The sequence below is a fragment of the Miniopterus natalensis genome, chromosome 9, assembly GCF_054644295.1.
Source record: "Miniopterus natalensis isolate mMinNat1 chromosome 9, mMinNat1.hap1, whole genome shotgun sequence".
In the NCBI taxonomy this organism is placed as follows: Eukaryota; Metazoa; Chordata; class Mammalia; order Chiroptera; family Miniopteridae; genus Miniopterus; species Miniopterus natalensis.
Genome location: NC_142089.1, coordinates 66,718,787 through 66,775,629, shown reverse-complemented (window position 1 = coordinate 66,775,629; position 56,843 = coordinate 66,718,787). Strand labels below are relative to the sequence as shown.

The following is a 56,843-nucleotide window of genomic DNA, read 5'->3' as shown; positions in this document are numbered from 1 at the left end:
CTTGATTGTCAGCAGGAAAACAAAAGAGCATGTTGAATAAAATGCCTCCTGCCCTGAGGGCTAATGGCATGGGCACATAGAAAACTGTTGCCATAAAACAGGCCATCTTCTTCCAACTCTGCCCCATTCAGGTAGGGCATTCAAGGGGCTCATCACGTGGTGTCTTTATTAAAACCTGCCCAACTATCTGAGTTAAGACTCTAGCTTTATATCAGAATCGACAGGACTTCTCAGTTATGCTTGTCAATACCCAGAAGTTGGTCTGCACTGCCACAGCTCAATTATTTTCTTTTCTTCTTGGTCTGTCAAATTCTTCTGTCTGTCTTGGAAAATAACATTTGGAAATAAAAACACTTTTAAAAAATATCAAACTATTTGCATGCAAGATTAAAAGTTTTAAAAATCATTTAAAATAACAGAACTGCTCTGAGGAAAATTTTTAGTTCTGAATCACAAGCACATTGTAAGATCTGGGATGAAGATCAGGTGCCTGTAGGAGCTATTTAAATTTTATCAAGATTAGCAATGACCCAAAAGCCTGTTGTAGTGACCCTTGCTGTCATATCTTAAGGTATATGAAATTTCATTCTGGGCACTATTTTAATTGTTGACAAAATTATTATCTTACAGATAATCAAAAGAAAGTAGACCATGGTATCTGCAGTACTGGCTTGTTGAATATAATTGTTCAGTTTTTTTGGTAAGTCTAAGGAATGAATGAAAGGCATAAAGCACAGCATTCTTTGGAAGCAGCAGTGTACTTCTAGTTCCCATACGCATCTTATTGGGTTATTTTAAATTGCTCAGAACCCTCAAGGAGGGCCACACTCACATCAAAACACTTTGACCACATGAAGACATAATGCTAATCTTTCACCCTGGTTGGACAACTATATCTGATCTAAAGTACAAGGCAAAGTCGGCCTTTAAAGGATTTAAGCTGATAGGCAGTATAGCTACAAGTCAACCTTGCTTCAAAGGTGAGGCGAAGTCCAACAAAAGACCAACAGGAGTGTGAAATCTAGTCCGTTGCAGTAGATAGAGTCTGAAAAAGAGTCAAAGCCAAAGCTTTGGCGGAGGCTTCTTAACCATGACAAGTGTTGAGTTTTGATGTTGCTGTGCCGCCTTAGTCCATTGAAGCTGCTATTATAAAAATACCACTGACAGGGTGGCTTATAAACAACAGAGATTTATTTTTCATAATTCTGGAGACCGGAAAGTCCAAGGTCAAGGTGCTGGCAGATTCGGTGTCTGGTGAGGAGGGACCCCATCCTGGTTCACAGACACTGTTTCACTGCATCCTCACGTGGTGGAAAGGACAAGGGAGCTCTCTGGGGTCTCTGTAGGGCACGAGTCCCACTCATGAGGGTTTCACCCTCACTAGCTCAGTAACTCCCAAAGGCCTCATCTTCTAATACCATTACTTTAGGGGTTAAGATTTCAAAATATAAATTTGGAGGGAGGACACAAATATTGAGTCCATAACATGCCCAAAGTGTATTCCAAGTAGTTTTTTAACTTTGTTTCCTCTAACACTCGGAGGTCTTTAAGATAATATTAAGTTGGCTGATACATAGAGGTAGGTACCAATGTGGATTAGATCAAGAAAGGTAACTTCTATGTTAATTAAAAACATAACAATTTTAGCTTTCCTTAGATCATTAGATATATTATTTATGACTTATGCCAAAAATTAATGTCCAAAGAAAGACTATCTAATTCATGCTATATTAGTTGTACTGGAAGCCAGGCTGTTGTTTTTTTCTGTATGATAAAACTTATTAAAATAAAAAGAGAAACCATGACTTTTATAAGAACAAATAATAAAACATCTAAAAGCACAGAATATTTCCTCTTTTAAAAATATTGTTCTAAATTAGGAGAGTGGAACTGTTGTCTTTAAAACTGAATTGTTTCCTCTTTAAGTTTAACATATTATTGAAATTTTTGGCTTTATCCTAAGGTAGAAATGACTACAATTTAGCATGTAGAGAAAGTAGAAGGATTTTTAAATAAGCATTTAAAATCTGGGAACTGAGAAGTTTCTAAAGCAGATATTTTGTTATAGTTAGGTAGTTAAATGGTAGCTAAGAAGGGAGAGGCATGTGAAGGTGAGTTTTAGATAATCTCTTAATTCATTATTGACTTCAAACTAGCATGCGATACATGAGGATGATTATTTTTTTTCACTAATTTGATTCACCATGAGAATGTTTTCTGTTGTAGTGCTGGGAAGGGTGGAAGAATATCTTTCTTTGGCAGACGTAAAGTGCCAAATAGCATCGTCAGTCAAAACTTGTTGTGCTACAAGTATACAAGTCACAGAAACATAGTGTGGTCATTTCAACTTTTATTTTCTGTATTGTAAATGAAAAATAACAGACTAGATGGTCATTTTTTTGGCCTCCACCCCCACAGATGCTCTTCCAGACATCTGAGGAAACACATGGTAAATTTGTTACCTAGGGGATAGCATTTCTCTGATGTTCTGTGCTTCCTTTTGCTTTTGGCCCTGGGGCTCTGGAGCATGGGCCAAAGGTCTGATCATACTGTGGTCCTATTTCAACCAGAGGATGCTGGGAGTGTCCCAGCTAGAGGTTTTGTGAATTGCCATACCAGATGGTGTGTGTGACAGTCTTCTCCAGCAAGGACTGAGTTTTATCACTGGCAAATTGAAAATATTGATTGAGTCAATAAAGAAGGTTCCCTCTTTATTCCAGTCACTTGATTCCAGATCTGTAAATGTTCATTTTCTTAAGTAAATTTGGAATCATTGGTTATGTATGGGTGGAGCAACAATGATAGAAAGAATTTTGTTGAATTCTTTGGATCGTGGTAAGAAGTCCAATAAGAGCACACTCTTACTGTGGCCTGAAAGTGAATTCATTCTCACTCGACCTGAAGGAGGAAAATTCTTCATGCTAATTTTGGTCTTACTGCCGCCCCTAAACGAACATCAAGTGAATGCATTATTACGTTATGATAGTTACTTGTTGGAGAGGTGCCAGCCTGGTTTGACTGGGGCAGGAGGAGGGGTGGGAGTGATCCTAACATGAAACCAGAGGTTTATTTATGAAACAGACTGTGCCTATACAATTAAAGACTAATTTTCTCATTTTGGAGGCAGAGCCAGGAGTACGTTCACCTGCTGAGCTGCTAAAGTTATGCTCAGAGTGTGGGCTGATCCTCACCAGATACACGTGAAACACAAGCACACTTGAACGCTGCTCCCATTCGATTGCTAGCAAGGAGCGCAGCAGAGACGCGGGTCTCACTGCTCCTCAGGGGCTCTGAGCACGCGAGGGCGCAGGGCAGGGAAACACACCCAAGGCTGCAGGCACATCTCGGGGGACACGCAGCTCTCCCGCAACTGGTCTCAGCAGGCGCTTCCCAGTGGCTCAGGCTGGGTGCCCACCCAGTCACTTCAGACTGCCCCAGAGGAGAGGGCCACCAGATTCTATTTAAAGGGTCATTTGTCCTTGAAAACCCCCAGTATTTTAAGAATATATTGCTACACACCAAAAACATTCTTCAGGTTTTTGTACAGCATTTGCAACGATAGTCAAATGGCTGCCCTAAATGCAAGCTGCACGGGCCATCTGCATACGTGAGGCTCACCAGCTTCTGCGAACTCAGGATAGTCTGTCTGCCATCCAAAGGGAGGAAGTGGTATTTGTTTGAGAAAAATACAAACCTCCAAAGTCCCAGGATTCTTCTGCCAAAATACAGAGTTAACATCAAAGTTTTCAGTTTCGATGGACATTTGGAGAGTACCAGTTTCCATGGCAAATCCAACAAGGTATACTTTCCCTGGCTCTTTACTCTTGAGTGTAACCTAAAAATAGCATCATAGAGGAAGCCTGACCCACTTCGGTTTAAGAGGTATAAGATCACTTTCTGATTAAAGCTGTTCATTCAGAACCTCCTATATGATACTATTGTATACATAAGAGATAATTAATTAATGCCTGAATTCCTTCTCATGGACACTGAAGGAAGTAGCAGGATATCATGGAGACAATTGTAGGAGTGGGAGCTGCGGGTTCTTCCACTGGCCCAAAATTAGTTGTGTGATCTTAGGCGAGTGCTTTTAAATCTCTGGGTCTGTTTTCCCAGCCTGCACAATGAAAAATCATGTCTGGGACTCTTAAGATCAGATCTAGTGCTAAAAACTCTAAGAATGTCTAATTGTGCTACAGCCTAGAAAAACTGCCCAGCATTCATTTTCAAGCCTTACATCTAGAAATTTACTTTCCAAGTTGCCTTTTCTTGTTAAATCAGTATTTGCACAGAACTTCCACAATCGTATTTTACAAGGATGGTCACTCTTGCAGAAGTGCAGAATTCTTAAGTGTTTCTTCACTTTATTTTTGTGTGTTCATATATTTTTCACAAGACTGTTCTTTCCTTTTAATCTTCAACATTAAAATATTGTTAACAGTTACATTAGCCACAAGACCAGAATGTGAGCCAGGATTGAGTATGACTTTGTTTGCATGAGAAAGGGTTAATATTACCTCCTCTAGACTGTTTTACTCTCTCTGGTCAATTTTAGGTTTTACAGAGGGATAGGAGATGGGCCAGAGCAGACCAGGTAGGGCCATCACCAACTTTCTGGCTTTTATTCTGAGACCGGAAGTCATTACACGGTTATGAGAAGTGACATGAAAAGATTTGTTTTTAGAGCATGGCTGAGGCTGTTTATGGAGAATACACTGTAGAGCAGGAAAAGCAGAAGCAGGAAGACAGTAGAAGATAGTCGCAATAGTCCAGGATTTGGGGGTGGATTAGATGTGTGTGGGGGGGTGATGATTCCAGGGCTCTAGCCTGAGAAGTTGACGATGCCATTTACTGAGGTGGGGAAACTGAGGAAGGAGCAGTTTTGGCAGGCGAGTGGGGGTAGCTGGGAATCAGGAATTTTGGTTTTGGATGTGTTTTGTTTGAGATGCCTAAGAGTCTAATAAGTATATAAAATTATTGTTTCCATTCTGCATATGAGGAAACAGGCACAGAGAAGTTAAGTGACTTGCTCAAAGTCTCACTTGCAAACATAAAAATTAAAATAACTGTTCCTTGGTGCAGTAACAAACACATTATAATAATATATATATATAAATATTTAAATAATAGTGATATAATATAACAAATATAATAAAAACAAATATTGTATCATTAATATGCTACAGTTTATCTGCATATGGTTGGCAGCTAAGTATCCCACTAATGTTCAATTTTCCCCAGAGAATTGTCTCCTGGAAACAAGTTCCAAGACTATGCATTGCCACTTGAGACTGTCGTCCAGCTAGGATTAATGAATGATAACCTCAGAGGACAATAAAGAGAATAAGGGGGAAATAAAGAGAAAAAATATTATTTCAATACCTCAGAAGGCTCCCACACTATGAAAGCACATATACACAAGATTATTTATTGCAGCCTTGTTTGTAATTGCAAAATATTGGAGACATCCAAATGCTAAAAGAGGGAAGTGGTGAAACAAAGGCCAGCATATCCATACAACAGAGAACGAGGTAGCTGTAAAAAAGAATAAAGATCTTTAGGAGCAGATAAAGAGTGATTTCCAGGATATATTGTTCAGTGGAAAAAGCCAAATGTAAATAAGACATTCTATAGTATGATACTTTTATGTAATAAAGAAACAAAATTCATTATATATATACAAGAATCTAGTTATTCTTGCAAAAAAATAAATATAGGAAAGACATACTAGATGCTCCTAAATAAACTTTCTGCTCACTAATGTGTGTCTGAGGGGAGATTCTCAGGGAACCTAACCTGAAACACACACACACACTCCCAGCTCTGCCTGCTGAAAAGGCCTAGAAACAAGGGCATGCCAGGAGCAATGAGTACACTTCCTGCCCAGATATTGCTCTCGAGGCCTCATTCTCCACTAGAAGAAACAAGGGCTCCTTGCAGAAGTGGCTGATTCCAGGGTCGGGAAACAGAAAATGAAAGCTGAGCCTGAAGCATCCTGCATCAGAAAGAGGAGTTTATTTGAAGAAATGTGGGGCCATGTTAAAAGAATACGGGAACCAGCTTGAAGGGTTCTCACGGGCCAAATATGGGACAATTTCAAAATCAAAATAAATAATCATAGTAACAAATTATGTAAAATTGAGTAAAATAAGAATCCACCAGTCTATACTGCTATAAGTAAATCAATGAAAAAATAAATGAAATGAGTGAGTGAGAAGCAATAGCTCTTCCCTGTAGTAAGATACCAACAAATAAATGTAGAAAGAATGATAGAATGAGAAAAATCAGTATTTGGTAAATATCATAGTAATGTTTGATTCATACAAAAACCATCAGTGGATGTTAAATACTATTGGGTGAGAGTTTGGTGAGGAATAGACTATCTACCTACTCTCTTAATATTTCCCCCCAAGGTACTTATTGATCACAAGAGGGGAAATAGTAGCTTAAGCGAGGGAAGCTGGGGAGACACACCACCTCCACCAAGTGACCAATGTTAGCGTCACCCACGATGGAACAAACTGGCATCCTGCCTCCAGACGCATTGAGGACACAACATCATTGTAGTTGTATTCCCACCCAAATGCATAAACTCATTCTAATGGACACAACATCATTGTAGTTGTATTCCCACCCAAATGCATAAACTCATTCTAATGGACACAACATCATTGTAGTTGTATTCCCACCCAAACGCATAAACTCATTCTAATGGACACAACATCATTGTAGTTGTATTCCCACCCAAATGCATAAACTCATTCTAATGGGAGAAAACATCAGACACACCCAATAGAGACACATTCAACAAAATAACTAGCCTGTACTTGTACGAAATTTCAAGGTTATAAAAGAGAGAGACTGAGGAACTATTCCAGATGGAGGGAGACTAAAGAGATTTGGCAATGTGTGATTCCAGAGTGGACCCTGGACCAGGTGCTTTTCTTCCTCTATTTTATCTTATTTTAGCTCTAAAGCACATTATTGGGACAATAGGCAAAGTCTGAATAAGGTCTGTTGATTAGATGATAGTATTTATCAGTGTTCATTTCCTGATTTTAACAAATTATACAGTGGTTATTTAAGAGAATGCTCTTGTTCTTAGGAAATACCCAACAAAATGCTTAAGGATGGGGGTGATTATGTCTGCAATTTACTGGCAAATAGTGTAGAAAAATATTACACACAGAGAGAGATTAATAAAGAAAATATGGTAAAATGTTAACAATCAAGGAATTTGGATGAAGAGCATATAAAATAATTCCTGTATAAGGATCTCTTTGTACTATTCTTGCAACTTTCTGCATTTCTAAAATTACTTCAAAATTAAAAAAACAAAAAACTATGAGGGCAACTTTCAAATGTTCTACTTGATTGCCTACAAAATTGAGGATATTGGCTATTGCGGAAAGTAAGTGTTTAAGACAAAAAGGTTTAAAAGTTTAAGGATGTACATTCACAAATTTAAACTAGCTGAATCAGAAAATAAAGTTACCTGGCTGGACTAAATTTTCAGTGTTGCACTGCTACACATAGATGCCATTTCAGGATGTATGCCATATAGGTTATGGTGCAATATCAAAAATATTTTTAGATACTGTAATTAGAAAAGTAGAAGATAATTATACATGGCAAATGATTACAACTAAAGTGGCTTGCTAAATTTTTGGGATTGTTGATATGTTTCGTCAACACTTGAAAAGGTGATTTAATGTCTTTATTTATATGTAGTTTATATTTAAACTTTTTTACTTTAATATGACTAAGAAAATACAGAAATAATTTTAGTATACATTCCCATCCAGTCACTGTCTAAATATGTTAAGATAAGCAATACTTAATAATTTATTTAAAGGAGAGAAGGAAATACCACTGGGATAAATATATAGTCATTATTAGAATGTTTTACACAATTGTAATTAAAATTCAACACTCTCTATCAGACTCATGTTTGTAAATATCTAACTTTGCTATATCTGGAGGCTGCATTGATAGTTTTATTTTTTTAATTAAAAATAATTACATTTTATTTCCCCTCCCTTTCCCCTACTAAGATAGGAATATAATCTTCTAACTTAAACTATTTAACAAGCCAGTGACTTCTTTTGTTGGTTCCCATGTGTGTACAAATAAACATTTTCCTACATTAAAAACTAATAATAATAATTACATTAACCTGGTATACATTCACTACCTTAACCAAGGGATCAAGGCTGGCAGTAGTCATGTTGATATCTTGTTTCCCCAGACGTGATGCGATGAGAATGACAGTTCACCTCTGTGCATCAGACAGGCTCAAATTGAGGGACATTCTACAAAATACTCGACCAGCATGCTTTAAAATTGTCCAGGTCATGAAAAATGAGGAGAGTCTGAGAAACTGCCACAGACCAGGAAGACTAAGGATACCTGACAACTAAATGTAACGTGCTATCCTGGAGGGGATCCTGAGAGAGAAAAAGAACATTATTTTCAAAAACAAAACAAAAAACAAACAAAAAAAACCTGGTAAAATTTTTAAAATGTGTATAGTCTCATTAATAGTAATGCGCCGATGTCAGTTTCTTAGTTTTGACGGATGGACCACTGACATGCAGGATGTTAACTTGGGTGAAGGGTATAAGGAAACTCTCTACTCTTGGTAAATTATTCTAAAACAAAAGGTATTTTTAAATGATTCCACTAATATAAATCTATTCATAAAGTTGCTAAAATATAACTTGCTTTGAAAGTTGAATATTTATTAACTCAAAAGTATTTAATGTACCTCTGCTATTTGCCAAATAGTCCAGAAAGAACTAATTTAACCTGCTGAATACATTTTTTTCTCCATCGATTTTCAGAGAGTAGAAGGGGTGGAGCAAGACAGAGAGAGATTCATGGATGCGAGAAACACACATCAATTGGTTGCCTCCTGCATGAGCCCAGACCATGGCAGGGAGCAAACCTGCAACCCAGGTGCATGCCCGTGACTGGGAGTCGAACCCAAGACGCTTCGGTGTGTGGGCTGGTGCTCTAGCCACTGAGCAACACCAGCCAGGGCTGCCGAACACATTTTTAAAGAAGGGGAACTCAGATTATCTTAACTCAGATGACATCCCATTTTCTACTTTCAAGGCCAGAGGAGAAAAATTTTTGAAAGCTTTGGTTGGAAGTGGAGGAAATCAGCCATGAAACTATAGGCATAAAATAATAATCAGTGATGATTCTATTCAAATGAAGAACTTTGAAGAATATTAACTATTGAAAGTTGAATTGATGACCTGGAAAAGAACCTCTGATTGAGAAGAAAAGGCCACGCTATTAGATAGTAACAGAGTGGAGAAAGGGGAAAGTAGTTTTTTTAACCACTTATGAAAATCACAAAGATAAAAAGCTTTGCTTCCTCGAATCTGTATAACTTTAGATTGTATGTCAGCTTGTCCTTTAGAAAACTTGCACAATTTAAGTCACAATCAAGAATGTGAAGACTAAAAGAGGAATGATATTCTTTTTCTGAAATGAAAAGATAAAACATGAGGAGAAAATTTTGGGACCTGCATAATTTTAAAGAATTACATAATTTGAAAACTCTGCATTTACTCTTAAAACCAGTGCTGCTAGCTCAGAGAAACCATTTGGCATCATTTTTTTTAAAGTTTTTAAGTTAAAAGCTATCTAAGCCCAAGAATAATGAAACCGTCAGCATAACAGCTTAGTGATATTTTAGTAGTTACACAGGAATACAAACTGGCAGAGAGAAATAACCTGGCACAGAACTCTAGCCCATGCTTGATCTACACTTATCTAGACTGAGCTACAGTGTCTATTTGTGATCCAGAAGTGCTTTTCTGCTGTTCAGCTACCACCGCCTACTTGGATTATATTAGCCACGACTATGCTGAATAAATTTGGTCACCATGGAGGATAGTGTTGATAGTCGTACTTTCCAAGAACACAAGGCAGAGGTAATTTAGGACAATGCACCCAGTTCAATAAAATGATAAATTGAGTTAAAGAAAAACAAAGTAGCCCAGGTTAAATATTTTGTCACACAGTCAATAAAAAAATGAAAGAAAAATATATACATTTGAAACCCTTAGAAATAAACTCAAAATGAACTATAATTAGTCATCAGAATTTTGATAATGAAATTTCAGAATATATGCACTTAACAAAAATAATTTTAATCATTTACCAAGGAAGTTCCCCTAAAGATGAACATATTACAGGCAAGTTCTTTCACAGGTAGCAGCAGGAAATTTTGAAAACGATTTTGCACATAATCTAATCTAACTGCCTCCTTTGGCAATTTGAGGAAACTGAGGCTTAAGGAGTTATAATAATAGTAATTACTGTAGGCTTCTTGGGCGCCAAGGACTTTACATAATTTCATTTAGTCCTTACCAAAATCAAGCAAGCAAGCAAACTTCTCAAAGATTAGGCAATTTAGGACAAGGGAGTCAAGTACTTTCCACATAACCACATAGAATGTGGCAGAGCAGAGGGGCACTCAGGTTCTTAACTCCAGGAAAACTGTCATCGGGCATGATTTTATTGGAATGTCATACGCTTTCAGTTTAACTGGAATCATTTTAATAATCTAAAATTTTATTCGTTTAAAATTCAGTTTTCTCCCAACTCCAACTTAGGGCCTAAGGGGAGAGAACAGAGAGCGAGATGAAAGATCATCGTTTAACTGTCCCCCACTAGGAAGGGGGACCGGAGAGATCCCTGGTGTCTAGAGGGATTTGCTCTGCCCTGGAGTAGCACCCTCTTGAAAAGAAGTAGGTGCTGCGTGCTCACCCCTGTCTGGGGCCAGGCTGGCTGCATGAAACGGTGGGAAGACTTGGGATTTGGGCCTTCATTAGGAAAGAAATTAGAGCTTCATTGGTAAATTTTGCCAAACATTTAGGGGAAGCATTAACACCAATTCTGCAGAAAATCTCCCAGAACACACAAGGGAAGGGAACACTTCCCGACTCACCGTTGAGTCCAGCATTATTTTGATACCAAAACCATCAAAGATATTACAAGAGAATTATAGTCCATATCCTCATGAGCACAGATGCAAAAATCTTTTACGTAATATTTTAAAATGAAATCCAGCAATATTGAAAATGAAACTAGGTCTGTTTGTATTTGCTTTAAAATTTAAAAAAACCAATTGTCATTTATTTCAAACATCAAACAAGTCTTATTCATATCTTGAACCATATTATGTAAGTTTTTCCTTTGCTGGCCAGTGAGGGAGACACAGAGCTTCCTTGAGAGGCCACTGACACTCCCATGGTAGCCTCATGGAGAGTTGGCAGAAAGGACCTCACATTCTATAAGACTCTTGAAAGGAAACCCACATGGATTATATCATCGCATAGCTCTTTGTGTAATTTTATATTTTTTTATTTCCATTATGTTCTATACTTTAATCCTCTGAACTTTAAGAAACAGATAATTAAGTATATCCCCCATCGTACATTAAGGAAAATATATCTGCTTTATAGTTTGATAGTGCTTTCATTTACCTCATTTGAAACTTATGAGAACCCAGCGCCTAGAGGACAGCGGTTACTTCATCTTACTGCTCTGAAAGTTGAGCCTCGGGTTGTAACTTTGATATGACTTGCAAGGTCAGCATTAAAATCCACATGAGAGCACTTTTCTAGCCTCTCAAGCTGAAGGCTGGTGATCTTCACCAACCACATTTCCGCTCTGCCCGTCTGGATGTTGTGTAAAAGGCTTTGAATGACAGCTTATAGCCGAATGATCTTATAGGCGAGGAAGAGGAAACATTGGAGGCTGATAGCAAACGTTGAACTAGTCTCATAAGCTTTGAGAGAAAGCAACATTTTATTTTTCTCTGGAAGTATCTCAGACATTGTCATATTAAAATATATACTTGGTGTGTGCATGTATAAAGATACATCTTTCTATATGAAAATCTCTTTGGAATGATATAGCTTGTTCCTCAAGTTAAATTTGTTTCTTTCTTTGTATCTGAAATTACATGTTGGTGTTCCTTTCAAAGAAGAACCTTGCAAAGTTTCTGCCTTAATGTTGGTTCTGGCTATATTAATAAGGTTCAAAGGGTTTTCAGATAATTAGACTGTAGGGTGTTTTTAAAAATAAGACACATGGGTTTAATAGAATTTAAAGACTACCAGAACTCCCTACTACTTTTCCAGTAACCTACTTTTCTCAAGTATAAATACCGCTAAATATTATTTGAGGAACATAGCTTGAATAGTTTATTAGTACTTTCAATTAACAGAGTGGATAGAAGAAGAATATCAGCATTTATCCTTTGAAGTGCAACTAATGAAGTTTCAGTCTATTCATAGTGGAGGTTCATAGCAAAGCCTTATTTCTCTGGTTAGTTTAAAATTCCTCATTAATATTTTAAGAACTACAACACTTGACTATTGATTTTAGGCAATAAAAGCAATAAAGAACTCATTAAAATGAAGTTCTGAAATAAGGAAAATTAAATGTCTCCTTTTTAATATTTGTTTTTAAAAATTCCTGCCAACCAAAACAATCACACCCAATATTTTGGTGTGTTTCCTTCCAGATATGTTCATGCATAGATTTGGTGTGTATTTTACATTCTGGTAACATTACTCTGCTGGTTCTTGGACTTTAATTGGCAGTGAAGTTGGAGTGAGAGGAGGAGCCATGGTGTGATCCTAAAGGCTCTGCTGGCTCCATCAAACTGTCTGCTCTCTGTTCTCTTCTTATATTATTTTTGCTGACCATGGAGGATGCTGGACCCTCTGGTGCTGCTCATTCTCAGAGGCCTGCAGGAAAAAATTTCTTTCCTCTTGGATGACATATGGAGACAAAGGCTGGGAGTACCTTGAAGGCAAGCACTTAAGGGTTAGAGTGGATTGAGGTAGGAAAACTATCTACACAGGACTTGTCTACTATGTGCCACTTGATGCTGACACACTTTTGCTGCTTAGGTCATTGTGACACTGCACCTTCCATTGACACAATGGGGGGAAGGAGAACTGAAAACAGGAGCACAAACAGGAGAGCTGAGAGGCAGCAAATAGATATCATCAGTTGACCAGATATCATCGTTAGGGAAGGTAGGAAGGCTTTGGAACCAGTGAGCAGGCCAGAGGAATTGAGTAGTCCCAGAGGATGAGGGGAGGAATGGTGAGCCATGAACTCTTCTCATAGTTTCATTATGTTTGATGACACCATCCAGAGAGGGCTTGCATAGCTTTGAAAAGCCTGCAACGTGAAGGTTCGGCCAATAAGGGATGGCCAACCCCCGACAAAGTTGACTCTCAACCCATCTGATTGGAATGTGATGGGGGTAGAAGAATGTCACAGCAACTAAAGGACACAGCTTGGCCTTTGTCACCTCCATGTAACACCTCCAGGTCTGAAATCCTCTCATCTCACAACTGAATTATAGCTCAGCAAAAGTATGTGAGGGATGTCATGGTGAAGTTCTGGCCTTTAATAAAACCTTTACACTTCTTTGGAATGTGTGTGTTACTTTGTGCTATCTCTGCTTTTATCTTTGAAATGATTCTTCTCAAGTTGAGGGATAGTCTACAAGATGTATTCTCTTCAAAATACCAATGTCCTGAAAGACAAAGACGGAGGAACCATTTCAGATCAAAGGAGGGTAGGGTGACAAGGGAAGGCAACTCGTATTCCAGAGTCTTTTGCTATTAGTTCTTTTGTATTAGGAGTTCTTTTGCTATAAAAGACGTTAATGGAACAATTGGTGAAATATGAATAAAGTCTGGATATTAGATAATAGTGTTGCATCAATGCTAGTTTCCTGATTATGATAATTGTATATGTAAGATAATGTTACAGAAGTTCGTCCACCCGGCTCTAGCAGAGCCAAACACTAAACACAGAGAATTGCAGTGGGAAACTATTGGCTATTTTATTATGAATGGTGCCTTTGAGGAGAACAGAAGCTACTGCTCAAAAGCCTGAATTCCCCGATTGTGTGTAGGTTACAGATTCCATAGGGCAAAATCACAAGACACGGGTGGATTAGGAGTTTAGGGTCATTTGAGGAGTTGATTAGTTGGAGGTGAGGAAATAAATCATTTCTTCAGGTCTTGAGGATAGCTCTGAGGTCTGTTCTGGTGTCCCTCTGTCCAGTTTCATGGGAAAGTAGCCAGGGGGTTGTTCTACCTTAGGGCTCAAGAACTGAAACATGACTTAGATCACAATGTTATTTTTAGCCTGCCAGAGGTTGGGAGCTTACAGTCATTAGTCAGATCCAGGCTACTGTCTTCTGCTGCCTGGGGGTGGCTGACTATCCAGGGGAAAGGCTAGGTCTCTGGGGGGTAGAGAGAGAGATGATTCCTAGAGCTAGGATTTAAAGCTAAATTTATTCTGCCTACTAAGGACCTTTGACTTCGGTAGTATCCTTATTTTTGTATATTTACGTGGATTCATACTTAAAGTATTTAGTGTTAAAGGTAGCATCATTTTTGCAATTTACTCTCAAACAGTTCAGGAAAAGATTATATACATAAAGAGAGAGATCAAGGTGATTAAATGTTAATATTTAAGAATTTTGGTGTGGAACTGTATGGAAATTCTTTGTACTATTCTTTCCTGTAAGTCTAAAATTACGTGAAGTTAAATTTAAATAATGAAAGATAGCTTTTAAACCTTAAAAAATGTTTAACCTGGTCTTACCAACATTACATAAATATTGCGAGGCCCCACCGTAAATACTTATAATAGTTTCAGTTATTGATAATATGCATTTTTTTCATGGCATACACTAAAATTGAAATGGCAAAACACAATTTTATATTTATAATAAGGAAATATTTAACTGATCTCACTATATAAATATCACCAGGAGCAGCAAATCCCATCACCATCCACCAAAAGAATTGTCCCCAAAGAGGACTGATTTACACAGCAGGACATCAAAGCGGGAGATACAGGCACAGAATATACGTGAGCGATTTAAAGGAACATGACTTTACCACTGTACATCTGAATATCACTCTTTCTTTTCTAAGTATTTTTGCCTACGTTATTTCATTTTATACCTTGCATTCAAGTACTACCTTATACCTGCTGTTTTTCAAGCAAACATTTCCACAGCTAGATGGGATTGTTTAAAAACATATATCTGAAGCTGGTTAAAAACAACTACAGTCTGAGAAAGACTCATTGACTAAATCTGAGCTGGAAAAGGGAGAGGGGAGGGAGGACTGTGTTGTTCTCAAAGCACCCCTCACAGTCCTGAAATCTAACGGCTGTCCTGGGCAATCTGTCTATCATAAATCAAACTACTTTCGTCATGACAAGAACAGTGATATCAACCCAAATGCAATTTTATTTTCATGAGTATATATTTGCCTTAATCTATTATAATGCAGCTAATTAGAACTCTGTATTATAAGTCTTTCTATCTAAATTAGTTAGACCCCAAGATAAAGGGGCTGTTTGAACTATGTCTTCCTTGCCTTTACCATTGGTGGCTAGATTCTGAGAAAAGATAAAAAAAACACTTTTTTCAGTTTGATGGGGGGAAAAAATAATGAATTTTAACTTTTAGTATTTTGAAGGGAAGAGAGGTTCAAATGTAAGGATTTCTAAGAGACAATTTGTCAATTATTCACATGTTTAATCATACTGGACTTATCTACAAAAACCTGTGGAAAGTAAACACAGTAATTTTTAACAATGGATAAAATTCAGGCTCTGATGTCACTCCTCTGCCTAACGCCCCCCTTACCTTGAAGCTCATTTCCTTCCATCTCTGCAGCAGCCACTCCACACCTTGAAAGGCTTGTGCTGGCAAGTTCCTTTTTCAAGAAGGAAATTCCACACAGAAATTCATTCACAGCTTGCTATCTAGAGAGCTGTCCTTTGTGTCTTGCTCTAACTTTTGCCATGAACCTTCCACAGCCAACTATCCAATATTGCAAATTATACCCATCCCTAATCCCCGTATTTCCTGTACCCCTTCCCTGCTTTATTATCATTATTATTTTGCTTAGCATTTACAGTTTCCTTGCTTATTTTGTTTATGGTCAGTTTCCTTTCCTGGAATGTAAGTTTCATGAGGCAGTTTTGCTCTTTGCTCTATCACCAGTGCCTAATACTTGCCTGGCATGTCATTCATTTGAATGGGTAAATGCTGACAACCAAATAAAGGCTCATAGCAATGAGAAATAATAATAATAGCAATGGCGAGTTTATGAAACTGTGCACTGCCAAAGCAATTAGTTATAAGGTTTTCATTTTCTGGTTTGTTTATCTTTACTTTTCTTTTTCTCTCAGTATGGACAAATAAAAGAATGTGTTCAAATTTTACTATAGTGAATGCTACTTTGGAGAAGAGTATGGAAATTCCTCAAAAAATTACAAATAGAATTACTTTATGATCCCACTATTCCACTTTTGGGTATTTACTCCAAGAATACCAAAATACTAATCAAAGAAGAGATGTGAACTTCTATGTTTATTGCAGAATTATTTACAATAGCCAAGATATGGAAACAACCTAGGTATCTATTGATGGATGAATGGATATAGAAGATGTGGTATATATATGAAATGGAATATAACTGAGCCATAAAAAAAGAATAAAATCTTGCCATTTGTGACAACATGGATGGACCTTGAGGGCATAATGCTAAGTGAAATAAGTCAGAAGGATATGGTCTTGCTTATATGTGCAATCTAAAAAACAAAAAAGAGAAAGAAAGAAAGGAAGGAAGGAAGGAAGGAAGGAAGGAAGGAAGGAAGGAAGGAAGGAAGGAAGGAAGGAAGGAAGGAAGGAAGGAAGGAAGGAAGGAAGGAAGGAAGGAAGGAAGGAAGGAAGGAAGGAAGGAAGGAAGGAAGGGAAAGAAAGAAAGAAAGAAAGAAAGAAAGAAAGAAAGAAAGAAAGAAAGAAAGAAAGAAAGAAAGAAAGAAAGAAAGAAAGAAAGAAAGAAAGAAAGAGAAAGGGAAAGAAAGAAAGAAAGAAAGAAAGAAAGAAAGAAAGAAAGAAAGAAAGAAAGAAAGAATTCACAATAGTGAATTACAAAGCAGACCCTCGCCTAAGTCAACACTTGCATATCCTGTAAGCCTATGCTAGAACATTAGCATATGCTACAAAGACTTTGACTTTGGCTAATAAATTACTATGTTGCTAAGGGAAAATGTGAACTAAGTCTAAATTTATGAGTTATTAATAGTTCCTTCCCCAGGTCAACAATAATAGATATACATATATATAGAAAATATGTTAAGATGTGAAATGTGAGTTGGAGTATATGAAACTGTTACCTTCCAGAATGCTGTGGACTGAATTGTGTCCCCCAAAATTCATATATCAAAGCCCTAACCCTCAATGTGATGGTATTTGGAGGTGGGACCTCTGAAGGTAATTAGGTTTAGATGAGATCATGAGGGTGGGGCCCTCATGATGGAATTAGTGCCCTTGTGGAAGAGACACCAGAGAACTTGCTTCTTCTCTGTCTCTTACCATGTGAGGACAGAGGGTGGCCATCTGCAAGCCAGGAAGAGACATCACCAGAAACTGACCATGACGACACTTTGCTCTTGAGCTTGCCAACTTCCAGAGCTGTGAGAAAATAAATTTCAGTCATTTAAGCCACCCAGCCTGTGGTATTTTTGTTATCACAGCTTGAGCCGGCTAAAACACTGAATAAAATGAAAAACCAGATATTTCAAGATGAGAAATAACAAGTAAACATTCCATGTAGTGTTGGCAGCTGAACTTCTTACCTTTCTCCAGAATTACTCCTTGTAATTACTATTATTGTCTCCACACTGGCCCTGGGGCTGGGGGTGGGGTGGGGCTATTTTAAAACTCAGACCCAAGTGAGGTCCTGAGGCCATTCCCACCAAAATCTGTACATAGCCAAGACAGGGCTTGGTAGTTTGGGCAAGTGTTTGCAAATGATTAAGGAGTAACCAAGGGTGACTATACAAACACTAGGTAGGTCAGTGCCAAGACCCAGTTTGCTCCCTGACTTCACAGTGCCCATGCCCTAACTCTTGGTGGACACCAGATTCACACCAACCACTGGAGGACCACATGCTTGGATTCCTCTTCTCCTGGAAGTCTGGACCCAAGGAAGAGCAGGATCTCCTGCTTGTGCCAATCTGGGAAATCCCCACAACCCCCACCTACTCACTGCTGTCTTTCTGGGCTCTGGGAGCTGAAATGTCTGTTTGGACATTTTGGAAATGGAGAGAAAAATAGGGGTAGGGTGTGAGGTCCAGATCCATCACGGCAAGTAGGGAGAGACCAGGCTGCCTCCCTCACACTGGGGTACAGATGGCTTCCTGACCAACCTCTCCCAGGAATTCTGAACCAGGGGAGAGAAGGGAGAGGAGAAAGCAATTGAGTGCAGGGTACTTACAGCCAAAGACATTGCCAGGAAGAAAATGACTTGTTGTCAAGTCATTTTCAAAGAATTACAATCTCTGAGAACACAGCAAGGACAAAATATGGAACAACCGAAGGAAGGGTAAGATTTTCCTATCAAGTGATAAAAACTACAGATGTCAGCAACAATAAATGAGCTGGGCAGAGATTACATAATTCAGCTTTAGTGAGAAGTTGCCTCATTCCAAAGCATTCATAGTTGCATCTTGATCTATCTTGTTTATTCAAAGCTTGTGGTTTTTCCAACATATATAGCTGCATTCATGTACTTTTGGTATTTCTTCAGCATTTCTAAGTTGTTCGCTTTCTCCCAGGAGAGTTGGTACTCACTAACATTCCGCTGATTTGAAAAATGTTCATCTTCCCACCAAGTTCTGTGTCACACCCATCCACACAATACATCATGTGGGCCCCACCTTTCTTTGCAGAAGGCTTGCTCAGACACAGCTGAGGGGCAGGGAGAGGAGGCATTGCAGATCAGCTGGCTGGAACACTACCAGTTAGGGCAGGTTTGTGAGTTTGAGCCTGGGGCAGATTGGGTCTGTCTTCTGTTCATGGCTCCCAATTGCATCCCCAGCATCCAATCCACCCGACCTCATTCAAGATTAGAATAAATGATAGCAAACCCTATTGTGGGTGGATGGGCTCCTACTTATCACCAAACTTGAGAAGCAACTGTAACAGCACAGGCCTAATTATTGATCATCTCTGTAAGTAAAAGACATATAAAAATATTAAACAAAATTTTTTGTTGTTGTTAAATAAAATGTGCCTCATTGGAAATAATTTCCCAGCTCTGAGCATCTCTCAACTAAATGATATGTGCCAAAGAAGTAAACACATCACAAAATCTGACATTTCAGGGCATATGGGCAGTGACAAGAAAAACAGAGGAAGGTAGTATTTCAGGAAGAAAAAAAAAGACAGCTGAGAAACAGTACTAGTTAGATTTTTTGTGGTGATTTTTCTTTTTGTTTATAATTTTCCTAATATTCATAATACTAGGTATAGATTTGGAACTCCCCACCCCCCAAAGAGTCTCTTGTTATCTTGATATGTCTCCAAAAGTTCATATTTGCTTATATCACAATCAAAATTTAGAACTCACTGCATGTAAAGTAGAAAAGTAAAACATTAATATGAACTAAAAATGTCTGATAAAATTATAGGTACGTTATTTTACTTGTATTTTTCAGTCTTTTCCAAGTAGTCTACCATGAACATGAACTACCCTCACAAATAAGAAAAATATCCTTTAAACCGCCTGCTAATGAAGACAATGCCGTTTTGTATGTTCCAAAGTTTGTAATATGGGCATTGCCTATTCTTTCTCCATCCCTTCTTTCACTCTTCAAACAGCCAGTTTTGGAAATGAGACATTCTGCTTTGATGGTAGGCCAGGGTCAAATTAAACTACTTCTGAATTTCACAAGTCCAACACTTCAAATGAGAGATTTCAGCTCACTCAACACATCCGAACACTTGTGCAAAATGAAACGTTGCTTATGTGAATAGTTAGTTTGGATAACATGTGAAAGCAAACAGACTTTTTCTAGGGCAGTCTCTAAGTGTGCTTCCCTCTGTGCTCTTATAAATGAGCACTGATGTGGGTGAAGAGAAGGGTCTTTTCCTTTGCCCCAGCACAGGGTTTCTACAGTGGTGTGTGCAGTGTTGAGACAGGACTGAGTGAGGGTAAGTACCCAGCCAGCCAGATCAGACCTGAACCAGAAGAAAAATTTCTCAGCCAGACAACCAGCATGTCACATTCTACAAACACCAGCTAGAACTCAGTCTTTAGCCCTAGCATTGGAGACAGAGAGAACAACCGTGGTGCTTGGGGTGTATGAACAGCCAGCATTGTGCTAGCTCAGCTAACTCTACCACTTAGTTACAATTTCTATTTTTTAAATATCTACCTTCATGCAGCTGACCTTTGTACTTTGCTGGTTAATTGTAATGTTATCTTTAAAAGGTGATAGCTAATTGAGAGCAAATGAAAGCAGACACAAGTGAAATGTAGGGTGTCCCTGGCTAATTCGGAACTGCTTCAGTCACTAGGGATGCAATACAGTTACCACCCCCAGGCTGAGGTGTTCAGAGTCTTTTATTCTGGAGTTTGGCCCAGCTGGGGCTTGAAACTGGCTCCAGATGACTAGTGGCATTACCAGATGGTGGGATCCTCTAGGAAGTCATTCTGCTGTGGGCTTTTCAGTTCCCAACCAGGTCTCTGACCACGCTGCTTTCTCACCCAGTCACAATCAAACTCAGCTCTCATTCCTGAATTAACCAGCCTCTCACTATCTGAGAGAGAGAGATAGATTGGTCCTCTATTTCCCATTTATGCTTGTAGAAGCTGCATTCTTTTTTGCCCCGTTATCAGGATTTCTCTCCCCAAAAGCCATTTTTCTTATTTTTTTTAAGTCTTGCTTTGTTTTGTTTTAAGAAATCCTTCTCTTCAGTCTTATCTGATATTTCTTAATTTCAAAAATAATTGAAATCCTTACCAACCATAATCTGGGCTTGGTTAGAAATATGCCTGCCAAAACCAAAAAGATAATTTATTTTTTAAAGTAGTTTCTTCAGAGAGGAACGTGTTTGGTTTTGGTTTTTGAATGTTTTATTTTTGTTTGCTTATTTTTGTTCTTGGCCAAATAAGTCTCCCTTTCTATTCATTTCCGTGCCTAATCGCCACTGATTCTGGGACGTCCCCAAAGGTGTGCACTAAATTCCATTTTGCTTGTGTTAGCCAGCTTTTGGTTAGCTGGCTTTGGTTTAGCCAGCTTAGCCTCTCAATAAACAAAAATATTAACCAATGCACCTTGCCTCACCTCTTCTCCCTGTTCTAAAATTTCTAGTAATTAAACATAGATGAGATAACAGCCATCCTAATGTTATCTCCCAGATAAATTTCCCAGGTCGGTAAACTGAAAATAAAGGATGGGGGACAGGAGTTGATACAAGGAGAGGCTACTTCGGCAGCACACTATCCTGATGTACATCCATCAGACACAAAGGACCGTGAGAGGGCACGTGTCCATCAGCCGCATAGGAGGTCAGGACTTTGTTTACAGTTTAACCCATAGCTGGCTTTGGTGAAAGACGATGTGCTGGGATCTTTCCTTCTTTTTCAGAAATAAACACTTTGGGACAGAGATCATCGGGATTCGGGAAAGAGGGTAAGGACAGACACCATGGGCAGGCAGTGACAGAGCTGCTGCTACACATCTCCTTACATATACAGAGTCATCCATATGCTTTCACCGACATTCTCTCTGCTGCTCTTGGCAGCAGTGCTGGAGGGTGGGAGGAAAGCAGGGCAGATATTGTGGTTTCCATTTTATTGTTAAAAACACTGAGCTTCAGAGAGATGAATTAAGTTTTCAAAGGGTCCAATGCTAAAACCCTCATCTGCTCTCTTTACCTTTAAATAAACCAATGAGCCAGGCTAAGCAATGTGTTGTCAGACAGGAAAAAACAGTGAGTTAAGAGTTTTAGACCTTTAATTATTCATAGCTACTACTGAGGCTATACCACCTGTTAGGTTCCGAGTTGAGTCCCTTACCTCTAAGGTGGGGATAACATCTGGTGGCCCAAGAGAAGGGCCTGGCAGCGCAGCAGGTGCTTAATTAATGTTGAATGAATGAATGAGAGAGAACGGGCAACCTGAGCGGCCTCAGCGCCCTGCAAGGTGCTCTGATTCCGCTCGACAGGTAAGCAGAAGGCGCCCGAGGGGCTGGTGGAGAAGCCCACTGGCCAACTGCAAAAACTTTTATGCTCAGGTTGTTTTTTTCAGGGGCGAAGTCTGAAATGAGGAACCACCATTCCGCCTTCCAACAACCTGCTGTGGCAAATCCCAGGGGGAAGCAGTTCTCCTTAGGCTTTGGGTTGCTCCCAATCCTTTCTGCTCTCACCTTTCAAGTGCGTTTTTGGAGAGACTCAAGGCTCCTTTAGAGGGGCGGCAGCCTGGAGGCGGCCCGTCATTGTCAGCTCCGGCCCTTTACAGAAGGCGCCCGGCCCGGGAGCCCGCGTTGCTCGCTCGCTCGCCCGGCGCAGCGTCGCCCAGCGGGCAGAGGCGGCGAGCGCGCTCGGGGCCTCCCTCCGCCCGCAGGACTCGGCGCCGCGAGCGGCCGCCTCCCCAGGCGGTCGGAGGAACTCCGCGGGAGCTGGGAGGTGAGACCGCGGCTGAGCGGGCGCCGCTATTGGCTGGCAGGGCGGCGGGGGCGGGGCGGAGCCGTCGTGATTGGCGGGGACCCCAGCCGGAGGGGGCGGGGCCGCTATATCAGAGGAGTCCCTGGCGCGGCGCAGGCAGTCGGGCGGCTGGAGTGCGGCGCCGCCGCGGAGACTGGGGAGCCGGGGAGCGGGCTGGCGGGCTGGCGCGGGGGTCGCGGGAGGGCGCGGCGGCCGTAGGACGCAGGGCAGGGGTCTGCCGGCCCGCAGCCTCCCGAGGGCCAGCCTCGCCGAGCCCGGACGTGGGTCTGATTGGTGGCGAGGCGGCCGCCCCGCGCACACCAAAGAAGAGGCGGCGGTAGCTGCAGCGGCGGCCCCAGCCATGCTGTGCTATGTGACGCGGCCGGACGCGGTGCTGATGGAGGTGGAGGTGGAAGCGAAAGCCAACGGCGAGGACTGCCTCAACCAGGTGAGGGTGAAGGGCCACGCGGGGACCGGGCCGGTCCTCCAGCGCGGAGGGGCCTCGTGGCGGCGCTGGGTGGCTCCGCTTGCCGGGGGCCGAGCGGAGCTGCGGCGGCCGCAGAGGGGGGAGCGCGGCCCGAGGCAGAGCGCCCTGGGCGCCCAGCTCTCGCCCCCGCCTCCCTGCGGGCGTGGGGCGCGCGGCCTCCATCCCTGCGCGCCGGGAGCGCGTGGTGGGGGGCGCGGAGCACGCGTGCGGTGACCCGCCGCCCAGCCGCCCAGCCCGGCGCTTTCCCAGAAGGCGGCTTCCCAGAACACCTGCTGCAGGTGTGTGCACGATGCCGCCGCCTGGTCCCCGCGGGGCCTGGCAGGAACACCTGCGTCTCCAGATGAGGTGGCTGGAGGCGATCGCAGGTCGCGGGTTGCTTGGCAGACAAGGCGGGCCCTTTTCTCTTGCTGCTTCTCAAACGGACCAGTCACTTGCATCTCCGGATTTGCGGGGGATGCGGGGACCCTGGGCTTTGGCCATCGGCTCCCCTGTCGCCTTGAAGCACGCGGCACTTCCTTAAGAGTGAGGAATGGTTCCAGGCAGTGGGCACTGGTATGGCAGACAGCAGATTTGATCTCGAGTGAAAAGCTGTGCCCTGAAACCCCCTGGACCTGAGAGGTTTGGAAGACCTCTTGTAAAGCTTAGCTGACACTTGTGGCGTGTTTCTTTCCCCCCTTTTTTTTTTTTTTCTTTTCTTTTGAGTCCAGATGGTTAAAATTGTCTAGATACTAAGCTGCCAAATCAGCTGTGTCAGTTGAGCAGGCGGAGGGAATTCTGGTGATTAGAGTAAGAAGGTAAATACCCCGAGATTACCCTCCGCAGCTTTTCTGGAAGGCTGTGTTTGAAGACTCCTTTTTCTTTCCTGCCATTGGCCATGCCCTAGATATTAAAGGAAGGACAAGCCTCTCTACTTCACCTAGTGGTTTAGCATCTCTGGAGCCTTAGAACTTTGTTCTTCCAGTTTACAATAGAAATTGTAACACAGTTGAACTTTGTAAAAAGCAGACAGGAATCTTAGACTCACATGGAGTCCTTGGGTTTGCTTTTACTACATGGACCATTTGCTCATCCATGCTGTATTCATTTTTGTTTTAGGTATGCAGGAGATTGGGAATTATAGAAGTTGATTATTTTGGACTGCAGTTTACGGGTAGCAAAGGTGAAAGTTTATGGCTAAATCTGAGAAACCGGATCTCCCAGCAGATGGATGGTCTAGCCCCTTACCGGCTTAAACTGAGAGTCAAGTTCTTCGTGGAGCCTCATCTCATTTTACAGGAGCAGACTAGGTAAAGTGATGCTAAAATAAACCAATGTCAAATAAACCTTTGGTTTCATTGAGAAAGAGTCATTGCACCTTCCCAGAGATGTTCATTCAAAGGCAAATTTGTTTGATAGAGAGTGAGTTGGATCGCAATGTAGAAGTTTTCTGTGGCACAGCCCTTTTATTGAGGTGAAGAGGGAGCTATATAGCTGGCCTGAGGTACATTTTCCAACTCTTCTTGTGGTTTTTCTTGTCTTTATACACAATGAGAGAGCAGGGCTGAATTCTTACAAACACTTGAGATTTGTGCCAGGAGAGACAGTCAGAGGGACAGAGAAAGACAGAGACTGACTTCCTGATAGCAGCATCTAATATCCAAGAGTAACCTCTGCCGCAGCAGTGTTACTATAGGTCAAGACTCTTCTAACAGAAAGCAGTAAACAGTTCCTCTTGGATTACTTAAACTTGGTCAACGTCTTTCTTCAACCTAGTGTCAGGTTACAATGTGTAGCAAAGAGCTCTGTCCGACTTAATGGAGAATTTTTAAAGTTTTGAAATTTCTTGAAATGTAAGGCAGTTCTTCTAAGGCCAGTGTAACCCAACTCCAGCCTACAGATATGTTACACATATTGTTGAGTTTAGATTGCTTACCTCTAGAAAACCAACCAGTCAGTGGTGGTAGACAACTGGAGCATGTGGTTTCTTTCAAACTGAAAATGTTTTCTCTCCTGGACTAACTGTAATACTTTTCTGAAGGATGAGCCAAACTAGGAACCAATGTTTAGTATTTATTGCTGAAATGCAAGAGACCTAAATCTTATAGTGACATGTCAAAAAGGAAAACTAATTCTAAATATGCCAAACTTTGGTCTAAGTCCTAATATTTTTCATAACCCTTTGGCTGGGAAATTTGCCATGCACATGAAAAATGTGAGTGTGAAAATTTTGAGTAATGATGAGTGACCAATATACTTTAAGAGTTTTTAACATGTCCTATTTCTGTTTGTTTACCCAAGGGCTGATAGAAACATATTGAAATACTTTTCATTTGAATTTGAAATCTCTGCATTGCCTTGTTACAGAGCTTTAAAGAGTGAGAGAAATGTTCAATTTTGTTTCTGAAGTAACCTGGTATATTGAATTCTTAGCGCTCCTAAAAATGTCTTGCAAAATATTCAAGTGACTGCATATGTAAGGATGTTTTAGCTGTCTATGTGAATCAGAGTGGTTCACACTTTTGTTTGTTTTTTCACTTAAAGCTGATTTGTGAAAACTTCCACTTTCACTTCAGTGTGATAACTGGTTGTCAAGTAAGAGGGAAAAATATATATAAAACACAACATATTGCTATTTTCATTGTGCACTTATATCATGATTTTGTAATCATTTCAGGGTCTCAGATGCAAATCTATTTTGATGACACAAATTAATTTTTTAAATCTGCAGAAGCTTGGAGGAGCGAAGACATCATTTAAACAGTGACTATAGTTATATATAATACATTTGTATAATGGATGCTTACAGACTAAATTTTACTATAAGACGGTCTTTACCTGTGCTTCTTATGATTGAGTTAACAGCTATTATCAAATCTGTTTTATCCATGAAAGAAATAGAGACAGTTTGTGAATTAGAACTGGAATCAAATTTCCTACTTTGTTGACTCAATTGACTTTGACTCTTGAGATTCATGTCTAATAGCATGTAAAGAAGCACATACCTAGTTAGATGAGGTAATTTTAATTGATTTTTGATCCTTTTGAAATCTTATTGAAAAAGTAGTGTGATCTAAGCTTTTGACTTACTTTTATAATGTTGGTGAATTTTAGTTGTTTTTGTGGGGTTGTCTGAAACACAGAATTGTAAGAAAATGCCTAAAGTTTATATAGCATTCTACCTTAGTAACTAGATAAAGTGATTTGTAATTAGCATTTGTACTTTTGTTATTGTTGTTGTTGTTAATACTCACCTGAGGATATTTTTGCCATTGATTTTTTTTTTTTTTTTTTTTTAGAGAGAGAGTGGAAGGGAGGGAGGAAGTAGGGAGAGAGTGTGAGAGAAACATTGATGTGGGATTGCTTGCCTACACCCCCCTCCCAACCAGGGTGGGGGATGGAATCTGCAACCCAGATACAGGCCCTTGACAAGGAATTGAACCTGCAACCCTCCGGTCCTTGGGCCAGTGCTCTAACCAATGAGGAAACTGGCCAGGGCTAGCATTTATACCTTTTAATTAGGATCAGACATTGTACTGGGTCCAGTTTAGTTACAATTAGCATTGTTTTTATGTGCATCATACTATAGAACAAAAATACTTATTTCCCCTAATGTTGTGTTAGCAAGATAAAGCTGGTTGATAAACTTTTCAATGTTTAATTATTCATGATAAAATATTTATATAAAATGACACAAAAAGAAAATAGATGTGTTCATGTAGTGAGTAAACTCAGCTTTACCAGTACAGTTATGAGAGGTGATTGTTTACTGTCTCCAAGTCAAGTCATAAGGGTGCATTTAGTGTACTGAAAGTGTCTGGACTGTTTATTAAGTGGTGCTGAAATACCGTGGCTGAGTTGTCCTCTGTGGGCAATTAAAGTAGGCTGCTCATATTAGAACAGGCCTAGCTGGGGGCCAGTAATATATTTGCATCAGATTAGGGAGGCTGCTGTGGGAATGACAAGCAGGAAAGCCTGTTTGTAATAGGAGGGTACTGGGGTCAAGGCAGAAGCCCTGCATTCTAGGTCCAGCTGTGCCACCAACTACCAGTGTATGCAGACTTCCAAGACTGAGCCAGCTCTTTTTCTCAATTGAAAGCCTGGGACAAGATTGTCTCTAAAACCTCTTCTAGCAATAGATTTTTTTCCTTTGCTTTCGCTTCCTCTCTATATGATTTTCCTCAATACATTTCCCTAAAGACAGAAAAAACCTATGAGATGTCAGCTTAGATTGGTACATAGAGTTAATTGGCCTCTGATTTGGCCTAATTTTAGATCTGGTTCTTTACCCAGATTCTTATGTTTGCTCTTGAATGGAGGTCTGGAAAGTAACCAGAGAGTCTTGTTTAGACTCAGCTGGCACATTTCAGAGATGGACACAGCAGGTATTTTCAGCAGATGTTTGCCATGCTATGGGTTCAAACTAAAAGTGAAACTAATGTATTCTGGAAGTAGGTCTGAAATAATAGTCTTTCACATTCTTGCCTTTCAAGGGCCCTTGGGTATTCACAGCAATTCAGACCAGATTTTGTCAACATCTTCAACAGCAGAGATTAGGGAATTATATGCTTCATCTTCAGAGATGTTAATTATACCATCCACTGCCAAGAAACTCTTTCTCCTGCGTTTGCCACATTTTAGAAGAGCTCTGTGGTCTTTGCTAGGGGCACTCCTGCTTAGGTTAAGACTAACCAACACCGGAATTCTCTTTTCCAAGTAACAACCCCAATACCTTCAACTAAACGTTCATGGAAATGCTGTAATCTTGACCCCTGAATTTCATCAAGATTTCAGTGATGAGGGACTTGCCTGCCCCTGGTTACATCTTGCCTTCCTTCAGACTTTAGCTCAGTCACCGCTCTCAGGAAAGCCATCTCTAGGCTTGTTCAGGAGACTGAACTCTCTCCCAAGACATTGTGTAACTTTCCTTTATAGCATTTAATGAGCGTATAATACTGTGGTTTACTGATGTGACAATTTGTTCATTGTCAGCTACTCTAATAATCTAAACTCCATGAAACAGGGAGCTGATCCACTCTGTATCCCCAGAGTCTAACAAGTGCCTGGTGCATAATATTCATTGAATCAACAAGTTAAGAACTTGGAAATAAATAAAAATCAGGCTAAATTATACTGATGATATACATTTTCTTGCAGAATTAAAGTGTTTTGCCAGTTTGCTTCTATAAACTGAAAAGTTTGAGACTATCTAAAAGAAATCTCACCATTAAAACATGTTTTGTAGTGATTATTGTCTTATGAATTTGCTCTGAGCTTAGCATTCTTTTGCTCCCTTCACCCCCTCCACCTCACCCTCAAGGCCATTTGTTCATTGGGCTGGTGCGTGCGTGCGTGTGTGTGTGTGTTAATGCCCAAACCCAAAATAGGCTCCTGGAAAGTAAAAATGGTAAAAACAGACTTGTATAATATTGCCAAAGAAAGTACTAATTCAGTTTCTAAATTCTAACTTCTCTCTTTTCCTTTGTGCTCAGAATACAGGATGTTTGTGTTATTATATGTTTATTTTAGCCACAGATCTTCCATCTGGGCACGTTTAGTCTCTTTATGAATCTCTGATACTTATATATTTGTATGAAATCTCCAAAAATATTGAGGAATCGATTTTTATGTAATCAAAATGAACTCTTAATTTTGACCACATAATTTTTAAATAAAATTTAAAGGTTTAGAGGGGACGTAGTGTCAGACTCGGGGTGACCAGTGGTGCATAGCTGCAGGGCACAGGCGTGTTTATCTTTAGTTGTATCCCACTGCAGCCTGGTGCCAGACTTCTCCGGACCTGCAGGCACTCCCCACTAATCTAGATGGTTAAGAAAGAGATTGTAGTTAACACTTGCAAACTGCAGGAATGTCTGGATTGTTTGACAAGGACTAGCAGGGTGAGTAATCATATTCTTTAGAAATGCAGATTTTATGCTAATATATTCTTCTGGTGTGGGTTGTAATCACTTTTGAAGTTGGGAATGTCTTCCATCACCAGGCGCCCTCCACCTCCATATCTTTTAACCTCTTGGAGCCCAAAGAGGAGCAAATTTATTAGTGATTCCCATTTTGCATTTTGGTCTTTGAGAAGGATTTCCTTCAGCCTGAATGGAGACTTGACTTGGTAATTATTTGCCTGTGACAGGTTACTCAGTTGCAAACCTTCCATGAAGTGTAGGTTTGATAGTTCATTTTAGGTATAGCTAGCTGTTCATTTGAATTCTGAATCTAGACCCTAAGGGATTTTCATTGGTATTTTTTTTCTCAATCTTTTATTATGAATATAATCTCTTATACTTTCAAGCATACAGATAAATTGAAGATTTTTTACAGTGAACACCCAATACTCCCACCTAAATTCTATCAACAGTTTGCTCTACTTGCCTTATCTCATTTTTATTTATTGATCCCTCCACCTGTCTATCAATGTTTTTGATGCTTTTCAAAATAAATTGGGTGTATACTTTCTTCTAAATATTTCAGTATGAATATCATTACCTAGACCTCAATATTTGTCTACAGTTCATTTTTTCTTTTGATATAAAATTTACATATGATGAAATGCATACATTCTAATTATACCATTTAATGAGTTTTTGACAAATGGATGTGCCTGTTTAAACAAAACCCTTATCAAGATTTAGAATATTACCATCACTCCAGAAAGTTTCCTCCTGCCCTTCTGCAGTGGGTCTCCACCCTCACCCCCCTCGCCCACCCACCCCCTTGCACAACCAAGGTGGTATGTTTTTCCAGCATAGGTTAGTTATGTTTCATGTAGGTGGAATCATGCGGTGCCCACACTTTTGTGTCTGCCTTCTAAGTCTTTTGCGTAGACAGGTGTTTTCATTTGAGTAAATACCTAAGACTGGAATATCTGGGTATAGAGGAGGCAATCGCTTAGTTTTATAAGTAATTGCCAGACCTTTTCCCAAAGCCTTGTACCGGTCTGCGCTTCCTCCAAGAACGTACGAGAGTCCAGTTCCTTCACACCCCTGCCAGCCTTCAGTTTGAATTTGTACGTCTCTTTTGGTTAGTAATGTAAACACTTTTTCATGTGCTTACTGGCCTTTTGTACATCTCTTTTTGTGAAGTATCCAAGTTATTTACCCATTTTTATTGAGTTCTTGTCTTTATTTTTGAGCTTTACAATTTCTTTACATATACCAGCTGTTTGTCAGATATGTGTTTTGTAAATACTGTATTTTCTCTGGTAGCTTACGTGTTTTCTTGATGTCTTTTGATGAGGAGAGGTTTTTAATTTTGGTAAAGTATAATTTATCCATTTTTTTCTTTTACAATTTTTGCTGACTGTGTCCTAAGAAACCTTTACCTACCCCCATGTCATGAAGATACTCTCCTCTGTTTCATTTTTAAAGCATTATGGTTATAGCTTTTATGTTTAGGCCTGTGATCCATCTTGAAATGATTTTTGTTTCCCTGGAATTTAAGATACAAAACAAAAAATTCTTACAGCAATTCTGTTTTGATTTGATGGTTTTAAAGTATAACTTGGCAGTCTTTGGTTTAAAATAAACTGATGGTGGTTACGTGACTCATTGGACTGAGGCAGGCATTCTGGTGATCTCAGTGGGGTTTTAACCAGGTGAGGGACAAACCAACCATCACTAACAGTTGGCCAGGTTAAGTCAGGTCTTTGTGGGGAGAAATACAGTTCAATTATTGGGACTAGAGAGTTTTTAAAAATAGCTGCTTATCCATTTTAAAGATGTTTTAGGTTAGTTGTTAGTTACTTAATTTTTGATATTAGTAGTACATGTGATATAGCTATCTTACATTTGTGTCACAAAAAGCTCTTTAAAATAATGTAACTGGAAGGATACCTGGAGGGCAGTAATTGAGAGTAACCATCCATGATGAGCAGATAGACAACTCCCAATTGGTTTGCAGAAAGATCTACTTTGATTTGTAGGTAGTTTTTTTTATGAGTCAAGCCAGTGTTTAGAGGAAAGTTCTCTGATTACATTTCATAAAAGATAAATGACTTAATTCCTTAAAGCTACAGAAAGAAATTAATTTTTAGATCATAAGAAATTTGAAGTACTTTGAAACAAAAATGTATTAAGAATATGTCATTATTTTATTTAATTAAAATTTGGCATATCCTTATTAACTTTGTCTTTTTAATCTTCCATAATGCTACAGTAAGTATGAATTCATTTGTACCCATGATGCAAAGATGTAAGTTAGCCAGAATGTTTCACTTTGGCCCCTAAAATGTGATCTATATATTGAAGATACCCATTTTCTTAGTAACTGGATAAAACTTAAAGAATCATTAATTTTAAGGTGTTAACCAAGAGAATGTTTAGAAAACACACTTTGAGCTTATGTCTATGGGACATATTCACAGACATTTGCTTAAGACCAAGAAAATAGTTTTTTTCCAAGGCTTGCTTTCTGTTTGTGATTCTAGCATGTAGCCTAAGTTGAATCAGATATGTTAACCACTTTTGATCTTTACTAAAAAGATAAAAACAATTCACTGCAGACTTGACTTCTTTGACCACATCTGCTTGTTATTGATATTATCGGTAACCTTTCACCTACTTTACAAAAAAGGGAAGGGGGAAATCCATGAGTCAGACAGTTACAGGCAGGCCAGATGGTTCGAGATAAAATAGTTGGACAAAGTACTTGAATCAAAGCCATCCCTAACTATTGAGCCATCACTGGGTCCTTGTTGGATACACGTCCCTGAGCTCTGCCATCCTCCCTCTGGGAAAGAGCACAGAGCACATTAAATAGAGCCTGCTGATGGCTTGTCACAGCTGGTGACCTTTGCTGTCACTGTTCCATTGTGCTGTTCTGGAGAGCATGAAGTGGTCACCAAAAAGCCAGTTTGTGGCCGGAGTTATTTTGGTAGGATGTGTTTCTTCACACTAACGGGCTCTAAGTTTCATCTAAGGAGGAACAATCAGACTTGTTCACCCTGTAACCCCAGTGCAGGACTTGGCACAGAGGGAGTGCACGGCAAATATTTGTTGACTTGAAATGAAAAGGTTGCTTTGTAGCCATGAAACTGAAAAATGCAGGCAGGGCCCTATCAGAAAGTTTGTGTCAATGGTAAGGAGGCGAGTTCTGCTTACAGGGTAATGATTGCAGTCCAGCCTAGAATGTGGAGTATGTGGCAAAGGCCACTTGTCCTCTGTCCCCCCCCCTTTTTTTTTTTTTTTTTTAATATATCTTTATTGATTTCAGAGAGAGGAAAGGAGAGGGAGATACAGAGATAGAAACATCAATGATGAGAGGGTCATTGATCAAGCCCGCAACCCGGGCATGCGCCCTGACCGGGAATCGAACCCTGATCGCCTGGATCCTAGGTCAACGCTCAACCGCTGAGCCACGCCCGGCTGGGCACTGTCCCCTTTTTTAATTCTGACCCACAGGCTTTGAAGGGATCAGCATTACTCTTGGGTCGCTGACCACCTGTTAATATTTTGTTCCTGCTGCTTTGCCTTTGGTTTTGGCAGCTGTCTCTTCAGAAGTAGCCATGCATAGTTTGGAAAAAGAAATTGGATCGATTTTGAAGCTCCTTTGCAAGCTGTACTTGCTCTTTAGTAAAGCAGAAACTAGGCTCTAGCTTGATACTTGGTAAATAACTTCAAAGACACTGTCCCGTAAGTGGTAATTAAGTAGATAAGAGTTAGCTTGTGGTGATACCCTTACAACCTTTCAGCACATCATTTCTTCTTTAACGGAGGCATATATTCAGATCTCGTTTTCTCCTCTCACGCCCCCTGATGAATACAGGAACCAGAGGTGCATTAACCGCGGTGAAGTTTACTGAATGGTCGTCTAAAGAGCCTTTACAGGGCCGAAGCAGTGTGTGACACCCACATTTTATGGGGATGGTGGGCCTCGGTCCTCAGACAGCTGTTTTAAAGCCAGTTATTTTTGTGGTTATTTCTTTGCCCCAGTAGGGACCCCCTTCTCAGTTTAGCAGTATGTCAGAAATACTTTAAAGACTAGCAGATGTTTGGGTTAATAAAAACCAGGCTTATCTTTTTTCATTGCTATTATGCATTCTTACTGTGATTTCTTCACAGGGACTTTGAGTAAAGGAAAAAACCTGTAGTATTTGGCAGAGCCTGATCATTTTAAACATTTCTCTGTCATTATAGAAGGCACGAAACATTAAATTTAAACAGCTCTTGAAGGGAGATTAATGGCTCTTGTCAGCCTGACAAGACTCTCAATAGAGCCCCTCCTTGTATTTCTAGCCTCACTTTCTCCTTCCGTTTCTCACGTGCCTTATTGTCCCCTCTACCTGCAACGTCAACACAGACTAGTATATGAATAAAAGCAGTGTTGTTGAGGACTGGAATGGAGGATCCGGCTGAAGTGGGGAGCTGATCTTCGAGCTCCTTTCAGAATAGTGTTTAGAGCTGTACCAGTGGTTGTAACTTATTGGTTAATGGAAGGAATATTGTGTCATTTAAGCTTTTTTTTAAAAATATATATTATCTTTATTGATTTCAGAGAGAGGAAGGGAAGGAGAGAGAGAGAAACATCAATGATGAAAGTGGTCATTGATCAGCTACCTCCTTACCCTGACTGGGGATCTAGCCCGCAACCTGGGCATGTGCCCTGACCGGAGATCAAACCGGGATCTCCTGGATCCTAGGTCGATGCTCAACTGCTGAGCCACGCCCAGCTGGGCTCATTTAAGCATGTTTGAGAGGCTATAACAAGTCATCAAAGAAAAGTTATACCTACACATTTGCTAAATTTGATAACCTAGGCCAGTCTGTCTGCGGACATTCATATGCTCTCTGGAGAATCTTGGGCAATGCAGATTGGCAGGCAACAATACCTGAAGTTTTCCAGGAGTTTCTGAGTAAGGCAGACCTTTTAGTAAATGTAGAATATACTAGTATATACAATTAGGGCAGGTCAAATGGAATGAAACAAAAGTGGGAATGCATATAAACTAATTACTGACAGTATACAGTTTTACTTATGCTTACGGAGCTCTCTGTTATTAGAGGCACTTAAGAAGTTAGAATATGTCAGATACCATAATAGAGGAATCAACAGTTTGTGTGCGATGTAGATGAAAGGGCAGCTAAGTGAGGGGTCAGAAAGAATGGCCTTCAGGACAGAGGGAGCAGTGAGACCAGCCACAGGGGCATGAACGTGCTGGTTTTATTCAGGGAGAGGAATTGTCCCTTTCCCTGGGCATAGGGGCTGGAGGGGATGACAGGAGATATGCTAGAAAGGTGGGTGCCAGAGGGTGGAGAAGCCTGGGTCCATGCTGACGGCGTGCTTTTTCAGAAACAGTGGGATCCCTTGCAGGATTCTAGCAGAGAAATGGCAAGTATGGACCAGAAGCAAGCAGCTGGGAAAGTGGATCAGCACAGAGTCTGGCAGAGAGATCAGCTTAGAGGATATTATAAAGCCTCTGACAGTTTGGAGGTATAAGAAGGGTAGAGGAGGTAAACGTGGGAAGAATAGAGCTGGATTGAAAGGGTTTTCAGAAATAGAAAGTAGGTGGAAATAAGATGAATTGTCAAAAGTGAGTTTATTGGGGAAAATAAGAAATCAGACTGCGGTTTCCACTGAGAGAAAAAGCAGGCTTGGGAAGGCGGACAGTGAGCTTGGTTTTGAATGAGCTAAACTGGGATACTGGAAAGTATCCCAGTGGAGAAAGCTACAGGTAACTGAACATTCGAATCCGATTCCTGGGAGAGAAGTTTGGGCTGAAAGTAGAGATTTGAGGGTCATTTGAATAAAGGTGAGGATCTTAAGATACCAGTTCTATATCAAGATAAAGTTTTTTCCGATTCCAGTAATTTCAAAAATTATAATGCAGAAACTTGGGTGTAATTATCTCACATTTTGTAACTTGACTGTTACTGAACTTAGATTTGTTTTTGTCTGGGTTATACATTTTATTCCAGAGAAACTTAGTCTTTAGACTTATTTTGCCTGAATACTCGTAATTAAAAAGTTTCTTTAATGTAAGCATTTTAAGGGTGGCTTTTTAAATTGCTGTTTTCCTTAAAAGGGATTGTGAAAGTGCTAAGCAGGTTGAGTTTGATATCACAGTAGTTCCCAGCGTAACCTGATTCTTGCATTGCTTCGTAGGCATATCTTTTTCTTGCATATCAAGGAGGCCCTCTTGGCCGGCCACCTCCAGTGCTCCCCAGAGCAGGCCATGGAGCTCAGCGCCCTCCTGGCCCAGACCAAGTTTGGAGACTACAACCAGAACACCGCCAAGTACAGCTACGAGGAGCTGTGTGCAAAGGAGCTCTCCAATGCAGCCTTGAACAGGTGAGCCTGCAGTTAAGGCTGATGTTTATACCCACTGACCTAGCAAATTTATAGGAATTTCCAGAAGAAAATGAATCTATGGTATATATAGATAATTTGTGAGGTTAAGACTAGGCCATTGCCCAGTTTAACCAGTTATCTTCAAAAGATTCTTAGCCTTGCCTTTGAGAAACCTATAAACACAACACATAATCTACACAAATAAATGCCCTTATATGAAATGCTGTATAACAGGAGTTTTAAAAATCTCTGACCTTTTAAGGTTACAAATCTTCTAAATTTCAAAGCCTATCATGTATACTGGAATGTTCTTTATCCCAGTGAGGATTAAACCAAGAAACCTAACATACGTGTCTTAGCTACCTATTCTTTAAGTAATAAGTTACCCCGAAACTTAGTGGCTTAAAACAACAGACATTATCCCACAGTTCTGTGGGTCAGGAATCTGGTCGTGGCTGGCTGGGTTCTCAGGCTCAAGATCTCTCACAAGGCTGCTGTCAAGCTGTTGGAGGAGGGAGGGATCCACTTCCAGGCTAACTCATGTGGCTCATTGGCAGGCCTTGTCCCCGCACCACTTGGGCCTCTCCATGGGGTTTCTTCATTATGGGGTAGCTGGCTTCACCCAGGACAAGCAGTCCAAGTCAGACAGAGCAAGAGAGAACACCACGATGGAAGTCACAATCTTTTTATGACTTAATTTCAGAAGCGAGTGACATCCCATCACTTCTGCCTTCTTCTGCTCATTAGAAGCAAGTCATTAATCCAGCCCCACTCAAGTGAAGGACATTTCCAAGGATGAGAGCAGCAGGTGGAGTAGATTAGAGGACGCCCACCACAATAGATAAAATAAATCCTGCATTTTTTTTCAGTTACAAACAGGCTAATCAATCCCTTATAGTGCTGTTTTAATGAAATTTACAAAGTAAATGTAGACAAATACATGAGAAATTCCTACATATAAATTTCTTATATGTATTTTTAAAGATTTTCATCATTCTTCCAATTCACCCTCTTCCAGCATCCCCAAAGTCTTTCTACTGACTATTTAATAGTCGAGATTTTGATTGGTGTCTTAGAAGTATTTTACAGTAAGTTTGCTAAATAAGTGAAACAGCAGTAATATATAGCTTTAAGTTATTGTGATTCATAAATGACAGTGTCAGTGGAATTCACTAGTGAAAATGATAAAGATTTCTCGCTAAAGGCTGCATACGTTAATCTCTCTTTACACCTCTTTGTCCTCTTGGTGTCCTCCAGCATTATCACAAAACATAAGGAGCTGGAGGGGACCAGCCAGGCCTCGGCTGAATACCAAGTCCTGCAGATCGTCTCGGCCATGGAAAACTACGGCATAGAATGGCACTCTGTGAGGGACAGCGAAGGGCAGAAGCTCCTCATTGGGGTTGGACCTGAAGGAATCTCAATTTGTAAAGATGACTTTAGCCCAATTAATAGGTAACCCAAGTCTTAAATTTTTTTAAACCTCCGTATGTGTGTTGGTTCATTCGTAGCTCTAGCCGTGGAAATAGGCAGTCACCCTTTCAGTGCAGCGTTCCATTTTGGCGCACCCATTCCTTGTATTCAGGCTTTAATCGTTTCTTTTTTTAAAATACTAAAGTGAATCGATGTGGCAGGCTTACTGTTTCTTCAAATAAGTCATTCACTGATATAAAAACCCCTTTTTCACACACACACACACACACACACACACACACCCCAAAACTTGCTCCGCCCCTCTCCGTGGACCCGCAGTTGCTTTTCAGTGGGCCCTCTTATCTAGGAAGCCAGGTGCTTGGAGGAGCATCTGGTTCTCTCGCCGGGTCCTGAGCACATGAGAATCTCCTAAAGCTGCCCTCGGCTGGGCGTGCTCACTGTTCTCTCTGTCTTTCAGGATAGCGTACCCCGTAGTGCAGATGGCTACCCAGTCCGGGAAGAATGTGTACTTGACCGTGACCAAGGAGTCTGGGAACAGCATCGTGCTCCTGTTTAAGATGATCAGCACCAGGGCCGCCAGCGGCCTCTACCGAGCAATCACGGAGACGCATGCTTTCTACAGGCACGTACCGCTGGTAACGGCAGTGTCCACCCTCAGCTCTAAGGTTTTCAGGTGACGAGAGGCTCCCACACTTTCCGGTGGTGTTGCGTCAGTAAATCCTGTAGCGAAGTAAAGAAAAAAGCGCTTTGAACACTTCACTTCTGCTGTAGCAGTGGGGTCCTTAGCAACGTCATCACGCTTTTGCCGCAGAAAGGGCATACATACGGGCTGCACAGAAACCGTCCCAGCTTACCCCTCCCCGCCTCCCCACAGCACCTCCTCCCCCTGGTGGTGCTGCCTTTTGCCCTTTCCAAGCAGGATGACCTCAGTCCTCTCTCCTTTCTGGCAGAGCTGCTCTCCTGAATCCTCACTACATTGTCTAAGGGTTTTTTAATAACAGTTTCGATACTCTCGTTTAAAGTAGAGTTGTGGTTTCGTGCAAATATTTGGAAAATTAAAGCTAAGAAATTTAATTGGCAGGCAGTTGGACCTTTTTTATGCTAAAATAGACACACAAATTATGGAACAGAGTGGAAAGTTCGTAGAAATTTTTAACATAAAACCAACACTCCAAAGAAAAATGCCCTTTTTCGTGCTACAGGCTGCTTTGGTCTATCACTCATGTCCTTGCAGGTGGAGGGGACATTCACTGTCCCTGACGTTCATGGCTGCTTTATCAGAGAATCATTGAAATCCTTAACACGAGAAACTGGAGGAATATGCTTTCAGGATTGCAAATAGGAATATAAATGTCTGCTGACGCATATATTCCTACCACAGCAGTGTTTGACCGTCCAGATCTCAGGAATGGCAGGCTTGTCAGTGCTAAGGAGGCTGTTCCCTCTCCCCTGTAGGTGTGACACGGTGACCAGTGCCGTCATGATGCAGTATAGTCGAGACTTGAAGGGCCACTTGGCATCTCTGTTTCTGAATGAGAACATTAACCTGGGCAAGAAGTATGTCTTCGATATTAAGAGAACGTCGAAGGAGGTGTATGACCACGCCAGGAGGGCTCTGTACAATGCCGGCGTGGTGGACCTGGTCTCCAGGAGCGAGCACAGCCCCCCACGCTCTCCCCTGAAGTCCTCGGAGAGCAGCATGAACTGCAGCAGCTGCGAGGGCCTCAGCTGTCAGCAGACCCGGGTGCTGCAGGAGAAGCTGCGCAAGCTGAAGGAGGCCATGCTGTGCATGCTGTGCTGCGAGGAGGAGATCAACTCGGCCTTCTGCCCCTGCGGCCACACCGTGTGCTGTGAGAGCTGCGCCGCCCAGCTCCAGGTGAGGGTCCGCTGGCTGCTCCCCGGCAGCCTCACACCCCTCCAGGTCCTAGTGAGCTCCTGCCACCTGCCAGGTGCCGGCTCACTAGTGCACAAACTGGGAATGTCCACCTGCACCTGGAAGGGTCTTTGTATTCGGTGACTTGAAAGGTGTTGCTCTTTCAAAACATTTTGGATTAGGGTACTATTTTCAACAATGTAATTACTCTAAACCCTAGGCTTTTCTCAGGTGCTGGAAGCAAGGCTCAGATTCACAAGGTGAGGGCCTGATTAGTGGCTCAGCCAAGGGCTGGAGTCCCGGCCTTCGAGAGTGGTCCAGGACTTCCTCTTCCATGTCACGTTGCCTCCCATTTGCTGATACTTGAAATGGTGGTCTTTACTTAAAATATTTGGGAAAGAACACTTAGAGTTTTGGATTATAGTTAACTCTCAATCACCCACAGGTTGTTTACTCTGTGATTATTTATAATTAATTTCTTCTTATTACTGCATTTGCCTCTAGGGGCATCTTGGAGTGGCTCTTACTTAGCAAGGCAAACTAATTTTAGTATTAATACGAAAAATAAGAGCAACACATATATAGTATTTTTTTCCTTTCTTGCATCTTACATTTCCTCTTAGGATATTTTTTTAAATCCTTTTTCATTTCCCAGGACCATTTGCTAAATTTTGCTATGGTTTTATATAAAACTTGCCCTAAATAACATCTGGACCTTCTGAAAGTGCTCATTTCAGGGCTGTTTTGAGAGCTACATAATCAGCCAACAGAATGCCTGTGTCCTTAAGTAGATCATGCTACTGTGACAAGTTGTTTCCCCAGGAGTGGTCCTGGAATTGTCTTTTTCCGCCCTTGTTCCTAAGGCCCCTTTGTGGCTGAGGAAGGGCCGTGCTTACTGAGAAGCCCGCCAGCCCCAATTACTGCAGCCTGGGACTAGGAGCAGAGCCACACCGCTGGCCACGTGGCATCGAGCCAGTGAGGCTGGCCGGCATCAGCCCCGGGGCAGCACAGCCTCGGGAGAGCCCCCTGCATCGAGGCATCGCCATCTGCCCGTGTGAGGACGGCAGCCTCCTCGTGCAGCAAGAAGTCTTTGGGAGCCGCTTTACTCTTTGTGCCTTGTTCAGGGCTAGACAGAAAGCCCCATTCATTTCCTTCAGTTTACCCTTTTTCATAATATTTGTTTTGAATCCCTTGTAAAGTATAAACTTCCAGACTGGTTGGAAAGCAAAGATTTCTACCAGCTGAAAGTTAGAAATAATTGTGACCACAGCTTATTTAGAAAACAGAATGTCATGTGTGCCACAGGCGAATACTGCAGATACAGACTGAAGGCGTCTTAACAGGTTCTGTTGGCTTCTCTTTTGCAGTCGTGTCCTGTGTGCAGGTCTCGGGTGGAACACGTCCAGCACGTCTATCTCCCCACCCACACCAGTCTTCTCAACCTAGCGGTCATCTGATCTGCGTGCACCTACCCGACAGGCCGCTTCCATGAACTGCACTATCGTAAACTGAGAGTGGGAGATTGTGGAGAAAATAAATCCTCCGGCACCCATCTGCCATGCCACGTTAGAAAGATTGCAGCACCCCTCACCCCCAGAACATGCCATCAGCACCTCCAGTGGTGGGAGCCAGGGAGAGCTCGGACATGGACGCATTCCTCGGACTTTCATTCTTTTTATGATTAAGTAAAGGGATAAGTAAAATCTCTGATGTCATTAGGTGGCAACATAGCCAAAACGTGGGTACCTTTTAGGAAGTGATGTTGTAAGTCTCTTAATGTATCTCAAGGTAAGTTTCCTACCTGCAGCCAATTTTGTACGAATTGGTTTTAAGTATTTGCTTGGTTTTTGTTTTGTTTCTGTTTTCTGGTATGGTTACAGAGCTCTGAACATTCTTAATAGGAAAATTTTTCTTAAAGAAGTATCATTTTAATGTCATTTCTGTTTTGATAACTTGTTCAAGAATGATTGGAAGGCAAACGGATTTAAAAATTAATTCTGTGACCGTTAAAAAGTTGACAACCAAGTTGTCAGATTTAAACCAGGCTGGCTAGTGGGAAACAGATGACTCAGTGTAGGTGGCTTCCTGTCCCTTTCCCACTCCTCTCCTTACCCCCAAGCCTTTCAATTGTAAAATGGTACCAGTTTGGTTAAAAAATTTCAGTGGAGTAATCAGCACTCCTTGGGCCTCTTGAGTAGGTGAGATATTTTATTATTGAAAAGGGAGCACGTTCCTTGGGAAGAGAGGAAGCTTCATGGTGTACACAGAAGGGTGGTTCTTCGGTTCTCCCAAGCACTCTGCCCCAGCTTCACCCAAGGGGCTGCTTCTGCTTGAGCCGTCAAGCCTTTTACAGCCTTATCATAGGTATCTAGATATTGTATGTATGCTTTTTTTTTTTTTTTGTAAATGCTTACGTATTAACTTGTGGTTGTCCCCTCTATCTGTAGTAGAGGGGTTTCAGGTTCTTTGCTTCTATATTCTTACTCATGTTTCCTCTTCCACTTGGGCATTTTGGACGTTGGTCAGCTCGTAGGTTTTCTAGGACACCGGGAAACCTAGATGACCATGTTGGGTGCAATACTAGCTGAGTTAAAGCTAGAAAGCTACACTGTCACTTTACTGAGATTTCTGAGTATACTTTTCATATTGCCTTAATGTAGCAGTAATGTGTTTATGCATTTGTTTCTTTGCACAGACATTTTGTCAAATATTAAAACTCTACTTTTTTATGGCACATATTAGCATATAAGCCTTTATTCCAAAAGGTATTTATTTTTTCACTTGTAAAAAAATAATGTTTCCACATAAAGAACTGTTATATCCTAAGAGGACTTCTGTCTTTTATATTCAGGATAATAAAGACTTTAAAGCAAATGTGGGTGTTTGTAGCATCACAGTTATTTTAATTTAAGCCAATTTAACTTATTTAAAAGATAAGAGCATGATAATATCAATAGTTGGTATCTAATTTGGCCCTATATGGAAAATTTGAAAATGTTTCAGGTATTGGCCCTAATCGAGGAGAACATCCAGTTATTCACTCTTTTATGGTTATAGGATTGAAATGTAAGTCAAAATGGGGTAATATTTATAAGCAGATGAAAAATAAAATTGGGGAAAGGACTGGGAAGTATTGGAGAAGGAAGGAAATGTTAACGTTGGAAGTCAACACTTTAAATGCAGGTGCTGTGCTGGTTAGTTGCCTGGTCAGGGCAGGTAAGCACTTGTCTAGGTCCTGGCAGTAGTGGTCACAAGCTACTACAGAGCCTATTCTGTACAGGCTACTAGGACTATATGCTATAGGACGACCAGCCTCCTGCTGCTAGGACCTAGCTGCTCTAAGCATGCCAATGCATGCTAATTTGTACTGCTCAGGAAATGCTTTGTGGAGTAGAGAACACTGCATATAATATATGTAACCGATAATTATCTGTAGCAGTCGAAGGAAATAATTTGCTACAAAAGTTCAGTTCAGTACAAGTACAGTTATTTCAAGGAAATATGTATTTTTTAAATTGAATGACAGGGATTTGGTCTCTACTACTATATCTAAGTCAGTCTTGCATTAGTTTCTAGGAATTAACTCATTTGTTCATTCAACACATTTATTGAGCACCTAAGTTATTACTGAGCGCTAGAAATTGAACAGTGGTCAAGACACGGATGATACATGATGCCAGTATCATGTACTTGGCCGGTAACACACTATTTTCTCTATATGGAGAAGTTAAATAATCAAAATCATAGACTATTAGCACAGGGGAAATTTAGAGTGTGTAAGTTTCAAAACGCTAGCCAGACTGGTGTCTAGCCAACAAATGGCTAAGATGATATTCACCCCACTAGACCGGAGACTCCTTAAGCTCAGTGCCTAACATGAAAACCACCATATTACAAGGTGGTATAATAGAACTATTAGGAAAGTGCTATGGAGATACAGAAGATACTGATTAATTCTGCTTACAGACCAAGGGTAAGGGTACCTCACAAAGGAGCTTTGAGCTGAGCCCTGACACGCTAGTTGGATTTTGCCAGGTGGAAAAAAAACCATGTATGGCACATGCAGGGCTAGAGTGCAGCTTGGTGGGGCTCGACCATCCCCTGCTGTCCATGAAGTGGTAAATTCATGGAGGACTTTGAATTTCAGGTTTAATTTGGACTTGGTTCTCCTCTGTCTTCAGAACAAGGAACTTTGGGGACAGGAGAGCAGCAATCAGATCTGGTTCTTGCCCAAAGAATTCCTACCACAGAGGAAAAGATACACAAGAGCAGGAAGAGAACAGAGAGCACTCGCTTTCCATCACCCGTAGACATGGAAAGAATGAGACAGGTCAAAGGACTTCCCAAGCATTAGTGAGACAAGTTATATAAAACTTCTCTTTCTAGCTTAGAATAGATAATCTTTAGTAGAGGAACAAACAGATGAGCCAGACATGGGAGTAAGAAGGAAATAGAATTCGGTTTTGGCCATGATGCATTTGAGATGCTTGGTCACCTGCAAACCTGGTGTCAGTTGAAAACATGACTTGAAACTTCCAGAGGATGATAAAGTAAAAGAGAAGCATTTGGTGGCTGTTACATTTAATTGACATTTGGAGCCATGACAATGTAAGAAGGCATCTATAGGAGAGCATTAAAGGGTGGAAAGAATAAAGCTGAAGATGCAACCCTGAAATGACCTATTCCTACAGTGGGCAGTGAAACCATCGAGGAGTCTGAAGAAGAACAAACGAAGGGATAAGAGAAGTCAAGAGACTGAAAGCGATGCCAGGAGACCACTTCAGAGGGCAGGGCAGCTATGTCAGGCTGCAGTAAAGTCAAAGCTGGAGTACTGAGAAGGGCCGGAAGACATGGCAAGACTGGGATGTCCTGGGTTCTAAGAAAGAGTGGGTGCATTGTGAGAAGTGGGACTGCACTGAGCTGGATGCAAATGTGAGACAAGGTTGTGGAAGTGATAAATGCGGGCCAACATGGGTTTGGTGATGAGGTGGGAGATAAATCAAGATTGTACCACAGGAGGAGGCAGGATCAAGAGAAGTGCTTCAGCCTGGCCGGCATGGCTCAGAAGTTGAGCATCAACCTGGGATCCAGGAGATCGCGGTTTGATTCCTGGTCAGGGCACATGCCCGGGTTGCGGGTTCAATCCCCAGTAGGGGCCGTGCAGGAGGCAGCGGATCAATGACTCTCATCATTGATGTTTCTTTCTCTCTCCCTCTCCCTTCCTCTCTCTGAAATCAATAAAAATATCTTTTTTAAAAAAGAAATGCTTCAGTTTTGTATTTTCAGTGGGAGGGCATGGGTGAGCACAGAGCAGAGAGCCATGGAGAGGGTGAGTCAAGTACAGCAGAGCAAAATAAATGGGGAGCCCAAAGCTTCAAGAGGCTGTTTTGCCAAAAGGCACAATTTACGAAACTTGAAAAAAAAGCATTCTTCCATCTTTAAGGGTTATAAAAATTAGCACTGAAACCTGGAATGTTTTTTCCCCACCCTACCCCATCCCAATATGCCTACTCTCTATCCTGTTACAGATGGGAGCTCAAGTGCAATGCTGGTAAATTCTGGTATTGTCCCATACCTCTGCCATTGAAGCCCCACGACTAACCACCCTTGCATAAAATATGAGTTTTTCCAAGCAAAACTTAAGAAAGAAATACCCCGCAGGACAAGTTTGGGCAAATTTCCAAACACAAGCATGGGGGAAACTGCATGTACAAGTCACTGCAAGTATGCCTGAGGAAGGAGGCATGCAAGGAAAGCTTGGGTGGAGAGCTTGGAGTCAACCAGGCAGGCCAGAGTTCTTACAGCTTCACCAAGCAATGAGAAAAGAAGCCTAGACGGAGTTGGAGCACGGTCAGAACTTAAGACAGAATGCAGCCATTCTTGTTTTTGTCGTTGCTTATCATATTTAGTGCCTTCCACAGAAATCCTAAAACATGGCAAATTACTTCTAGTCATATTTGCAGAAATCTCCTTGAAATGAGTTTGTTTAAAAGCTGCAAGATGTTAAAAAGTTAGCCCTATGTGTTTTAAAAACAAAACTGTCAGGATCACACAAATTACACAGATTTAACACACCTGCCAATTGCTTAAAGAAAAAATTCACTTTAAGCAAACGCTCAACATCTGTTGTTCATATAGCTTGTGCTAATACTAAAGGGAAAAAAACCTCAAAGGTTCCAGGGAGCCTCTGTCAAGGAGAAACTACTAGTTGAAAAGAAAATCCTATAATACAAGTTTGTGAAACAAAAATATAAATAGTTCTAAGACCAAAACCAATACATGTATATGTGCATACATATGCATATGTATATACGTATATATATGTGTGTATATATAGACATGTGTTACATATACATTACAGATAATACATGTCTATAATATGTATGTATGTACATGTTCTTGTAATTTTCCATCATAGACCTTGTTCATAAACATTTAGAGAATGTGAAGGAAGGACAGCACTGCGTTAGGTGAATTGGGGAAGGCTTCGGAGATAAGTTGTTCTTTGTCTTGAAGTAAGTAGAGTTTGGATTAGTAAGAAGAAAACAAAGCATAAGGTGGAAGAGCTCACAGGTGAGCAAAGCAGATGAGAGAAAAGGGAGAAAGGAGAGCCAGTTCATAAAGACACTTGACTGCTGCATAAAGTTTTTAAGTTTGATTTGATGAGTATGTAAAAGCCACAGTAAGATCTTTCCTCATCTCAGTTTTTTATTCATTAGCTAGGCATTGATTTATTAACCAGTCAATATTTATTAAGCACCAACTATACATCAGGCTCTGTGCTGGGGCTACAGCTGTGGTTCCCAACTAGGGGCAGTTTTTCCCCTAGGAGGCATTGGGCAATGGCTGAAGACAGTTTTTAACTGTCACACTGAGGGCGGAGGCCAGGGATGTTAAATATCCTACAATGCATAAGACAGTCCCAAGCACAACATTTTCCATCCCAAAATGCCAATATTGCTGCTATTGAGAAACCCTGGGCTAAAGGGTACAGATATTCAAGATTAAGTCCCTGCCAGCTCTGGATTACCAGGGGGAGTTGACACTGTAAATTAATATTGCAGTCAACTAAACTTCACAATGAAGTAGGTACTGGCTACTATGGAAATGCAGAAAAAGATGCCACTAACTTCGCTTGGGGTTGGAAAAAATTCTGGAATAAAGTCCCATTGGAGGTTAAGTCTTAAAAGATGAGTCATGCTCGCCTCGGCAGCACCTGTACTAAAACTGGAATGGTGCAGTGCAAGAACGACACGCAGACTTGTGAAGTGTTCCATATTTTTCTACCTAATTTTAGATAGAGTAAAATGTATAAGGAGCCATAGGACTTTAATGCTATATTTTAAAAAAGCAATATGAAAGGAAAAGAAAAAGATGAGTCAAGGCTTACCCAGGTGGGAAAGGTGGGCGGAAGGAGAGTGTTGAAAATGTGGCCTATTTGGGACCGGTGGGCAGTTTGGCATAGTTGGGACATAAGGCATGCAGTGAGATGGGCTGGGCTGGAATGGTCAGAGAGAGAGCCGGGGCATCGGTTGGGCCCACATCCAGGAAGGTGCTGTGGGCCCTGCCAACCTCTACCCCAGCCCCACCGAAGGTCAATGTCCACACAGGTTATGGAAGGGAATCTAGAATTACCTGAGCATGGCATTCAGTTCATGGCATTCTTGTCTGTAGATTTTACTTCCTCTGGGCTCTGGTAGGCCTGTGTCCTCTGAGTTTTGAGTAAAGTTAATAGCGAAATAAAATCCTTGCTAATAATTTGTCCTAGAGCTGGGAGCTGTCAGATAAGCATTCAGAATTTAAAATCTCATCTCAATATTCTTTCAGGTGAAGAAAATGGTAAGATAAAAATATAGCAGAGCTTATTAGTAACATCTTACCCATTTTTTCACTAAATGGTTCTAACATGCCGCCTTTTCCTGCTGCTTACATCAGCGTTTCTGTTATTAACGCTGTCTATTTTTCAGTTCTAAATCCTGGGAGGATTTGTCCCATGAATTTAATATGACTGAGGAAATTTGCTCCAGTGTAAAACTTAGCTGCAAATTATCTGACTGAGGCTAGGCTTCTTCATAAAGAGAGCAAAATTGAATCACTGCCTTTCTGTAGCTTAAATTGTGGTTACCTTTCTCCTTCACCCCCCATTTCATGATTATTTATAATGGAAATAAGCCAGCTTTATGAAATGATTGCATGCAACAAATGTCCTTGTGTTCAAAACCAGAGGCTGCTGGGGCTATGGGTCAGGAGAGTGTACCTCTCCTGACCTATAGCGGGTAGAGAGAGTTAGGGGGTAGAGGAGAGAGAGTCAGACAGACAGACAAAGCTGCCATATCTAAGCTTCTCCAAAGGCCACCTTACACATACGGCTCATTGCTCATAGGTGGGGGACTGCTAGAGTCAGGCAGTGCCTTCTGAAATGGCACTCAGGTATCCTATTCAAGCCCAAGTCCCTACAAATATATAACTATGACTTTTCTGGGTTTGAGTTCTTATATAAACTCTACAACAAGCAAGCGTAACTTACACAAATGAGCCAATTATTGTGGAAAAAAAGGAAGTGTAAGGTACACCCCTACACTCTAGTCTGTGGGAACCATGAGCCTCACCCCCATTTCAGTAATTGATTCTAGAAAGCTTTTTCCCTCTCCGTGTCACCCCTATGTTTGAAAGCTCTTTTTGCCTTTTGAGAAGAAGCCATGCTTCCCTTTTCCTCTCTGTTATTTAACCTACATTTACACACAGTACTGTTAAAAAAGTAACAACAGGCCTCAAATGGAGTCCCCTGTGCTAAGCCCCACAGCAGCAAACTAAGACTTAATTGCAGTTTCAGTCTCCCGGGAATGTGGCCTTTACTCAGTCCACCTGGACTTACCTGGTCAGCACTAGTGAGGTGATCTGCCTGAGAGACCCGCACCCTTTCCCAGAGGAGGAGGATCTTGCCTGAAAGCATCCTCTCTTTTCTAGAAGCTTCCTCTTTTCCTCCCCTGATGCCTACCCAAGTGTTCCATTTTGTACAGCTCCTCAGAGCTCCTTTCTATTTGCTAGGTGTGATGCGGCCCCATTAATGAATCACTGAATAAAGCCAATTAGATCTTCAAATTTACGCAGTTGAATTTTGTTTCATAGCACAGTACGTAAGACTCTTTGTTCGGGTCCCTTAGCGCCGGTGTTAATAAAGTTCCAGCACCAGACTAGGCCCTTCTAATGGCTTTACAGGAACTAACTCATTCTACCCTCACCGCATGCCTATGACAAAGGTGCTCTTATTGGCCTCATTTATAGACGAGGGCCCAAAGCACAGAGAAAGTCACTGCTCAAGGTCACAGAGCTAGAGAGAGGGAGAGCCAGGAGTCAAACTGTGACATTGTGGCTTATAATAAGAAATATATATTTGGTCTTTGTCCCTGTTTCATTTCTGGCAATGAGCTCCTAAAACCCTTGGAATTTTCTAAGTGATGAGAGTAATAAAGATGTCCTTTGTTATTTTAATGAGTGACTTGGGGCAGAACCTGCTCCTGAGTTATATCCTTTTATAATAAACCAGTAATCTAGTGTGTAAAATGTTTCTTAGAGTCCTGTGAGCCTCTCTAGCAAATTAATTGAACCCGAGGAAGGGGTTATGGTAATTTTGGTTTATAGCCAGTCATTCCAAAGCCTAAGTAACAGCCTGGGCTTGGACTGGTATCTGATTGGGGGCGGGGAGAGGCGCAGTCTTGTAGGACTGAACCCTTAATCTGTGGAATCTGATGCTCTCTCTGGGTAGATGGTGTCAGAATTGCCCGGTGTTGTATGGAAAGCCCCCGCCCCAACACCCATATTGGAATTGGTACCAGAACCAATTTACAAATGCAGGCCTTTGGAGCTCTTCGGCTTCACTGAATTTTGCTTCAAAATTACATGGTCTCAGATGGCTTCATGTGGAACATCTGAAGAGGCAGAACAGCAAATAAATGGTTTTGTTTGCTTTTTTAAGGAGGGTGACCAGCAGTTCAAATTCTCCCTGCCAGCGCCCTTGAGTTTGAATGTACAACCATTGGTTGCAATAACCCTCACTACTTATGGCTCTTACAGTTCCCTTTACAAGCAGCCCGATTCTGCTCCATGAAGCAATTTCACATATATTTTTCAACTACCATATGTTTTTCAGGGGAAAGACAGAACCTTAAACAAAGAATGAGAAGGTATACAGCTAGAGCCAAATGGGAGTAAGATTCTGGGATTTCCAGCGCTGTGGCTTTGTCCGACTAAAACGATCCTCAAAAACAACTGAAGGACTTAAGTCTTGGCAAGCCTTTGCGCTTTCAAAGTATCAATGTTAATACCCATTTCTTTGCCAGCCCTCCTCCAATTTCCACTACTAATCCCTGGGGAGAGTACAAAAGCCTGGGCCAGTTAGGCCTTCGAGGTGGGGGAGAATGCATGTGCACAGCATCTTTCGTAACCAGTTCAGTGCACCCCCGAGGGCGGCCCTTTTCCAGGTCCCCACCCACCAGGGAACAAGGCAAATACTACAGCCAGCTCCACACAGCATTCCCGAGAAATGCGCACTTCCCTTAAGACTTTGAGGAAAGATGGGGAAAGAGTCACGTTATACACACTATTTGGCAAAGATGTCTAAAAACCCCCATGCAAGCGACTCCGTTAGGCACCAACAGAGAGGAGATAGAAATGAACCCAAGAAATGTAGAGAAGGAAAATAGGGAAGAAGAGAAAGGACAAGGGAGTGGAAAATGTTTTCCTTTTTTTTTCTTTTTGAACTCAAGTGAGCCAAATATCTTTGTTGGCTGAGTTAGCGAAGGGAAGTCAACTGGGGAATGACAGTGAAATAAACTTGTGAAACTGAAGTATCTGCTGCTTCTCTTCAGGGCTCTGTAATATTTACGAACCATGAGGGTAAACTGTAGTATCAGGAGAGTGAGATTCATTCCTTTCCAAAACTTATCTGGTTATCCACATGCAATTTGTCAGGAGAAGATACAAGCCACACCTCTTCACACAGGCACACCTCATTTTATTGTGCTTTCCTTCCTTGCACTTCACAGATGTCGCATTTAAAAGAATTTTTTGTTTTGCTACAAATTGAAGGCAAGATGCTCCACTAACAAGAAGATTCTGACTTGCTTTATTGTGATACTCGCTCTATTGAAGTGGCCTGGAACTGAACCTGCGATATCTCTGGGGTGTGCCTTCATAAGCTTTCACTGAGGTTTGGTGCAAGAGATCATTAAGAGTTATTGATAAACCTCAAGGCTTCCAGCTCCCATGTTCCTCAACTACAGCTGTAAAAGGATGAAGCTGTGAATCTGTCAGAGCCTCAATTTACTGCCCTTGAACTTGAATGTCAGTACCTTGGGGAAGATCACATTCTTGTTATCCTGAAATCATCTGAGTAATAGCACCATGCCACTTATTTTTAAGGGAAACCAGACTCTTGCTATCTCAATCCCACTAGGTGCCAGCCACCAGGACCAGCACCACCCCAGGTATCTCCTTGCACCTGGACAAAGCATCCAGCTGACACGTTGCCATCTACAAACACATCTGCCCAGAGCACTTCCCACATAAAACACCCAATAACTGTCCATTGCATGCAGAACTCGACCCATACTCCTTAGTCAAAATCCTTCATCGCTTGGTCTCTACATACCTCTCCAGACTACCCACTGTTGAAGGGAGTAAGCTATTCAGCTCCCTGAATGTGTTTTTATCTCTTCTTGTCACTCCTGGACCTTTGCTGGAATGTCTCATAATGGGGAACCTTTCTTCCTTTCCTCCCTGCACTATATTCATCTGGCCTAAACTTTCTTCAGGGTCCAGCTTAAGTCTCTCACCACTTGTACAGATTCTTCCATGAATCTCCCCTCCTCTGTCAAAATGAATTTCTTCCTCCATTATAATCCCAGAGCACTTTGGACCAACACATGGCATCAGAGGATGTTTGCTCATTTGTTTGTTTTTAGTACATATTCCTAGATTACAATAATTCCTACATAGCAGTTATCAATATCTATCATATTATACATTGACTTATTTCTTTGTTGTCTGTCTCCCCAACCAGAAAGTACAGGGATTTTGTCAGTTTTGTTTATTGCTGCATCCCCCATGCCTTGAACAGTGCCTAGCAGAGAGCAGGTATTCAAAAAATATTTGTTGAATGACTCTTGGGAGTCTAGAGGTCCCACCCAGACTGTCCTGCACGTCTTTCCATCACCCAAGAGTTGCTGGCAAAATGCTTTGCACATACTTCTTGAATCCAACCAAACTGAAGAGCCAGCCACCTGGATCTGGCTGTGTGTCTCTCCTCAGCTTTGAAAAAATGTGCATTTCACTGCAATTATACAGCTGTGGTGCTGAGAGGCAGGCAGACACGACGGAGGGTGAGGCTCTCATAGGAAAATTCTAGGTTAGACTCTTACAGGCAACTCTAATTGCTAAATCCAGTTAGGAAGAAGAAATCAGTTAAATTAAGACTCTTTCATGTAAGAGAACCAAATAAGAAGCTGTTGGGTAAAATTTTTCATTCCTCATTCACTTCAATTAGCTTTCTCAGAGAAGGCAGCGAGATAGCAGGACTTAGCAAGTGTTTTACTGGGCCAAACACTACGCTCCCATGACTACAGAAACCAAACGAAAGAAAAACCTGCTGGGCTTTGGCCACCAAGTTCCTCTTTGGCATGTGTCTGAGGAAGCCGCCACGTTGTCTCTAGTGCGATCTTAAGGATTATCGGTGCAAAAGATCGGCCTCGCAGGCTTGACTCATTGCCAGCATGCTTCCAGTTGGGAGAGCTGATCCTCCCAGCTGAGCAAAAGCTCACCCGCCCCCGCTGAAGCGAGCAGCACAGAAGCACTGTTCAGTTCACCTCTGCTGGTAAACAGTTACTTGTACTGTCTTCAGTCATTTCCTCTAAAAAGAGAGAATTTTTTTCCCCTTAATACTTGCAACTTTTATGTGCTTACATCATCATCTTCACTAGCACCGTAAGTATCACAGGGCCTGCTTCTCTTTTTCTGAGAAACCCAACAAAAATATATTAAAATAAAGAAATACAATGATATGAATAGCCACTAGAATGACCAAAATAAATTCCAACAGATTTGTTATATGTAAAAAAATTTATATACACGTGCACTTGCATTCAGAAGCAGAGTTGTAACTTTAGGGTCAGCACAATCAAGATTCTAGGTAAGCTCTGTCACTTACTGACCATGTGAATTAGGGCGAGCAATATAAACTCTGTAAACTTTGATTTCCTCATCTGCAAGGATAAAAATAATACCTGTCCATAGTTATTTTGTATAGCACTTAGCTCCACACCTACAATATGGTTACACTCCATAAGTGCCAAATGAACAAATTAATATACTGTCCGACACCTTCAAATACTAGTCCAGCCCTGCTACGTTTCTGAGACAATAGGACTTTTGTCATCTTTCCAACAACTGGGTCCTGAGACGACTGTTTCCTGCAGTGCTGGCTGCAACCTAAAGGGCACTGTTCAAAGTTCGTGACCCAAGGATTTGCATGCTGACTCTTACAATCTTACTGCACATAACAATGGCTTTCTAATAGATGGAAATAAGGAGGAGGAAGGGGTGACTTTTTCTACTCTGCACAAAGGCACTATAAGGCAAGTGCTGGCCCTGGGCAATTAAAGACAAGCACTGGCGCCAGCTCCCTGGAAGAAAGCAACCGGGTTAGATGACTGTGGTTTCAGCCACAGTTGGGCTCATTCATGGGACTCTAAACACTGTAAGTATTGTTGAATGGGGCTGAAAAGCTGCTCTCGCCAGACAGTCTTTGGGTTTGTAAATGTTAGCTACTGTGTTTGCTGTTCTTATTATACTCATGATTTTTAATTTTACCGTATTATTTGTAGTGTTCAGCCTCGTTCCAGAGGCCACGCCTGTCTCCCACAATAGTCCGTCGGTATCATGTACCTGCCGTAATAAAAACCAAAAGGCAAATCCAAGTTAACACCACACCGTCTGGAAGCGCTCTGGTCCTGCCGGAGTAAGGCCCTCCGCACACTCAGTCTCCCTCTGTAGGCTGAGAACAGGCCCTGGGTCTGCACAGGACCGGCACTGCCTCAGTTAGGCAGCTGAGAGATGACAATGAATGAAGGGCAGTGAGTCCAGGGGAACAAAGGAAACAATCAGGTCAACTGCAGGCCAGCAATCAGAGGTGTGGCCCTTTGCGTGGCCACCTGGAAATCATGAACAGTCACCAGGACAAGGTTGGTCATAGCCCCAGAGTGGGAGTTTCTTCCTTCTTCAAGCCCCCATAACATGCCGTTTGTACCTCCCTGTGTTGGACTTCGACATTGCCTGGTTGTCCTCCTGGAAGTACGCAAAGGGCAAGGGTACATGGCATAAGAAGCGTGACTCTCTCTCTTGCTGGTTTATACCACAATGTAAGTCCGTGCTGGTTGACCATAAATCTATCCACCCACTTTCCTAATACACATTTCTATATCTCGATTGTGTTACACAACTCTATGCATTTGTCAAAACCCACAGAACTGTACACCACAAAAAGTGAGTATTATTGTGTATTATTAAGAATGAGAAGTCATAGCAGACACCACTGATCCTGCTTCCTTACTAACAAAACCCTGATTCTCTTCAGGCATCTATCTGGCCTAGGGGAGGCGGGACCCTAGCAGCCTCTTGGAGATACATCTTGATTAAGCTAAGCCAACTGGTAACCGGATTCCTCTTGTCACTGATCGGTTGAAGAATGACATTTCATAGGATTCTTGCCGATCTAAGATGTGAGGGCCTGGAAGCTTCAGCTCAGGTTCTGTTTTCTCTTTAAAAAGGGGAGGGGGCTCAGGCACTGGCCAGTGTGGCTCAGTTGGTTGGGTATCGTCCCATGCAACCAAAGGTTGCTAGTTCTATTCCTGGTCAGGGCACATGCCCGGGTTGTGGGCTCCATCCTTGGTAGGATGTTTCTCTCTCTCTAAAAAATCAATTTTAAAAACCTTTAAGAAAGAAAAAGGGTCCTCATGACAGCCTTGTGCCCTCTTCTTTTCTGGCTTTTGGTATTGTATGAGGATGGGATGCCTGGAGCTGGCACAGTGATCTCGCAAATAAGGGAAACTAGCACACAGGCAGAGGACAACAGATCGATCAGCGAAAAGAATCCAGGTCATACTGATAGCACCGAGCAGCTGAGTTCACTGACCCTGGAGACCCGGTCCAACTCTCCCACCTCCTGACTTTCTGCTATGCACAGTGATTCATTTTTATCTTATTGTTGAAGTTGGTTTATTTGGTTTTCCTATTACCTAAGGCCAGGAGCATAATGATAAACGCACTGGCCCCATGCTCTTAGATATGGGTCAGGCATCCTCCCGGAGGCCAACAACAAACACACAACAGGTGTCTGTTACACCAACGCCAAGATATCTTGTGTTTGTCTGGTTGCAGAAATTGTCTATTGATTATAGGTAGACTACCTATAGAGCCACTTGTACCTAATTCAACCAGTAAAAAAAAAAATGCTAGAAACTTAAGCCAGCAATGCCTTTAAAGCTGCCAAAGTTTGTCTTGTTTTATAGTTTATTGTTCTGATTTTATGATAAATTTCCCCTTTCCCCTCTTTTTCTACGTTCTGTCCTGCTAGCTGCTGGACTCTTACTTTTCAGCTCCTCGTATGGGTAGTCTCTTGCTGAGTCTGCTCTCAGTGGGGTTTCCTGATGACTTTTGTTCCCTTCATCTGTCTAAAGCTTCATCTTTCTTTGGCATTTACCATCGTCTAAAAACTCTATATTTTTCCTTTCCCTCTTTTCTTGATCTGACATAAAATCAAGGTTGTCTACTGAGAGTTATGTTTAAGAATCAATGTTTAAAAAAACAGCCTTGGTACCTTTTAAAAAACCGTTTTTTCATCACATTCATGTTTTGTTTTTATTTTTCATGTTCTTTTCTTGATTGAAATGCTTATCATACAGGTCGTGGGAAGTCTCTTTATTTTCATTGAACTCTTTTCCCTTTATTAACTCAGGTTTGATTATTTCCTTATTAATCCAACAGAGAGGGCTCCTCCCCTATCCTTCCAGCCCCACAATTGTAAGGTAAAAAATTATCTGCCACTGGTGTCTTGCAGGCAATGCGTCAAACAGACACTACATCAAGCAGCCAACATTTATCAGAACTCTTTCACATATCTCTCCCTAAAATGCCTGTGTAATAATTCAAGTAGACACTCAATAACTTAAATTGCTTTGAATTAAATCAAATTGAATTTTTATAGTCGCTACTGGATGACAGGCAACACGCATGAATCTGGCTGTTTTGAAAGCATGGGAAAGGACATTAATGCTAGCAGCATCTCCAGATTCTAATACCTATATTCAGGCAACTCAGCGCAGTCAAGGGCTGAATATTTATGACATGGATTACCTGGTTCTAGTCCACTGATTCATCTTCTGCCTGCTGATACCTCTGACATCTTTTCATTCTACTATCTAAAACATTATCATAAAGTAGCTAGCAGCTATGAATTAATTAACTAGCTAAATGCCAGGAGTTTGACCCTCATGAGTAAAGGTCTGGGATGTTAAGGGGATTGCAGATTCCAGGATCTTCTTAACCTTTGTGGAGCAGGCAGGAGGATGCAATTTGCATGAAGACTCTCAGAATGTCCACTCACTTTATTATTTTTAATTGCAGTATGATAACATATGGCCTTTTCATATCTAACATTTGTTTCTTCTATCATTAGCCCTCAGTTCTCGTCTCTGGCGGCAGCTAGATTTCATTTATTCATTAAACAGTCGTGTACTGATCGTCGCCTGGGGGCAAGGACTGTTCTGGTGCTCAGGACATACCAGTGAACCAAGCGGAGAGGACTCCTGCTCTCCTGGAGCTTCCATTCTAGTGCAGAAGACATTAGAATGTCATAAACCCATAAACTCAGGAAGAGCTTGATTTTTTAAGATAAATAAGGCTGAGTAAGAAACTGCTGAGCAACGGCCTCTCTGAAGAGGTGCCCTTTGAAACAAGGCTTTATGTTATTTTTTATTAGTTTTGATTTTTGATGTTTAAAATATTTTTTTAGAGACAGTGGAAGGGAGAGAGAAAAAATCATCAACTCGAGAGAGAAACAATGACTGGTTGCCTCCTGTACACACACAGACTGGGGATCAAACTCACTACCTAGGTATGTGCCCTGACCGGGAATCTAATCCACCACCCTTTGGTATACTGCCTGAGGGCTCCAGCCAACTGAGCCACACCGGCCAGGGTGAACTAAGGATTTATTTTAAAAGTTCTTATTTTCAGACATTCTTTAGGTATCTCCTTCTTTTGTTCTCTAAGAAAACTATCTTGCAGCAGGAATAGAAAGACTAGAGTCTAGTAATGTGATATTGGAAAAGTCTCTTTACTTCTCTGGTCCTTACTTTTCAGGATAGCAAAATAAGAAGGCTGGATCATCAATGAGATTCTTTGTAGCCCTGAAATTATAACATTTTGTGAAAGTTATTAGAGCTTTCTAATACTATTGTATTATAATTAATTAATTATATAATAAAATATTAGAACTTTACAATGTTTAATCACGATCACATTAGAAAACATTATTATTAGAATGTGTATTTTAGAGAACACATGTAAGAAACCCTTCTAGCTACTATTTGACTTTCCAACAGTTAACATCTTTTTTTTTTTTTATAACAGAAATCTTTTTTAATACTGTTTAAATAATTTTGTCTATCACATTGTTTTGTTTTGTAAGTTCTTTAAAGAGAAGTTGATGCAATCCTAGCATTTCTATGAAGTAGGAAACATGATTCAGACCTGTTGGTAAGACAGACAATAACTGGGAACATAACTTGGATTGGGTATAAATTGTAAAAAAATTAAACCAGATGAAACTGAGGGTCCTTAGGGCTTTGATTAAATTTAATTTTAAATCCTAGCTCTAGAAATCACCTCTCTCTGTGTCTGTCTGTCTGTCTCTCTCTGCCCCCTTTCTTCTGGATAATCAGTCACCCCTCAGGCAAGCAGAAGACAGTAGCCCAGACCGAACTTGACCTGATTAATAGTCTGAACCTCTGGCGGGCTGAAGATAACATCTTGACCTAACTTATGCTTCAGTTCCTGAGCCCTAAGGTGGAAAAACCCCTTGGCTACTTTCCCATGAGACCAGACAGAGGGACGCCAGAAAAGACCTCAGAGCTGTCCTCAAGGCC

The 56,843-nt window shown here is 41.3% G+C and overlaps 1 protein-coding gene across 1 annotated transcript; it reads left to right on the top strand.

The window, feature by feature from the left end:
* The first annotated feature begins 22,779 nt into the window (after window positions 1-22,779).
* MYLIP (myosin regulatory light chain interacting protein) lies at window positions 22,780-41,517 on the top strand. The gene is made up of 7 exons (XM_016205336.2): window positions 22,780-23,021; window positions 24,156-24,346; window positions 35,151-35,336; window positions 36,594-36,791; window positions 37,228-37,392; window positions 38,226-38,646; window positions 40,011-41,517. The coding sequence occupies exons 1-7, from the start codon at window positions 22,935-22,937 to the stop codon at window positions 40,098-40,100; spliced, it is 1,338 nt and encodes a 445-aa protein (XP_016060822.1). The 5' UTR covers window positions 22,780-22,934; the 3' UTR covers window positions 40,101-41,517.
* The last annotated feature ends 15,326 nt before the right edge of the window (window positions 41,518-56,843 follow it).

Coding starts and splice junctions, on each gene's coding strand:
- MYLIP (XM_016205336.2), top strand. CDS start 22,935: ATGCTGTGCTATGTGACGCGGCCGGACGCGGTGCTGATGGAGGTGGAG. Junction 36,792..37,227: donor GACTTTAGCCCAATTAATAG/GTAACCCAAGTC, acceptor TCTGTCTTTCAG/GATAGCGTACCCCGTAGTGC. Junction 38,647..40,010: donor GCTGCGCCGCCCAGCTCCAG/GTGAGGGTCCGC, acceptor TCTCTTTTGCAG/TCGTGTCCTGTGTGCAGGTC.